The 72,089-nt window shown below is 31.5% G+C and overlaps 2 protein-coding genes and 1 long non-coding RNA gene across 3 annotated transcripts; 2 read left to right on the forward strand and 1 right to left on the reverse strand.

The window, feature by feature from the left end:
• Positions 1–13,330: 13,330 nt before the first annotated feature.
• LOC134710665 (uncharacterized) lies at positions 13,331–15,338 on the reverse strand. Its single transcript, XM_063571051.1, has one exon. The coding sequence runs from the start codon at positions 15,293–15,295 to the stop codon at positions 13,331–13,333; it is 1,965 nt and encodes a 654-aa protein (XP_063427121.1). The 5' UTR covers positions 15,296–15,338.
• A 9,609-nt stretch (positions 15,339–24,947) lies between these two features.
• On the forward strand, positions 24,948–29,569 carry LOC134711235 (uncharacterized). Its single transcript, XR_010106158.1, has 2 exons — positions 24,948–25,807; positions 28,850–29,569. It is a non-coding gene; the product is annotated as an uncharacterized LOC134711235 (long non-coding RNA).
• Positions 29,570–50,963: 21,394 nt separating this feature from the next.
• On the forward strand, positions 50,964–56,424 carry LOC134711236 (homeobox protein goosecoid-like). The gene is made up of 3 exons (XM_063571719.1): positions 50,964–51,409; positions 54,351–54,553; positions 55,712–56,424. Exons 1-3 carry the CDS (start codon positions 51,211–51,213, stop codon positions 56,027–56,029), a joined length of 720 nt encoding a protein of 239 aa, XP_063427789.1. The 5' UTR covers positions 50,964–51,210; the 3' UTR covers positions 56,030–56,424.
• Positions 56,425–72,089: the final 15,665 nt, after the last annotated feature.

The following is a 72,089-nucleotide window of genomic DNA, read 5'->3' on the forward strand; positions in this document are numbered from 1 at the left end:
TTACTAAATTCTTTCATAGATACAAAGATTTGATTAGTAAATTTGGCTATACCTGTAGAAAGCTTATTAAAGATGGTATTTCTCATCCTAAATTTTATGGTAATATTGTACTTAAAGCGAGGAAATCACTATGTGATCCTTGTAAACTCATCGAACCTTTAAACAAACTTATAAGTAAGGGTTATCGTACCAATATTGTAATTAGATCTCTGAATATAGTTCACATTGGCACTAATATTGATTTTGTCATTAGCAAATTAAAACATAACTAAATTTCATTATCTTTTGAGGCGAGATGTATAGGGGACACAGCCACGTTAACTTTTATTTCTATAGAAGTCGCTCTTCACTATACTACTACCTGTCGATACATTTATTTTTGGCATTGCACAAGTCATGTCTTCTTTGACTATTAATGACGTTAAAATACTAAATCCCTGTGATGTGTTTTAGTCGATTTTAGTCTCTGATGCATGATTTTTTACTATTAATTGGTTTTGGCTTTTAACTAGCTGTCAGTAACTGCGAGTACTCTCAAATCGTATTTTCTTGTTAATTCGACCTGTTGATACTGTTTATAATGCTTTTTTGTCATTTTTTATTTATATGGATCTTGGCAGTATACCAGCTTTGATTATTTGTAATATCTTCAATTTTTCACTTATTCTTACAACATTTGTATAAACTTCAAGATTATAAAAAACCGGTTTTTTTCTAAAGTGAACATTGATTGGTTAAATATTTCTCAGTGTGTTTGAATTTGTTTGATAGCCTTTTGGTCATGACTGTTTGTCTCTAATATTTAATTAACTGTGCATTTGTATTCAGATATCGCAGATCAAATTTATTCGTTCTTTGTGTAATCATGCGTTTTTTGATTGAGTTAAGTCTGCTAATTGATATTTTATCGTATGTTTTTATATGTTGTGATGTTATGCTATTGTTTCAGAAAAAGGGAGAAGGTTTAGGCCCATTAAAACGTTTAATCCCGCTGCAAATGTTTGCACCTGTCCTAAGTCAGGAATCTGATGTACAGTAGTTGTAGTTTGTTTATGTAATATATACGTGTTTCTCGTTTCTCGTTTTGTTTATATAGATTAGACCGTTGGTTTTCCCGTTTGAATGGTTTTACACTAGTAATTTTGGGGCCCTTTATAGCTTGTTGTTCGGTGTGAGCCAAGGCTCCGTGTTGAAGGCCGTACTTTAACCTATAATGGTTTAATTTTTAAATTGTTATTTGGATGGAGAGTTGTCTCATTGGCACTCACACCACATCTTCCTATATCTATAGAATGAGATTTACAGATCATTTAGTAGACATGACTGATTTCCAAATTTTGCCTGTTTTCAGAAAGGGGTACTGCTTTAATAGTGGGGTTATTTTTATAAATATAGCCAAACAGTTCTAATAATGGCATTTTTTATGTTCAAATATGGCTACTTAATGAAACTAAGTAAATGAATTATTTTTTTAAGACATTTCATTAATGTTATAGGGTAATTTGTTCATATGTTCACTGCAAGAAAGTAGCTCATGTGGACTTATGTGTGCCCAGAATGATAAAACATCATGATTTAAGAACTTTTTAAGAGAAAAAAAGTATGGGGTATCAAGTTACACTGAAAAAACTGAAATTATGTAATAATTATGCATTTTCATACTAGACACCATTCAAAAGTATTAATAGATATAAAGCACAACAGTTTGAGGCAAACTGAGATTTTGATGGTATTACATACATGATTTTTAATCAAAAAGAACATAGAAAGATTTTTTTCTCACTGAATTCTTCTTCTTATGATGCAATCTTTAGTTGCACAGTTTTATTGAAAATAAGAGCAAAGTTGAAGAGACAGCTACATACAAAATTACTGTTTTTTCTTTAGTGTTATTATTTTCACGGCTCAATTGTTGACATTTAGGTAGAATATGTATAAATGAACTTTTGGTGAAAAGATTTTCACAAAATGTTAATTTTTCATGAGTATATACTTCTTTTCCTGTCTGCGGCACTGCATGGTTAATTGAAATTTCCATATTTGGGTTAAAAATTTGTTTAAAAAGTTGAATTTTTCTAAAACTATCCATCATGACATGGTTTTTTGTGATTAGGTGTGTCAAGTAATCAATATTCTTACCAAAAACACTAACTTGAGTATTCATTTTGCTTTTTCTTGAATTTTATTTCAAGTTTTATATGCATAGGTGGGTCAAGTACAGGCTAAAAACCATGATATAGTAGGCATGTTTAAAGACCAGTATAGTGAAACAAGAGAAAGGTATGGTATTTCTTGTGTCCAGATAGTTGTATTGTAGCAAATTCTTCAATATGAAAAAGTTTTGGGTAGTTTTTCAATTTTGACTTAAACAAGAGGCCCACTTGTGTAGATTTCATTGAAAAAAGGGGGAGGGGTAAACTATTGAATGTGGTTCATTTAAACAGGAGGAAAAAAATAAAAATAATAGATCAGAATACTCTTCTAGCTCCAAAGTATCCAAATAATAGAAAAACATTCATGAAGATAGACTAGAATGAGATTTACAGATCATTTAGTAGACATGACTGATTTCCAAATTTTGCCTGTTTTCAGAAAGGGGTACTGCTTTAATAGTGGGGTTATTTTTATAAATATAGCCAAACAGTTCTAATAATGGCATTTTTTATGTTCAAATATGGCTACTTAATGAAACTAAGTAAATGAATTATTTTTTTAAGACATTTCATTAATGTTATAGGGTAATTTGTTCATATGTTCACTGCAAGAAAGTAGCTCATGTGGACTTATGTGTGCCCAGAATGATAAAACATCATGATTTAAGAACTTTTTAAGAGAAAAAAAGTATGGGGTATCAAGTTACACTGAAAAAACTGAAATTATGTAATAATTATGCATTTTCATACTAGACACCATTCAAAAGTATTAATAGATATAAAGCACAACAGTTTGAGGCAAATTGAGATTTTGATGGTATTACATACATGATTTTTAATCAAAAAGAACATAGAAAGATTTTTTTCTCACTGAATTCTTCTTCTTATGATGCAATCTTTAGTTGCACAGTTTTATTGAAAATAAGAGCAAAGTTGAAGAGACAGCTACATACAAAATTACTGTTTTTTCTTTAGTGTTATTATTTTCACGGCTCAATTGTTGACATTTAGGTAGAATATGTATAAATGAACTTTTGGTGAAAAGATTTTCACAAAATGTTAATTTTTCATGAGTATATACTTCTTTTCCTGTCTGCGGCACTGCATGGTTAATTGAAATTTCCATATTTGGGTTAAAAATTTGTTTAAAAAGTTGAATTTTTCTAAAACTATCCATCATGACATGGTTTTTTGTGATTAGGTGTGTCAAGTAATCAATATTCTTACCAAAAACACTAACTTGAGTATTCATTTTGCTTTTTCTTGAATTTTATTTCAAGTTTTATATGCATAGGTGGGTCAAGTACAGGCTAAAAACCATGATATAGTAGGCATGTTTAAAGACCAGTATAGTGAAACAAGAGAAAGGTATGGTATTTCTTGTGTCCAGATAGTTGTATTGTAGCAAATTCTTCAATATGAAAAAGTTTTGGGTAGTTTTTCAATTTTGACTTAAACAAGAGGCCCACTTGTGTAGATTTCATTGAAAAAAGGGGGAGGGGTAAACTATTGAATGTGGTTCATTTAAACAGGAGGAAAAAAATAAAAATAATAGATCAGAATACTCTTCTAGCTCCAAAGTATCCAAATAATAGAAAAACATTCATGAAGATAGACTAGAATGAGATTTACAGATCATTTAGTAGACATGACTGATTTCCAAATTTTGCCTGTTTTCAGAAAGGGGTACTGCTTTAATAGTGGGGTTATTTTTATAAATATAGCCAAACAGTTCTAATAATGGCATTTTTTATGTTCAAATATGGCTACTTAATGAAACTAAGTAAATGAATTATTTTTTTAAGACATTTCATTAATGTTATAGGTACCAGTCTTGTATTACAACTCCAATTTCCGGTGCATGTCAAAACATGGAGGGAAACAAAATAGTGCATTTTTTTCTGAATTTTTTTCTGAACTCAATTTTTTCTGTTTGATTATAGGTTTATGCTGAATTGAAAGATATATATAGACTTTAAAAAAAATCTTGCATCTTTTGGGGATATCAATCCAGGAAAGTGGAAGGATATCATGTTTACTGGCAGTGGTGCGGCCTAGTAAAAATAGCAAACAGAAAGTAGAAAAACAATGTTTTGACTTCAGGATTGCGTAACTTTTTATTCTTCGTGACAACACCCCCTTTTTTTCGATTAAATCACAATTTCACATTAGTACATACATGATATGAACATGATTTTTTTTTTCTATGTAGCATTTTTTATTTTTTTATTTTCAAAGATCAGCTGTTTAACATGTAAGCCTATGGAGCAGTCAATTACAAGACTGCAACCATCAGGGGTGATATTTCTCAGTTCAACTCTGCTAGAACAAAGGAGTCGGGATGTACAATTGTATATACCGAGTCACAAACAACTGTACATGTAGAATACTAATAAATTTGTTGCATTTGAAATTAAAAAGTGTATTCAATTGCTTTATTAACTTACCTGAAATTGAACAATATATTTTAAAAGTTTCGTGTTGGGCCTGGTTAAATAAATTCTGTAAACATCTAGGAACCTTAAATGCATTTCATAAAAGTGGACATATTCTGTAATAGAGCACTTCTGTATGAAACTGAATTCGAAGGGCAAGATATAACGATGTCGGTACAAAATCAGATCGTCAACCCATATGGATAAACAATTCTCTTTGTGTGAATCAACTTATTAAATAACTTCAATAACACAGATGTTCAGTAATATAATTAAAATATGTTTCCCGGATTTATAATATGTATTAGGCACAGGGGATCTAAACATAGATGTGCGGTTGGGATTAAAACACACCCTTTTCATATTTTTAGGTTTGAATAATCAAGACCAATTAATATATTTCGCAGTTAGCACAAATTAGCATGTATACATATATTTTTAATCGAAATTACTAATCACTTGAAATTTCGCATGGCTTAAATTAAAACGCGTAGATTTAATTGACATATAAAAGAAGTTACCAACTCGCAGCGACAATTTTGTGTACACCTTCATATATGAAGAGAACTTCTCATAATGGTATTAGGATTGCAGGATTGTATTGCATATTGTTTGTGTAATAGGTCTTATCACATATTTGTTACGAATACGTTGGGTTTTGCATTAAAATAATCCAAAAATTGCCAGGGGGATAAAAGCGTATATTAGTTATTGTGCCCTGATTTCAAAGAACGTGAGGTAATTGCATCCTTTACGACTTTTTAATTGCTTTTGTGATAATTTTTTGTTGAAGATTTACCTGTTATGTTTCATTAAATTGTTATAATTGATTATTTTCTCTTTTCTGCAAAACTTAAATATGTAATAAATAGATTATAACATGTCTTCCATATTGGCCCTGGTATCATCCATCGACCAATATCGGCTCTAGGCTTAAGCCTCGAGGCCTATATAGGAGTCCCGGGATGATACCAGGACCAATATGGAACGGCCGTACGGTGACCTCTAGTTGTTAATGTCGGTCTCATTTTGGTCTCTTTGTGGACAGTTGTTTTATTGGCAATCATACCACCTCTTCTTTTTTATATACCTGTTTTTGGCGTTGTCATACATTAAACTGGATTCATCTACAGTGAGTTGAATATGGATGTTACTGAAAAACTTTACCTATAGCGCAACCTGTTTTAAAATTGACAATGCAATAGGGACATTTAAATTGACCAGTTGGTATTGTTAGATTTGAATCTACCTTGATGCTACCTGTAAAGATTTTTATTCACCTAACCCAAAATTTCAGCATGCTTTTTTCCTGAAATTTTTCTTAACTTGGATTTTTCTTTTTTTAAATTGATAGGGAAGAAAATAGTTTTGGTTTTCATTGTTTTATATCCCCATTATATATGATTTATATATTTTGACTTTAAGATTAATTACAAATTTTAATTTCATGGAAATTTAAGCAAATAATACCTTATCCTTATATAGATAAAAATGTTTTTGATTGAAACCTAATTCAGAATGATTTAGCTGTATTCTTATTTGTATGTCACTTGCAAGTGAATAATTCATTAGCTATGTTTCTTTTGCTTATTTTGACAAAACTTAATCAACCTGATTGCTAAAAGCGAATTATTAGTTAACTATTTCACTTTTATTAATGATTGAATAAAACAAATCATACTCTAATTTTTTACATCTCGTAGTTAATGTCCCTTTAGTTAAGCAATATATCATAACTAGATAATGTGTTCTGCATTGTATATTATATGTGAGTAGATTATTGTTTAAATATTTTAAAATGTTGTTTACTTTTCGATTAATATGTCTTTTATGCAACAGTCTGATGTTAGTATATGACTGATCTTTATTCATATCTACACTACACCTAACTGCGGTCGAGCTTAGCGAAAGGTCGTGCGACATAATCAGTCAAACAGACTTTATTATATTAGCTCTCTAAGGAATGATCGTTTTCATTGGTCAATTCAAACCTTCGACCCCACACCTGCGAAAATAGAACACACGTACTATAACATTGAATAGACTGATTAATATTCACGTAGCTGCATGGTCAAGGTCGTTTAAAGCCTCCATCGTCGTATTCGCATACATGATTCCAATCACAATTCTAGCTTTTATAAATGTGCACGTGAAATTCATTGGTTTAAAAAATTTCTGCAATTGGTAGTAAAATTTAAACTTTAAAATTCTAACAGTTTTCATATCTTAATATTCAATTTTAATGTCTCCTCTAGATCAAGAGACGGCATTAAAAAGTTCAATGTAGGATAAAAAAAAAAAAAAATCATTGACCCCTCCCACCCTCCCCAAGATGCGTATTATGCCTTTTCTTTTACTCAATGGACTCAATGAATTAACGTTGTACTTGAAAAATGAAACCGTGCTTTACTACAAACACTTTTCATATTCTTTGCCAAGTTTTAGGTAGTGATTTGTTTTTCTGATTCCGTTTACTTGAAAAAAATATTTCTCGAAATTGTAAGTAAATTCATATTAATCATGTAACCAACCAAGCTTTGAAAAGAAAAAACGGAGGTGGCCAACCATGATACAAGGGATGATTAAATGTAGTTTATAAACTCGATATACTTCAAGAGGTTTTGCTATTCTCGGTTAAAAAACGAACGTAAACTATATATTGTACATATTAGACCGTTGGTTTTCCCGTTTGAATGGTTTAAACTAGTAATTTTGGGGCCCTTTATAACTTGTTGTTCAGTGTGCGCTAATGCTCCGTGCTTAAGGCCGTACCTATAATGGTTTACTCTTATGAATTGTTATTTGGATGGAGAGTTGTCTCATTGGCACTCACACCACATCTTCCTATATCTATATGTGAATAGAAAAAAACGGTTTTAAAAAAAGGTGTTTATTCATTAAATCATTTAAATGTATCAATAAAAAGGTGAGTTTCTTCTTGTACATGCATTTAGTCATCCTTAATTTTTGATATTTTGTTTATCAGTTTATCATACACGTTTCGTTTTCAATGATATTGCATTTAAATACGAATACATATACTTTAGCGGATAGTTCAACAATGTTATGCAGCTCTATTCTTACAGTTTAAAATTAAAAGATAAATGTTCATCCATTTAAAATCAAAAACAGTACATTTATATTTAAAAAAAGAAGATGTGGTATGATTGCCAATGAGACAACTCTCCTCAAGAGACCAAAATGACACAGAAATTAACAACTATAGGTTACCGTACGGCTTTCAATAACGAGCAAGGCCCCGATTCAAACAATAATTGTTCCTGATAAACTACGATTTCTCACAAGTATTAATTTATTATTTAGTTCCACACATGCAAAAGAAATAATCTTAACATTTCAATTTATTACAACAACCTGCCTTCACTGAATTCATTCATGTGCACCATGATACGATTTAGATAATTTTGTTTCTATCTTTTGGGGACAATTTCCTCCGTTTATGGTACGCTTATAGCTACATTTTTGTACTGTGTGTATGTTTTATAGCATGAAAATAATAAAAGAGGAATGTCAGTGCAACCCCTCATACATTATTGTAATGGATCAGTATTATGAGATACCGTTATTATAAGTGACTACGACATTGTTAGGATGATAGCCTATCGTCAGTATGAAAGAAATTAAAAGTGGTTCACATATTCATCCGTATAAAATCGGCACATGCATTTTATTTTATCCTTATATTTCTCATCATGCTTTGTACAAGATAATTGAGTTGCTGCATGCACAAAGAATTTAGAATATTACTTAAAACAAAATATCAGTATAATATTTCGACCCCATTATTAGAAGTTAACAAAACATTTATTTCATTCTTTTGACCAAAGGTTTGTAAACTATACAAATCATTGTTTTTACGTTCGTAGTAACATAGTAAATTCCATTGTCGGTCACCTGTGTCAATTCACGTGCACACTGACTACATTGTTGTTGTATTTAAATCTTTCGGCCAATGAAATGAGACGTAACTAGTTGTTTGTTTGTGATACGCCAGAATGTTATCAATGAACTATCAAACGCTAAAGTTGACTGCATTTTAGTATAAAAATACTCTTTTCTATCTCATTTTTCCTTTGTTTTGTAAATGACTGTGAATATCTATTTCGATTTTTTGAACAGCTAAGATTCGAATACTTGTAATTTATCTTCTCCATTAATGTCGTGTATTTGAAGTGAGAATTTTCGACATTTAAGAATCTTTTAAATATTTATTCGAGCGAGATTCTGGCCTTGAGAAATCACAGTTTTATGTTAAAAGGGGCACTAGCTACGATATATATAAATGTATATTAAAAATTAATATATATATATTTTTTTGCTCAATCATTTATGAAATGCAAATAATGAAATAACAATTTGCTTTTAGCTAGTATGTTTCTTTTTTGTCAAAATAGACTAAAAGACATTGATTATGAGTTATTTACTCGCAAGTGAAAATTTCGACCACATTGAAACTGTATTCATGTGAACTTCAATTTAATTGCTTAGCTTGAGATTGATAATACGTGAGGTGTTTGTGTACAGTTTTTTTTTTAAAGGAAAAGAATGTCAATTTTGAAAGTGGAGCAAAACTAAATCTTTTGATTGACTAATTCGATCCACAACAAAATCATTCTTATACAGGTAAAAACGTTGATAAATATTTATTTTTCATCTATAATATGAAATTGAATACATGTTGAAAAAAACCAACAGCACGCATTTATTTGTTCTATTTGTATATGTTTACATCGCTTATATGGTCATCGGATGGCTTCAGAGGTGAACTCGTTAGTTAATTAGATGGCGTCTAGATTAAAATAGACATGAAACGAAGCTACGTATTTTCATGCCCGTGGCCTGTTAATTGTTTATTATAGACTTTTCATAGTTTGTATAATTGTTTACCATTGTTATAAATCAAATATGATAATTTGATTAAAATCGGTGAACATGAATTTGATAGCTAGTGCCCCTTTTATATCTATTTTTTTCATACCTTTCATTCGTGAGGACGGGTAAATTAAGATTCTGTTTTTTTTTTATCTATAATATGTCATGTGTGAATTATATATAATATCTTTTATTTGGGAATATGTAGAACAACATTCTTTTTAGACGGAAATAAATCTAGTGTTTTTGATAAATTACTTCAAAAAGTTTTATTTCAGCTAAAAAGTGATTCATGGGAGTTCGCTTTGATATTCGACATTTCTGTTAAAATATCATTAAATTGTATGCATTATTTCCTAGTGAGAAATATAATAGCTAAAAAATTTATCATAAGATGGAAACGAATGTATTACTGAGTTTCGTTTACGGTTTCAATAATTTCTTTGTGCGAAATTGAAATTTGAATACTAGAAATGTTTAACTAATTGATATGGATTTACCTGTGTTCTATACCACTAATAAATGTTCATTTTGTTAAGTCTGTGTTCAAAATTGGTTTGAATATTCTATGATCAAGTTGGAATAAAATGATACAAATAATTAAAATAGTAAAAATCAAAATCAATTTATTCAATTTATGATATGAAATGTGAAGGTTGAAATATGGCAGGGGATAGCTTATGAGGTTTTTGACTCAATGACCTGTATCGAAACATCAGCCGCATTTTCTGAAAGTAAGGAACAAAACACTGCACAATATTACGGTAAAGTAATACATTAAACACACTACTAAATATACGATTCTGGATGGATTGGCATTTAATAATCAAAATATTTGATTATAGATAATACACATTAAAAACATATAAATAAATTGCTGTGAAAAACAGATATGAGCTACGATGAAATTTTATAGACCACAATATATCGGTAATAAAAAAAATTAACATTATTATTTTTTTTTGTTCAATCATTCATGAATTTAAAGTGAAATAATAAAATGATTCGCTTACATTTTGTTTAGCATTTTTACAATTACATAAAGAAATGTAGAGTATACACTTATAACAAATCTTTATGTATTTAAAAACCACAAGTAGTACATGTAGTAACATATATACAAACCATTGTAGGTTACATATTTGCAGATCATATATTCGAATAAAACATTAAATTTTAGATGCTACAAAATAATAACACCAAATATGTAAAGAAAAACATGCTAAATAATATACAAGGTTGTATGTTCAAATCATATGACGAATATTATAAGAAGATATATTTGAGGTTATATGTAAATTAGCAACGGAACTTGTCTATTTTAATTCAATGTGAAGACATGCATTGAAATCAAATTGTTAAAGGTTGGAGTATATATTGAATTCAAATGAAGATTCACATAGGTAATCTTTAACATCGTAAGCAAAATATATAACGTAAAATGTTCATTGCGGTTAAGAAAATTTCCGATTTACACATATAACATATGTTGGTGTCTCCACACAATAGCGACATGTTTTCGAAGATTTAGATTGTTAGATACCAGAATATTCGTTATTATGTTTCCTATTCCCCATTGCGACATTTTGACTAAGTTTCAATTAATTTGGTGGTTGACGCATACATAAAAAGAAACGATAACACTTTCAAGCCGCCCAGTCTCACTCCTGTTGGAGTTCATTCGGTTCCATCAGTTTGTAACCTTTAATTGCCTTGTTAAAACGTTTTATGATATTTCAAAATCGGCAAACTACCCAAGCCTTGATTAACGACTAGGACTCTTCTTTTTTTGGTTTACTTCTGGTGTTGTGTCATAAGATCAGTAATAAAATAATGCGTTTTGTCATAGACTTGTTCCTTCTACAACAATATTGAATTTGGTAGATGTGGTAAAACTTCGAAAATAATGGTTAGTTTGGTCACTTAGCTTATTTTTAAAATGTCATTGCAATGATAAAGCAATTTTCCATCTCTTTTCTGTATAGTTTTACAAAAAAGAATGAAAGAAAAAAATGTGCCATAAAGAGGTGAGATAAAATAAGGTTGGTCCCCTCTATAAAACATTCAGTATGTCTTCGGAATATTCAGGAATTGTCAAGAATTTCAATAACGGACGGGAAACAGACTAAGATAAAGTAAGCAATGAACCACAGTAGATTCTTTGTGAATATCATCCAATATCTATTCTTTTACAAATATACTATATTATCATGTAATAATCTTTTAAGGAACATAATGAATTTGGAACTGACTAAAAAGAAAATGAAATTAATTTGAAGTGAATTTGCGATTTCGTTACAATTCAACTTAAATTATTTGTTTTAGGAAAATGTTAAGTATCCTTCTACAACAACTGTTTTTTTAGGATTATAAGTGCTACATTGGCTTTTTTTTTTATTATAGATTTGAAAACCGACAATTGAACCATATTGGCCGCTGTAATCAAACAAAAAAAATCATATTTTAAATTTCTATATATCTTTTCCCCCTTTAACAGATTGGCTCATGTTAAATGTTACATTAATACTTTGTTTACCCAATTATAATTTCTAAAATTTCTAAATATATACCAAATATATACAAATATATACGCTTTCCCAACCACGCAAACTAAAATGCAAAGAGCGACCTTTCCCATTGGGGGAAGGTATGAAGAGGTCATTTTGGTTTGCTGCCATGATAAAATACGAAAACGATGACATACGATGTTCATAATAAGTAATTAAATTATAGATACTTTTGATAGCATCTTGAAATAGTAATGGTTAAGAAAATAAACGTTGAATTGAAAAAAGCAAATTGACATCTACATACCTTTCCATTGTCTTTAGAATTGTTAAGGTGGTACCTAACACTACAGGGAGATAACTCTGTAAAATCAGCTAAATGTTTTAATTACGTTATGTTTTAAGGGAATATTAAGCTTCTCGATGATCAAAATAAGTGTTTGTCAAACTTCTATATAACCAGTGTATTTTTTCTGATAAAACGGTTGGTTCGAATCTTTTGAAATTTGTATATTTTTTGTCAAAGGGCCAAAGTTAATACTCTGTCAAAATTTTATGAAAATTAAACGACCCAAATAAATTTTCGTGAAGGTGTTGGGTACCACCTTAAGACTTAATAGTTAAGATACTCTTTACCATGTACTCTTTAAGATTTGTGGGCAGAGCTTGAAAAATTCAGCCTTCCAAACACTCCATCTTGAAATATTTTTGGTGATAATTAATGTGAAACATGTACACAGAACAACATGTATGTTATGTCGCATCAACACCTTTTATCATATTTTAAAATAAAAAAAGAAGATGTGGTATGATTGCCAATGAAAAAAGACTCCCCAAGAGATCAAATGACAGAGATATGAATTAAAATACATATAACAGAAAAATAGAGTCATACATGTTGTTCTTTGTACATGATCATACATCCCAACAACAAAAAGACACCAAGTACATATATATGAGAGTACTTGCAGTTACTGACAGCTAGTTCAAAGCCAATAACAACTAATAAAAGAATCATTCATCTAAGACTAAATTATCAATCAGAACGCATCAAAAATACAATGGATTTAGTGAAAAGACGTCACAAACAGTCACAGAAAACATGACCTAGTGCAATGCTAAGATACAGAAATCGACAAATTGTAGATCCATGAAGGCGCATATGTATAAGACAAAAACATTGTATAATTTAATGATAATGCATTCATTTAATATAATAATGTTAATGATTTTTTTAATACATCTTACAAATATCAATTGGCAACGATTGCGTCCAGAATCGTTACGGTCAAAGTAAGTGATCTTGTATTTCCTCTCTCAGATACAAAGACAATAAGTTGGCTTATCCAAGTTCTCGAAGTCTAGTTGAAGCGCTGGTATAATTGACCTTGTCAATTTGGGCAATATAGTTAAAATACTCTCTGGCTGAATCTGTTGCACCCAACATCTGAGCTACTATACCAACAAATAAGGTGGATCGTAAATGATATATACTAACACTGCCATTGGCGGGACGTATTTTTTTAATCGACAGTTTTAAGTCTTGCATAGCATCTCGACATGAAATAATGTCATGCAGATGAAAGAAACACAAAAATCTTAGGAAATGTCCAAATGCTAATGGATGAAAAAAAGTATTACCTTTCATATCATCCTGTTGAAGTTCTTTTGGTAGGATTTGTGATTTCAATGCAAAATGAAGATAAGTGATTGTTATTTTTTTTTTAAAGGTAGTTAAAAGCTTTTCTTTTTTCATCATATCCAGTGCAACTTGTTGTTTTGGTGTAAAGATAATCCTAGTTTTGCTTGAAAATAAATGATCACATTTCTCATCTGTGAAATGTGACAAAGCATAATCTATAAGGTCTAATGATATTAAGTAATTTTCATGGACATAAAAGAAAGATGCTACCATTAACCACCCAGTTACTGCATCTGAATGTAAACCAATCAGCAAATGACTGAGGTCATACTGGTATCTATTGTATTGTTGTTTGTTATTTTGTGCATGATGAGTGTATGATTTTGTTTGTAAAACCTGGTGTGCTGCAGACATAAAGTATAGAAAAATGTCATTGGACAAAACTGTTTTACACGGATGACGTAGACATTTCAGTAATACACAGGATCTTCTATTATCGAATGGAATATGGAAATAGTGCGAGATTTCTAATATATACTTTACTAATCTAGTATTGATATTAAGTAGTTTGTTGACTGCAGTGGGAAATTTAGTGTAATCATGGAGTGTTTCAGATGCTGACAAACATTGAATTCCTTGTTGATATATATTTTTAAGTAGATTGCTTAACTTTGTCTTTTTTTCCAACTCTGTACTTAAACGCAAGGTAAAGAAATTAAAGTCAGAAATGAAATAATGTAACAATGTTGAATATTCTACACAGTATAAAAGCCTCTGTAAACATGCCATGAAACATGGTATGATATTGTCTGGCCTCCAAGTAGTCGGATTTGCGTCATCAGAAACCCAAAACATCAATGTCTTTAAATAGTATGAACACAGTAAAGTTTTCAAATCTTCATCTTTTTCTATTATTTCTTTCAGAACAATTTTAAGCAAAGCGTAACAGAGCAACTGTGTATGATTGAAAGAAAATATCAGAAATTTTTCTGCCACAGAAAACGATATACGCCATTCCAAATCTTCATAGATTGAACCCTTAAAACCAATTGGAACAAACAAAACACCATTCATTATAATTTCATTAACAATTTCAGGTGACAGCCATGATGAACGTGGTCGAGTGATCCACGGAACAGCTTGTAATATCCAGTTGTCACATTGAAGGCAGAATGCAATATCAAGTTTGCCTTCATCGTCTGATATACATGGACCATGGATTTTATTAAAAGACATAGGCCGGTCTTTAGTTATTATTTTTAAAAAACTTTGTTTATATAGTTTATTTGACAAAATATACTTTATCCCATGCAGCTCTAGCACATTTCTGTGATCTTTGTGTAAACTGGTGTAATTTGTATGTAGAAATAAACGTGTAAAACATGGATGTGTTTCTGTTGTGTCCATAATTAGCGCTGTCCTCTGAGCTTGGACATAGTCTCTTTCTGATTCATACACTTTAAAGTCTTGATTAATAAACATTACATCGATGTCACTTCCTTTCAAATCCAGTCCTTCACTTTTACTGCCACTGCTTATTAGGAATTTACAGGCAGTATCAATAGCTATGAAAGTTAATCTCCTACCCTTCACTTCTTTGTCAGATCCAATTTTCCAACACAGATAGTCATACAAGTGCAGTGATTCTGTTTTATTTGCAGACATTATAAGGGTTCTTGTAGGTATTCTACTTGTCTTATTTTATTTTTACACCTAAAAAATAATCAATTTTTCACAATTAAGATTTGACAAAAAAAATCCCTTATATATTTACATATACCATAAAAATCAATTGTAAAAAGTATAGTTTTATCTCACATCTTATATTATCATTCTTTCTTGTTCTACTAGTTTTGATGACAGAAGCACTAAGCTCCATGTATAATTGAAGTAGAAACATTGTTTCTTTGACATTTCATATCCATGCAATGATGTAATACCTATGTTTAGAGGATACGTGTTTCTGTGATGATTGTTTAACATATTTAGAACTACTGATTAGAATGGTGATTTATAATTATGTTCTAAATTTTATAGCATGCCTAGCTCTCTACATAAAAACTACTGCAACAAGGAAAGTCAAAAAATCAAAGTGGGATATTAAACACATAGGTAGAAAACTATCTGACAATTCATGGTATAAAACAGAAAATTACCAAAAGACAAACAGTAGTATACAACAACACAGAAACTAAGGTAGCAATACACAGTTAGAAATGTAGTTTCGCATTTTTGCTTTGGGGGAAGTTATTTATATGCAATAAAATCAATTTCAGATTTGATGACTAGTTAAGCCTTCAACGTAGGTTTATAAGAACTATAAGATAATTTGACATGTTTTATTGCCTATTTTCTTATTTACAGTACATTTTTTCATAGCCAGATCAACCATTAGTCAGGCAATTATTATTATGTTTAAGTACACTTTTTTTTCTCACGAATTTTTTGACGCAATTTTTACAAAAAAATGAGACGACAGGCATGGTTTTTATTTGATCTCTTGAAAAATATATGTAAACAGTTTCAGAAAAGATATTTTGCAATGCTTTATAGCAAATAAATGCAATCGATACATTAAAACCAAACTTTATTTAAACATTTAAACTACCGGAAATCAAATCTTCTGAAGATACTGATAACATACGTATGCACATGTATGACACAAACAGCAGACTTAATTTATAAGAAAGCAAGGAAAAATGGATGCTAAAATTCAGGTATATAAAGTGTTCCCCTTACTGCATATTGATATCTAAAGACTGGACAAAATGAATCCCGACGACTTGGGGAGAGATGCTTCGGAAAGGAAATCTGGTCTTGCTCCACAAGTGAACTCAGTTGTGTTTTTCGTTGTAGTAAATATAAGTATTAATTGATATTTCTTATTCGAGGTCGGTTTTACTGAAACTGTAAAACGGACGACGGCGGATGTGGAATTTTCTCGCTGTATTGAAGACCCATTGGTAGCCTTCGACTGTTTTCTGCTCATTGGTCGGGTTGTTGTCTCTTTAACATATTCCTCTTTTCGATTCTCAATTTTGTGGTATTTAAAATAATTACAATCAAAATTACCAACACTGATATTGATTCGTTAAGAATGTTAAAATATCAAAATTTAAACTTCTTTTTCTGGTTTGATTATTAAACAATCAATTAGATTTAAAATACTAGTATGCACTCTGAAAATATGTTTACATTATTTGCTTAGGTTCCGAACTTATAACAACACATAGATAAAAATGTCATGAATTTAAAGCTTACCTCTTACTTTCAATCATAATAAATGTATACCAATTGTTTATCTTTGTGTTCGTATTGATGGTAAAGGAAGTTTTAAGTTTCAATGTTAGAACGTATTTATATGCATCATGTGACTTCCATAAAAGAGCTAACTTTTTTATTTTTAAGCTAATAAAATTTATACTTACAGTTTCCGCAATTTAGTAGGGCGTTAAGAGGAAATTATAAAATATCTTGTTTGAATCTAAATAAAGATATATAACAAGATATAAGGACGACAAAACATTACATCAAAGTATTAACTGACTCGCATACTTTTGTATATTTTTTTTCACAGAAAGCTCGAAATGTAGAAAGCTTATTTTATGCAGTCTATCAAAACACTATTGTTTCAATCAACTAATCTTGAATATGATTTGACTAAACAACAGCTTGTTTAACATATAGGAATCTTACAAAAAAGTGTAAATGGTCTCTAATTAGTATGATACTAAACCCCTAACAGATGGGATTGTTTCTGATATTCATATGATGAAGACATAATCTTTCAATCAGTTTGAATGAGGTCTGGAATTGGCCTGTAAGTTAACTGCTAGTAGTCTGTTGTTATTTATGTATTATTGTCATTTTGTTTATTTTCTTTTGTTACATCTTCTCACATCGGACTCGGACTGAATTTTAATTTGAATATTTTTGTGAGTTTACTTTTCTACATTGGCTAGAGGTATAGGGGGAGGGTTGAGATCTTACAAACATGTTTAACCCATCGCAATTTTGCGCCTGTCCTAGCTAAGGAGCCTCTGGCCTTTGTTAGTCTTGTATGATTTTTAATTTTAGTCTCCAGAGGCCAGCTGAAGGACCTACGGGTGCGGGAATTTCTCGCTACATTGAAAACCCATTTGTGGCCTTCGGCTGTTGTCTGCTATATGGTCCGGTTGTTGTCGTTTTGACACATTCCCCATTTCCTTTCTCAATTTTATCTAATACATCTCCTCTCCACGATACTGGGTTCGACTGTCAACATGTTACTGATCAGTGAACGCGATCACTATCAGCAAATATTTGATCGTTAACATTGAAAAATGAACCGCAATTTTCAATAAATCAATATATTAGGAGCTGCGGGATGTATTAGGTACGGGGTCTCAGAATATTAGGAACAGGTGTGTGGCTTAGATTTTATATAAAAAAAACACATTTATATATTGTAGTCATAGCCCATTCATAGATTTCTCAGTTATTAGAAATACACTTTTTTTTAAAACAGCATATATATATATATATAAAGATAACTTATCGATTTAGAAGAGAATAAGTTAAAATATATAGATGGAATCTTTTGCAATTCATATTACCAATAAAACAATTATTGTTTAAATGGAAACAGAAGAATATAACAAAGAAGAAGATTTTAACCCCTTTTTTATTTCTTGTTGATTTTTTAGACAGTTCTAAGAAAAGTATGTATGTGTTAATGATAAAATCAAATTTAAATTTTAGAGTATCATTAAAGCAATTAGTCTTTGGACATAGAAATTTTGACAAAAATCATTTAGGTCTGAATTATTTCCAGACAATCGTAGTTTTTTCTATATATCTAATCAGAAATTGACAAAGGTAAATGTTTATCAAATTTTTGTTCGAGAATACATAAAAAATATAACGAAAACAGAACAACGAAATTTAATCTATTACTGAAGTCACTAAAAAGAAGTTAAACGATTGATAGAATAAAACATAATGTATTAAGATACCAAAGGGACAGTCAAACTCATAAATCTAAAACAAACTGACAACGCCATGGCTAAAAATGAAAAAGACAAACAGAAAAACAATAGTACACATGACACAACATAGAAAACTAAAGAATAAACAACACGAACCCCACCAAAAACTAGGGGTGATCTCAGGTGCTCCGGAAGGGTAAGTAGATCCTGCTCCACATGCGGCACCCGTCGTGAAGCTTATGTGATTACAAATCCGGTAAAGAGTCTAATTCGGTAGGTCAAATTCATGGAAGGCGATTGTAGTTACGACGTAAGGAACATATCCGATATCATTTGTGAAACGGTTATTCCATAACAGTCAATCAACTCGTGATGGCGTCCGTAAAACTTACGAAGGGATGATTTCAACTTCATCAGTTTAATAGCTTCCTTGTGAGCAGTAACGCTCTATCTAGAAAATCATGATAGGAAATGCAAGCACGGGAATATCGTATCAATTGGGAGATATAAACCCCGTATACAGGTTCTGCTGGAATGTTGCTACTTAGAAATGGAAAGTTCACAATTGGAAAGCTGAAATCATCTCTTTTGTCGTAAAATTTTGTCTTCAACCGACCCTCATTGTCAATTTCTAGATGCAAGTCAAGATTTGCTAGGTTGTATCACATCATTTTTGCTTTTGTATTTAGATCATTTATGATATTGAATAAATTAAACCATATCAAATATATCATGAATAGTTTATAATCAAAAGTTTAACATCTTTTTGTACTAGAAAGTATGGTTGAACTTAATTTGAAGTTTACTGTTTCGTCCATTTTTGGTAATATCCTTCAGGGGTTGCTTGGTACTTGTACATACTTCAATTGTGTTATTGTGTTGTGTTATTTTTTCTATTGTGTATCGTTTTCTTTTTGCGAATGTTATTCAGATTTAAGAAGATGTGGTATGAGTTCCAATGAGATAACTCTCAATTCAAGTCACAATTTGTAAAAGTAAATCATTATAGGTCAAAGCACGGCCTTCAACACAGAGCATGCAAAAAAAAAACAATTCAAAGAACAAACGGATGATTATGATAATAAACAATAAGCTTGTGTCACGATCAACAGGGAAGAAGTTGTAATGTTTTGAAAAGGAAATTATTCTAGGATATTTGATGTAACATCATATAGTCATATTTCAATTAAGTAGTGATTCATTGGATTTCCCTTGGTATTTAACATTTTTTTAAATATTATATTTCAAAATTCAGATAACTTGCAAGCGAATAATTCATCATCGATGTATCTTACCTTAATTTGACAAAATTGAACCATACAGGCTGCCAATAGCGAATTATAATCTCACTTTTTCACTTTCATAAATGATTGGACAAAAACATTATAATTTAAAAATTTCTAATGTATCTCAAAGCTAGTATGCCTCTTTAAGTTACTTGACATAGATTTGCATGTTTTAATTATGTGGCACTCATACATGTCCTTTTTGGTAAGTCCTCGTTCAAAATTAATTTAACAATATTCTTTTAATATAACAACAGGGAAACAATGATACAAATGATTTCGTTTGTTTTAAGTTATGAAAATAAAAATCGATGTATTAATTATGGTATAAAATTATAAAGAAAACATATGATTGCAGAAATCTGATGAGGCCTTGATCTTTATAACCTTAATCGAAATATCATTTGTAATGATCTTTCGAAAGAACGTCATCGAACACTGTATAATACAATGATAAAGTGATATCAACGGTATAAACTTCTAGAAATACGATGCTTACTTAGATAAGCTTATAAAAATGTCTTTTGGAGAAAGAATACCCACTGATAAAAATAAAAAAAGAAAACTTATGATAACCAGTCTGGTCAAGGATGATTTTTTCCAGGAATAAATGGATCAGTCCTATACCAGTCTGATATTAAATAAACTCATCATAAATACCAAGATTTGTCTACAAAAGATCAGCAAGTGACGCTCGATTTAAAAAAAAATGCCAAATAAAGAACGAAGTTGAAGAGCATTGAGGACCAAACGTATAAATATTATTTTTCAAATAGTAGATGTGCTTAAACAAGGAAGAAAGATTGTTACTTTATTTCCGAGTAGCCTTTTCTTTAAGATTTGAATGCGGTGATAAAGCAATTTTCCAACTCTTTTCTATTTTGTTTCTTTTCGTTTCGATACGGTATAAATTTACATAGCAAGAACATTTGTGCCATAACGAGGTGTGATAAACTAAGTAATGAGCTTCAAAAGTTTTTTTTGTAGTATCAACCAATATCATTTATCTAACAAATATTTCATATGATCATGTATTCGTTTAAAGGGACATAAGTCATATTGTACTTACTAAGAAGAAAAAAATAATTTGAAGTGAATTTGCGGTATATTTACAGTTCTACTTTAATGATTTATTTAAAAAAAAAATAATGTTTCGTACAGCAATCGTTACTTTGGCATTAAAAGTGTTAAATTGGTTATGATTAATAGATTGAAAACCAAATATTGGTAAGGAAATATCTTACCGGCAATATTATTTCACCTCCACTATTGGTTGATATTTTAAATTGAAAGCAGATAAAAGCAATTTTTTTTATCCTAATCTAGTCGTTTCATATTTTTTTCAATTGATTTTTTTAATTAAGTTTTCATGTGGACCAGTTTTCATTACGATATAGTAATTTGAAGATAAAAAAATGTGCATGTTACTATAAAGATATAGGAAGATGTGGTGTGTGTGCCAATGAGACAACTTTTCATCCAAATAACAAATTTAAAAAATTAAACCATTCTAGGTCAATGTAAGGCCTTTAACACGAAACCTTGGCTATGTTTGTTTTAATGCATACACAAGAAGTAAAAACATATAAATCAACTATTGCAAACATATTGATACGCGTCCGGTCTTGCTTCATTCCTTATCATTTTGTTTCTTATCATGATTAAACTCAGTTTATTCGATCTACGAGATCTGAACGTAAATATGCAAACTTCTTCCGCCTTAATTTTTGATGTTCGAAAATTATAATATTTTACTTACACCACTGAATAATCATTTCTGTTTATTAAACATGTATTCTTAGTTAATATGTCGTGATCTGTTAACTGGATTGTACATATATTAAACAAACATAATCTGTTTTGATTTGTTTTATCTCAATCGATTTATTACCTTCGAAAAGCGATATACTACTATTGCCTTTAATTTGCAGCACTTTGTATATTAAACCTGTCCCCTGTTGCAAAAAAATTGAAATATCATCTTGCTAAGTCGTGTTTACAAATAACCAGTAAGATTGTGTCAATATAAATACAAAATTGTAGAAAATAATTGTCTAGTGAACTCTTGTGGTTCTTACAAAATAAATGACAAACGTGATAAATTTCATGAGTCCGATCGCTGTTTTGGATTTACCTTCACCAGGAACGCTCAAGCCCGAATGTTTGAAAGAAAAGCAGTATGACTCTTCAAAGGATATTTCTGACGTAATTGACACAGACCAAATAAAATGATATAACGTTGTGCAGACAATGGTTGCAAAGATATTTGGGAGAAATTTGCAAAATTAAGTCGATTAAAAGGAATGGGGTGATTTATAATGTCTACTGTAGTTACCCTGGAAATAATTTTGACCTTTTTGTTGTCATATTAAGATGCCTGTTTTGCTGTTTATGTAAAATTGTAATAAATAATGACAAAAAGCTTTTTCCTGTGATCTCCAAAAACGCATAATTTATGAGTTTCGAACAGCGGTATACTACTGTTGCCTTTATTTAGGACAAAAAAGAAAGAAAACCGAGATCAACCATCCAGTTGCTTCATCTGAATACATAAATATCAACATACGAATATGGTGATACATATAATAATTTAAATGTCCTGTACCAAGTCAGGAAAATGGCCATTGTTATATCATAGTTCGTTTCTGTGTGTGTTACATTTAAATGTGTTTCTGTTGTGTCGTAGTTCTGTTATATTTGATGAGTCTCCCTCAGTTTTAGTTTGTAGCCTGGATTTGTTATCTTTCTATCGATTCATGAGTTTCGAACAGCGGTATACTACTATTGCCTTTACGTATGTATAGGAGAGCGTTGAATATGTGAAATTAATGGAAAACATTGGAGGCTATTGACATAAAGAAAATCAAAACATCTCGAGATTAGTTTTTTTTTTGTATGATGAAGCAAACGGTTCAGTAATATGATACATCTTTCATGAATGATATCAACAACAAGAGACAGCTTTGACATATATTGAGTTGAGACCAAGTCGTCTGTTGTTTGTGTATGCTAATGAATAGCTTTTCCGTTAGGTGTAAATGAACAGAAAGAGCATAAGGACCATAAGGAGAAAGTTCTTAGTGAAGGTTAATCCAGAAAAGGACGCACTGAATCTATCATTTTTAATTTTTCTGTCAATTGGCAAAAACAAAAACTGAAACACATCAACCGAATAGATCACAACTGTAATATTCATGACTTGTTACATATTCTTTCTAAAACAGAATACGGTGTCTAAAACCTGGCTTTATTGCTAGCGAAACTTCTCATTCGTATGACGATCGCGTAAAATTCCAGTATACTGACAACGATGTATGAACAAAATATACAGACTTAAAGGTGAAAAAGTCAAAAATATGTCTGCAGTAAAGTCAACATTGTGTCATAAAACAGGCAAATATGTCAATTAAGAAAAACAAAAAAGCATATTGACAACGCACATTAGCAAATTTACCATTATAGCACAAAAAAAACCCCAAAAAAACCAGGGATATATTATTCGATTTATTTCACTTGACTAGGCGGAGTGTAACCGGTTCGCTCATAATAAACCAGTTCATCTATAGATAAGTGTTTTAGGATAAACTCATTAATGAAGTGCCTAGTCATTCTTTTATAAATTCCTTTGATGACACTGATATGCGATTAGAAATCAGTATTAATTATAACGGCAATCATCCTTATCACACACATCTTCAAATAGACTGTCCTTATGCAATTTAAAACGTAAGCTCCGCCCGATCAGATGAAATAACATTGGTAATACAAGTATATAGTTTAGCTGATCTCTTTTTTGTCTTCCTATTTGAATTGAAAATCCTTCATTATCGAATATTTAATATCCTCGGTTACAAATTTTTGAGTTTGACGATTCTGGTTAAAAGTTAATTCTGGAAAATATAAAGACTTAAAATCATTTTTTGTATGTTTGAAAACTTATATCCAATTTTAAGGTTGATGACTACGTTAAGCGCATTTATCCTATCATAATCAAAATAAAGGATGCTTTTACTTCAAAAATATTAATTTAAATTTTAGCCCTTTCCCCAATACAAAAGATATGTTTTACAACATGTCTTTTAACAAAGGTGTTTAATAATTTTTTGAACTATCAGTTTATTATCTTTTTCTTAAAATATATCTGCCTACAATATTCATTTTCATATATCTTAACGTTTCTTGTTTTTATTCTTTTATTTGAGGTAAAATTACAACTCTCATACAAACTATTCATGTTCATTGAAAACATTGTCATCGACATATTAGATAAGTAAGAAGTGTATAGAGAGCATTGAACCCTCTGCTCATTTTAATTGATCATAAATATGATGTCCGTCATTTAAAGAGTAAGCAATAATAAAACAGATTTCTACGTGCAGCTGTCTTCAAAATAACCAATTATAGGTGGTTATTCTATTTTGAAGACCAGCTTATTTAAAACAGTTGAAAGACTATTTAAGTAGATAATTATAGATCTACCATAACGCCCATTTAGTTTAAAATTTTAAGGAGTTCAAATTGTTCGAGTTGAAAGTACTAAAATGTCCTCGTCATAATTCTAACGGTTTCTATTGATTGAAAAGAAGATAAACCGGAAGCAGTTTTTCTGTTGACCGATTTCTTATTTTGATTGACTAAGTTAATCGGCAGTCATCTCTTCTGTTTTGCCAATAACTCATTCAGACTTTGTCATTGGTAAATCATCCAATCAAATAATTGGTTTGTATTTTAAATCTATTAATATCACTTATCATAGGCTAGTCACGTCGTCATCTCTGTAACAGACGATCGTCACAAGGCCACTGTGTAATCAAATCTATGTTAATTTGCCCACGCTTCAATAAATCCCTTCATCTCTCAACAATGTCAAATAAAATCATTGGAAAATATAATTGAAATTCATTTTTTGACCTAATATTGGTTGTGAGATTATTTAAAAGACAAAAGTTATTTTTTTAAAGTATAAAAATACGCCATAAAGACACATCAATTAAATAAAAACCACTGAAATTATTATACATAAACTTTAAAAAAATTTTAGAAAAAATTAGAATTCTACAGGAGTGTCGTAAACATTAAAACCTTGGTTATGTTTTTTTACAACAAACCTTGACAGATTTCTCTGGAAATTTTTCAACCTTGGTCTTGTCATATATAAATTCTATGGTTCTTTGTTGACCGCTATTAGAAAGAAAACACGTTATTTGTAGAGACGTACGTAATATAAGAAAATTCATTTAAAATAATTTGTGAATTTTATATTACATATAAAGGGAGATTTATTTTTATTAACGAGTTAAAATCGTTCATTGATCTGACTGGGACGTTATATTTAATCATTTGTTTTCCTCATTTGTCAAAAAGGAAGGATATTTTTCAAGTTTTCGTTGATCTTTTCTATTAGAAGAAGATTTCATTGAAATTATACTCAGTTCGTAAAAAAATGATTTAATAGTCATAGAGAAAACTTTCGAAGAGAGAAAAAATAGTGTGAAATTTTGAAAGTGTGAAACAATTTCTTTGGAACCAATTTGAAGTTCTGAGTATAAGAGACTAGAAGAATATTTTAGCAAATATATTTTTAAGAAACACTGTCACAACACATAAACAAGTTGGATTAGAGTTGTCTATATAGATTGTGTTCCTAAGAAATGCTAATGAACAATAGAACTGGGCACGCTTTTCCCCTGTATTATCCAGGACCACGGGTGTATCAACATCGGCCATGTTATCAAGGACCAGATTGCACGTGTCCACCAGCAAGGGCACCTGATACATTTCTTCATCAGATATTGACGGGAAAAGGATATAAAAATGACTGTCTGTTTGTTAATCGACCAATCAAACAGGAAGTTTATCAAGATTATAGCTGTTGCTATGGTAATGGATATCCTCCATCATATCCATATTCCCATCAATAAAAGGTATGTTTAATATATGTATATGAGAAAAAGATATGTCTTCAACTGTAATTTAAAATAAAATGAAAAATATTTTAAGACAATAAAATAAACCACCTATTACTTATGGGTTTTGTATTGCTTCTAGAAATTACTGCCTACTAAATTAATCTACAATTGAAAGACTAACTAAATTTTGATTTTTTTTTCAAATAAAATCCTGCTTCCTTTTTTATTTCTGTTCAAAGAAAGTGTAAAAAAAATACAATTAAGAATTGAATGCTTCTTTTTTCAAATTTATTGGGGTGTAAAAGCGTTGACCGAAGTACATTTTGTATGAAGCGCGGAAATGTACGCACGGTCAACGCTTTTACAACCCTATAAAATTTCAAAAAGAAGCATTCAATACTTATAATTACATTTTTTAGCTAGGATCACGAAAGCACGATTTTTATCAAGTTTTATTTAATTCACCTGTGCACTTCATTGGGGGACCTCGTGTCATCATGAATGATCAATATTATTGTCTAATGCAATTGCTTACGGAATAACATGTGATGTGCAGTTAGCCAATCAGACTAACGTATTATAATGAAACATACATCTAATGTAATTATTTAAAGGTGCAATCAAAAAATCAAAAAGTTGGAGAAAAACAAACAATACCATGCACAAAAAGAGCTATGACAAAAAGACAAACAATGTTAACAATTTTTTTTAGATTAAGACAATGGAACTGTACTTCAACAAACTATTAAGATAAGGATTTTATGAGGTTTGATACTCGCTTAGCCAAAAGACTTAAAATCGAAATATGCTGCTTCTCTGATAAGCACTCACCATTTAAGGATAACAAAAAGTAATATAGAAACCAAAACATTTTTTTGTTTCAAATGTCTTTAACTTAAATATACATAACTTAGAACGTTTATGATGAATCATGTGAAAATACACCATAGAATACGGTGATCTCAATACCATTCTTCGGACTTCGTATTCTTTGATATATTTGATGTTAAAGCTTCCCCACAGAAAACATATAGTTTCTAAGAATAGTGGAAATTCGGAATCATGAAAGCGTCAGCGATTATAGTTTCAATAAAGGTAGCTGTTATTCACAGTTGGTTGGCTCCCATTTTGCACAAGTCTCATGGCTTACACAACAGACTCCTATAGTTCACCTCCGTTTATTGTTGTAATTCGATGTTTGAACTTTGATTGGATAGAGAGTAAACAATTTGACAACTGAAATTTAAAAAACGAGATTCAGTTAAAAATAAACGGTCTCTTCACAATAAATAATGGTGACTGTAGGTGACTTTTTTTTCAATTTATGAAAATTATTCTGAAAGTCACGGTCATCAGCTTCCATTGCCTAAAATCGCCGGTTTTTAAAGTAAATATTGTTCAAATTTAGGACAATTCTTTGTGACCAAAAGATCATAAAATTGATTATTTTAAACATATACTCCAAATCAAATACGTCGAATTCGTTTTTTTTTAAAGAAAAAAAAACTTGTTTAACATAGCAACAAGGTAAATATAATGGAAAGTATTCCTGGCTTGTTAATATGCAACGGGAGACAACTCATTTTTTTTATGTTAAAAATATTTCATTATTGCTAACGTGAGGTATCTTCGGATTTCTGATTCAGAACATATTTTTTTATCTAAAAACATTTACACTAAAAACTAGATTCTTAGTTCCAGATAGGATTTTAAAATGTATGACATGTACAATTAAACCCGTCAAGAAAAACGTTTATTTAGTTGATATAATATAAAATATATATATTACTTATAGTTTAGTATATTCTGTTTTGATAATGTACAAATTAAGTAAAATATAAAGATAATGATAATCAAAAGGAAAACAGCGCCGAAAACCCCGTTTATTTCCGAATTACAGCTCTGGAATTTTTATCCGAGTTTTTTTTTACAATGAAGATATTCAAAAACAGTTTTTTTTCCTTATGTGTACCTTTCATTGGGCGGATTGAAAGAGTCGACTTTTTTCATTGATTGGTAGCTCGATTGACATTGAAACAATTCATACTGTATCTATCCATTTTGAATTCAATAGGGGTTACAATAGTCAAGTGTTTTAATAAGTGCAGTCGATTTGTGCTTTGCAGATTTAAAGCAAAATAGCTCATATTGTAGTAAATGGCATATAATTTGGTGTCATAGAAGTATGATCTACAAACATAATATAAATAATTCTTTTGATTTTGTCTTTGTGTGTGCATGTTTGATTTTTGTCAAATTAAAATTTACAGTTTGTATTACTCAAGTTTGAAAATGTTTTGCAAAATACATAGATTTAAATTGGAGCTCTTCATAGCTCATAGGAAATATAAAGGTAAGCATAATTCATGTGAACACAACTTATTGTATCAAAATAAATATCTTTAAATCCAATACGTTGAAGTAGAGTTTTGTTATTTTTCTTCGTAACTGTAATATGAATCAAAGATCGTTTGGAATGATTAAACCTCTTTGTACATAAACAACGGGAAGAAATGGTTGAAAGGTGTATTTATTAAACTTGAGTTATCTCCCATTCATTATGAATTAGAACATAAAATGACAACATCCTAAATTAAAAAATGGAATGCAATACAATTACCCCAGTATGATTATGTTTGGATTTATTTTTAAGAAGTGGTATGTAATACTTTTACCCTTGTTTCATGTAAATAACTTTATGTTACTAATTAGAATTTTACTCTGTGATAGAATGATTTTTACTGGTACTTCCAATAATGATGAAAGGGGGGGGGGGAGAAAAAATATTTACTTTGATACAAACATGTATGTCGCAAATCTTACTCAAAATTAGTATGTTAAAACTTATAAACTGATAAACACTTAAATAAATGCAACAGTAGTATAACGCTGTTCGAAACTTATAAATCGATAGAGAAAAAATAAATTTGGGTTGCAAACTAAAACTAAGGGAAACTGATGTATATATTATTTCTTATTGCAGAATGCATGATACCAAATGACAAATATTTCTTTAATTCTCATTTAAAGTTATAATGTTCATTTCTATCTTTTCAGGAAACTTTTCCAGGACCAGATTCAGACCAGATAAAAAAATTGCAAGATTTGGAGAATAATATTTGAATTGCAAAAAATTGTACTGTTTGGGAGGTGTCTATCTATTTCTTTATTTTGTTTTCGTCAATCAATTTTTTTTTATGAAAAGGGTTACCTCATATGAATAGGTGTGCATCGGCACTCATCATTTCACAACGGACCTATGTCATTGACCATCTTCTAGGGCTACTCGTGTGTGAATATTTACATGCAAATCTTAACTATATTAAGTGCCATAGTCATCAACTATTTGTGTTCATTTTTTTTTTAAAATATAAACAAAATCAGATTCAAATGAACGAATGTATGAAAAACACAGAAAAAACAAAACTTTCATTAGAAAATTATGACTCTAGACTGAGTGTTGAAATCTTGTTTTTTTCAAACCCATTTCAGTTTTGTTTTAATCCAGGAAGATTTGTAAAAGTGATTTGTTGCGAAAATCCGTTTACTGAATAAAAAAGATAGAAATTAAAGCTGGTTAATGCTCTTGTATTGTAATATTGGATCTCTTATGTTCGCGTTTTTTAATAAAAAAATATTTCTGGAATCAAAGACCATCATATATTTCGATGGAGAAAAATCGTTAAGGTACAGTTTTTTACCTGGTGCCTTGGAAATTATATAATTGCACATGTACACCAGTTTACATATCTAAATTATGTTATTAAATATATTTATAGAAATGATCTTTGGTTGTTCATTTCACAGAATGATTGTACAGTTTATGACCATGTAATATATGGTCAATCCCATGGGATTCTGCCCTGACCATGGGATATTGAAAATCCCATTTAGTTTTTTTTTTCTAAATCAAATTGCAAAATATATTTGATAATAACAGCAGGAAATCAATGAATTTATTGAATCCCATGTAATTCGGCACATTTTGGTTATAAACATGACGCTGTAGCTCTATGGAGAGGCGGCGGCGAATTTGCAAATGAGTGTTTTGCAAATTAAAAGTGTCCAGTGTTTATTGCACAAATTCTTAAATTTCCTCCAATTAGGTGAAAACTTGACTACAAGTGTCATTAAATATATTTATAGAAATGATCTTTGGTTGTTCATTTCATAAAATGATGGAACAGTTTATGAAGAGTCAATTTTACAATATTTCTTTTTAAAAATACTCGCGTTTAAAATAAATGATGATTGGTAGATTGTATTAAAAAACTGATTATTTTTATTTTATTTTGTGATGATCGATGAGTGCACACATGTTGACAATAGTGCAAAATATGTTGCCATTGAAGAGTTTGGAACATTCGTGTGGTTTATTCTTTAGTTTTCTATGTTGTGTCATGTGTACTATTGTTTGTCTGTTTGTCTTTTTTCATTTTTAGCCATGGCGTTGTCAGTTTATTTTAGATTTATGAGTTTGACTGTCCCTTTGGTATCTTTCGTCCCTCTTTTAATTTGCATCCTGTTTTGTTTACCCAAACGTGATAATAGGTCTTTTATACAGTATATAAAACAAAAATAGAATCCTCCTTTTTTTTGATTTACCGGAAAATGTGGCTTAATTTTAAATAAACTCATCACAGATACCAGGATTGAAATTTTGTATATGCGCCAGACGCGAGTTTTGTCTTTGAAAAAGGGCTCATCAATGACTCTCGAATCAAAAGAAGTTAAAATGGCCAAACAAAGTTGAAGAGCATTGAGGACCAAAAACTCCTAAAAGCTTTGCCAAATACAGCTATGGTTATCTATTCCTGGGGCATAAAAGCTTTAGTATTTCAAAAATTCAAAAGTTTTATAAACAGTTATTTAAATTATGAACATACATAACATATCAATGATAGTTCGTGTCAACACAAAAGTGCTGATTACTAGGCTGGTGATAACCTCGGGGAATAAAACTCCACCATCAGAGGCATCGACCCAGTGGTTGTAAATAAACTTATCATAGATACCTGGATTGAAATTTTGTATTTGCGCCAGACGCATCTCTCGATCTGGGGCGAATCAGTTAATTTGATAAACAACTCTCACATACTATACTAAAAAATATTTCGTTATAAGCATTATGAGATTAAAGATAAGGAGATCCTTTACATTCGGATTCACCATTTTAAATTGATTGATTATGCTTTTTTGCAACAAAGGTGCAACATAACATGACTCCGGAATAATATACAATTATGGCCCGTTGAAAAGGTGAACATTCAAAATTGTCAACATAAGAAGGTTATTTCAATGGGGGCGCAGCCCCAAGTGAAATAAATTTTAAGGATTGACAATTTTGAATATTCACCTTTTCAACGGGCCACAATTGTTTTATTATACCGAAATTATAGTGGACAGGCCTTTCGAACACATACTATATTCTTTAGACTTTACATATCAAACACAAGGCAAGCTGACGTTTGAAAATACATTTGTCACGAATGTTGTGGTCAAGAATTATTCGAATGTACAACAAAGGTAGAATCTTTTTGTAAAATATTGATGGCCCTGAAAATGACCGTTTATTACAGACATCGTCTGCTGCTGGCACTCTATTCGTGTCCAATGCCTGATTTCCTCGACGAGCGTCTCTCGGTGGGCTTCCCGTGTAACATGAACGCTGCCATTTTGTTTATTTACGTCTGTGACGTTATTTTCATGGGAGATTACTCAGGAACAAATCAACAAACTCAAAAGGTTATTCGCCGGTAAATAATAGGGTTATTCCGCGCTGGTGGAAATTTTTAGGGTTATTCGTCCTTCCTTGCAATTAAATGAAAAACAACTTAATTATTCCATGTCACGTGATAACGTTTCACCCAAAAGAATTGTTTAGAATATATGTAAGGTATAATAATATTAATGATTACAATATTCTAGGCCTCATCATTACGTTACATATAACATGGTGCAAATGAATCCTATACCCGTGTTCATTTCAAGCAATGTTTGTAATGTATACTCGGATATTCAAGTAACTAAATGATGTATAATTGTTTTACCATACCACCAATAACATTATTTCAAAATACATCACACACATTGCTACAATAGTGGATGGCCTATGGAAGTCGCTATTAAAATTATTCCTGTTCTACCGACAATTTCGACCAAAGGTAGACAATTCCATTTAAAAAGAAATAACAATGTTTTCCTTCACTAAAAAATAATGCAGTGCACAAATTAAATTGGAAACAAATATAACCTGATCAGCGTTAATACAATCGCTTTGCTCAATTCTAATTGGTCAATGATTAAGCCAAACAAGGCTGATAAGGCAATCAAAAAGACATTTCTGATATTATTTTCAGAAAGGAAGAAATGATTCTAAAATCGAAATATAATGCAAATCACAATGAAAATCGAAAGCGCTAAATTAATACTAAATAATAGTAGTCAATCTTCAAATCAAACTATAATGAAAAGATCATTCAATGAACATTTCATTGAACAACAAATCAGAGGACTTACCTTGATTGTATATGGATACCTGAGCTTCACAAAATTCCGTACAAACAACGGTTAATTTCCGGTTCATCTACATGTTCGAGTAAAGAATAGTTCATTAGATTGACAAAAATTATGTCTGTCAGCAGTGAAACATGGTCTTCAGAAATACTGTGAAACTGTTTACTTGCGTAGTGGTATTAACTATATATGTGGATTCTAAAAAACTCCAACGGAAATATGGATGATTTTAAATCTCGATCTTTTTTCTGAAATTAGTTCTATCAAAACTTTAGATTTTTCAAACCTGTATAAAACCATTCCCCATGTGAAATTGATGAATCGTCTAAAAGAATTAATCCACAATGCTTTTCAACATAAGAATGGTAGCATACGCTATTAATTAATACTTTGGGATACCAAACGGCACATTTTGTTAAAAATTAACAAAAAGTAAAACATGCTACACAGAGGAGCAAATGATCAGTATGCTGGAGTTTCTTCTTGACAACATATTTGTTGAATTTAGAAGTAGACTTTTTCAGCAAATTGTCGGCATTCCATTGGGACCTAACCGTGCGACTCTCCTTGCCGACCTCTTTTTATTTCCATATGAATCGGAGTTCATTCAGACCCTTATCAAAAGCAAGAATATCAAAGAAGTCATGTAATTTAATTCACATTTAGATATATTGATGATGTTCTTTCATTTACAAATCATTAGTATATCCCCCAGAACAAGAAATTAAAGAAACGACAGACACGGCTTCATCTGTCTCAATTGAGACGAATTTGACATACAAAATAATCTCAGTACCAGAATCTATGACCAAAAAGACAGTTTTAATTATGAAATTATTAATTTCTCCCACCTTAGTAGCAATATACTAACTTCACCTGCATATGGGATAGACATTTCCAAACTTATTCGGCATTCAAGAGCATGCAGCAACTACTCAGACATTGTAAAACGTTACCAATGTCTGAGCAGAAAGTTTATGAACCAGGGGGTGTCATAGAACGTCTCGTTCTTTTTCTAAAAAAAATTTTCATCGGAAGGTACCAAGACCTTGTGGATATATCAACTTCACAAATAATTCACGATGGTCTTGAAGTATAGATTATGGGTACTTACGTTGTTTATCATCATAATAACGTGTTATATATAGTATTCTTTTATTTGTCTTTATGAACATTACTTTTACTATTTAGTCAGATTTTAGTGATATGGATTTGAAGTGACTCTGTACTTATGATACCGTCATTGTGTTATTCTTCTATGATACTATTTGTATTCTTGTCTCGCAAGAGGGACGAAAGATACCAGAGGGACAGTCAAACTCATAAATCGAAAATAAACTGACAACGCCATGGCTAAAAATGAAAAGGACAAACAGACAAACAATAACATAGAAAATTAAAGAATAAACAACACGAACCCCACCAAAAACTAGGGGTGATCTCAGGTGCTCCGAAAGGGTAAGCAGATCCTGCTCCACATGTGACACCCGTCGTGTTGCTCATGAGATAACAAATCCGGTAAATAGTCTAATTCGGTAGGTCACATATATGAAAGGGAAGGGGATTGTAGTTGCGACGTAAGGAACATATCCGATATCATTTGTGAAACGGTTATTCCACAACGGTCAACCAACTAGTGATGGCGTCCGTAAAATTTACGAAGAGATGATTTCAACTTCATCATTTGGAACTCTTGATTTAATAGCTTCCTTGTGAGCAACAACCCTCTATCAAGAAAATCATAATATGAAATGCAAACACGGTAATATCGTAATTGGGTGATATATACATCGTATGCAGGTGCTGCTGGAATGTTGCTACTTAGAAATTTTGCTGATTTGCTTTGACTATATGCCCTTTTTTAGCTCACCTGGCCCGAAGGGCCAAGTGAGCTTTTCCCATCACTTGGCGTCCTGCGTCTGTCGTCCGTCGTCGTCCTGCGTCCGTCGTTAACTTTTACAAAAATCTTCTCCTCTGAAACTACCCGGCCAAATTTAACCAAACTTAGCCACAATCATCTTTAGGGTATCTAGATTAAAAAATGTGTCCGGTGATCAAGCCAACCAACCAAGATGGCCGCCATGGCTAAAAATATCTCATAGGGGTAAAATGCAGTATTTGGCTTATAACTCAAAAACCAAAGCATTTAGAGCAAATCTGACCGGGGATTAATTTGTTTATCAGGTCAAGATCTCAAGATCTATCTGCCCTGAAATTTGCAGATGAATCGGACAACCCGTTGTTGGGTTGCTGTCCCTGAATTGGTAATTTTAAGGAAATTTTACTGTTTTTGGTTATTATCTTGAATATTATTATAGATCGAGATAAAGTGTAAACAGCAATAATGTTTAGCAAAGTAAGATTTACAAATAAGTCAACATGACCAAAATGGTCAGTTGACCCCTTTAGGAGTTATTGTCCTTTATAGCCAATTTTTAACTATTTTTCATAAATCTTAGTAATCTTTTACAAAAATCTTCTCCTCTGAAACTACTGGGACAAATTAATCCAAACTTGGCCCAGTAGTTTTTGGGGTATCTTGTTTAAAAAATGTGTCTGGTGACCCGGCCATCCAACCAAGATGGCCGCCATGGCTAAAAATAGAACATGGGGGTAAAATGCAGTTTTTGGGTTATAACTCAAAAACCAAAGCATTTAGAGCAAATCTGACATGGGGTAAAATTGTTCATCAGGTCAAGATCTATCTGCCCTGGAATTTTCAGATGAATCAGACAACCCGTTGTTGGGTTTCTGCGCCTGAATTGGTAATTATAAGGAAATTTTACTGTTTTTTTGTTATTATCTTGAATATTATTATAGATAGAGATAAAGTGTAAACAGCAATAATGTCCAGCAAAGTAAGATTTACAAATAAGTCAAATGACCGAAATGGTCAGTTGATCCCTTTAGGAGTTATTGCCCTTTATAGTCAATTTTTAACCATTTTTTTCGAAAATCTTAGTAATCTGTTACAAAAATCTTCTCCTCTGAATCGACTGGGACAAATTAATCCAAACTTGGCCACAATCATCTTTGGGGTATCTTGTTTAAAAAATGTGTCTGGTGACCCGGCCCACAAACCAAGATGGCCGCCACGGCTTAAAATAGAACATAGGGGTAAAATGCAGTTTTTGGATTATAACTCAAAAACCAAAGCATTTAGAGCAACTCTGACATGGGGTAAAATTGTTTATCAGGTCAAGATCTATCTGCCCTGAAATTTTCAGATGAATCAGACAACCCGTTGTTTGGTTGCTGCACCTGAATTGGTAATTTTAAGGAAATTTTACTGTTTTTGGTTATTATCTTGAATATTATTATAGATAGAGATAAAGTGTAAACAGCAATAATGTCCAGCAAAGTAAGATTTACAAATAAGTCAACATGATCGAAATGGTCAATTGACCCCTTAAGGAGTTATTGTCCTTTATAGTCAATTTTTAACAATTTTCATAAAATTTGTAAATATTTACTTACATTTTCCACTGAAACTACTGGGCCAAGTTCATTATAGATAGAGATAATTGTAAGCAGCAAGAATGTTCAGTAAAGTAAGATGTACAAACACATCACCATCACCAAAGAACAATTTTGTCATGCATCCATCTGCTTCCTTGTTTAATATTCACATAGACCAAGGTGAGCGACACAGGCTCTTTAGAGCCTCTAGTTTTCTTTATACATATGACGGCTCTGTATACTTGTACATCCCGTCATTGTGTTATTGTGCTATGGTACATTTTTATTTTTTTGTCTTGAATTTTTGCTAATGGGCTTTTTCTATAGTAGCCTTTTTGTGCTCCTTTGTTACATATTTATTTAATTTTATAGTGATTAAGATTATTAAACAATGTTGACCGAATAATGAAATTTGATGCGACTGTCATGCAAGTGAGAGATTTAGCTATAACTATTAAACCAGGTTTAATCCACAATTTTATACACAAGAAAATGCCTGTACAAGTCAGGAATATGAAAGCTATTATCCATTCGTTTGATCTTTTTAAACTTTTGATTTTGCCATTTGATAAGGGACTTTCCGTCTTGAATTTTCTCGGAGTTCAGTATTTTTGTGATTTTACTTTTTACAGGGCAAATTGATACAATTGAAAAAATACTGATGATGAGATTTACCCACTAGACTCAAGGCTTAGATAGAAGCCAAATGTCTTGTGCTACTATAACTTGACAGAAAATATCAACAGACTACAAGGTAATATATACTTAAAATTCATTATTTCACCTTAATAAAAATTCATGTATACAGCTGCATTGCTAACGCTAAATTGATAAAATTTATCAAAACTTAAATATAACAATATTGATATTTCATCTGCTGATTAGATATGTGGTACAAGCAACAAATATTGTTTACATTTTTAACCAGGTTTAATCCACCATTTTCTACATAAGAAAATACTGTACCAAGTCAGGATTGTGATAGTTGTTATCCATTCGTTTGATATGTTTAAGCTTATTTTGATTTTGCCATTTGACTTCGAACTTTCCGATTTGAATATTCTTTGGAGTTCAGTATTTTTGTTATTTTACTTACATTTTACGCTGCAAAGACCGAACTTCAGTCTTGGCACTTTTAGTAAAGTAACAGTAATATAAAAATTGAAATGTGATAGTAATGATACAACAACCAGTTCCTGAACAAATGATTCAGAGCTACTAATACCATGCCGTTTACTCGGCTATTAAAGGTCCCGACAAAAAAAAAAGAAACAGTTCAATTGTTTATTGCCAATTCCCGTAATTGACTCTCTAATTAGAGATCCCTTTTTTGTCTCCCTTATGAGGGACACACATTTTTATTGCAATGAAGGGCTAGGGGAAAGAGCAAATGTACCTGTGAGTAATGTGAGTGACATTTAAGTTTTTTAAATCTTTAAATTAAATTAAAGTTTTTCAAATCTTTTAATTACATTATTTTGTTATCTAGCTAGATACTTTTGTCACCAGAAGTTATTTTTCATGAAAAAAATAGTTAAATGGCCGATACATCACTACTGAGGAAAAATTAACTGCTTTATAAAACAATTTGCGAAACAAATATGACAGAAATGAACCACCGATAACTGCTGAAATAAGGTTCTTGAATTGGGACTGACATATTTAAAAGACGGCGTTGGGGTTAACAGATATAGGAAGATGTGGTGTGAGTGCCAATGAGACAACTCTCTATCCAAATAACAGTTTAAAAAAGTTAAACAAGTTTTAATGCGCCACCCCTTCTGTTTTTTAAAAAGATATCCATGACAACAAAATTCAGAATACGATTAGAAAAGCGATGTTAGATATCCGTAAATGAGAAAGGAACAAAACAACAAGCAGTAGACACGTATCTATATAATACTTCAAAGCCGGCGTCTATAAAAATTGGTAAACAGCGAAAACTCTAACAAAATTGATTCCTTATTTTTGAAGATCATATATAAAAACAAGGAGATGAGGTACGATTGCCAATTAGACAACTATCCACCAAAGTTCAAATATAGAGGGTGTAAGCAAATAAAGGCAACCTTCATCAATGATAAAAAGCCATACCGTATGCTAACCTCATAATGTCTTTTAATTAAGAAATAATTCTATCCTGCCATGCTCTATGCTCATTTTAACATGGGTAGGCATTATATTTGTTAATATCTTAATACCGAGCGTTAGCGAGGTATTAAATGTTTACAAATATAATGCCTACCCATGTTAAAATGAGCATAGAGCATGGCAGGATAGAATTATTTCGATTCTAATAGGAATATTTGAACTCTTTCACTTCGAAGCGGACATATAGTAGACGCTCGGAATGTCACCATTTTGATTTCATGAGCCAAAAACGTTACAGGAAATCAGCAGTTTATCAATAAAAAAAGAACAGAAGCATTTAAACTTACTTTTAGAATGTTTTTATTTAATTTCCTAGCGAGCAACACCAACAAAAATGTCCATTTATGATCTCTGGCGTTGTTCAAAATTCATCTGACGTTGCAATTTCAATTGTGACGTCAATCACGTGCAGCCCATGTTCTATTTGAATTAGAACACGGCTGTGTTTACAAAGCGTAATAAGGACGTCATATTAGAATTACATTTGAATTACTAGCTTATTGACATATACTATAATATACCACGAATTCTTAAATTGATATGAAATTCAGAATGTTTCAGTACTTTTTTTCCCAATGTACTACAACTTTTGGTAAAAAGATTCACTTACTGAAGTAGGCTAAATTTCTTTATTACTGTGCTTATTCAGTAACCTTTGTAGTATCACAATAGCAATGGCTAAAACAGCTTTAAATGGAAATTAACCGTGATTAAATAAAACAATCAACTCAGTTAAGCTATTATACATCATTCCTCTTATTATCATATTTCATTATTCTTATTTTATATTTTCTGTTTCATTTTAAATTTATATACAAATGCACCTGTACTCATCTGACATGTTCAATGGCGTAAAATGTAACAAATGAACATTAGCAATGACGAATTCTTAAACCCAGACATTAAAACTTTTTTTATAAATTTGATATTATAAAGTACGCGATCCATTCACTAATTCTAAGCATATTAAATGATTTTGTTGGTAATATCAGAAATACTTACATTAATTATCCAACATGCTCGCCAGGGAAAACAATAATAGGATTTTTTTTATTAGATTCTTGGGTCCCAATGGATAATAAGTGTAGTTCATAACGCTTCAGAAACTATGATAAGAATCGCAATATTTTTTTTGTATTTTACGATTTTATAACGCTTCCATATTCTTGCATATCTTTCATTGCTGTGTGATATTGTATTCTTAGATGCTATTTTTTACGCCGACTTTTATCTTTCCGAGCACTAATATCATATAAGTTATTTGAATGTGAACTTATGTGTTACATGAGTGTGGTGAAAGAGGGTTAGAATTAAAACTTTTCTACATTTGAGACAGTTAAGATGTTGATGTATGATGCGAAATGTTTTAGACAGTTAATTAAAACAACTAAAACCATCTACAGATAAAACTGCACGCGTAAACGATCTTTAAGGAATGACTGTAATATTTTTTCTGTCTATGAAGAAATAACATAAACAAAATAGGTGCACACTGAATAACGCGCGTAGCGGGTTATTTAACAGTGTGCACCACATTTTTAATATTATTTCGAATTCGAATAGAGAGAAAAAATATTACAATCATTTCATATAATTTAATTCTTAATTCCATTTTAAACCGTAGCAAACCATGAAAAAACGTTGATGACGTCACGGTCACATGGCTAAATTATGTCTATGAGCTGATAACAAAATAACGTCAGCCAATCAGAAGACGCGTTACATCCAAAATTAAATTATTAATAGATACTATATGTGTCTATCAGATAAATTGTCTTCGTATATCCAAAAAATACGAAGAAATGAAACAAGTTCAAACGTATTATTAATTTTACTGAGATCATTGCATACAATGTGAAATGAAAGTTAAATAATGTCATCCTAGAACTAAATATCCCGGGGTACATTTAGAAAATTAAACAATTTAGTAATACGCCATCGTGTATGCAACGCACAAAGTAAAATATATAGTTTCAATGCGAGGATACACAATAAACGTTTCATTCTTGTTGCAAACTTTAAAATAGGCACATATATATACCATAAAAAACCAAAACATATATACTAGTTAAGGCTAATGGTAACCCTTTCGTGTCTATTAAGCCAAAAAGATTCGTGTATTTTAAGCCGGAACGAATTTTGAGAGACATTTCGTTTGCTTTACTTATAATGTTAGCGTAAGAAATAATGGGTAGTAAATATCACAGATCATTCAGGTGGAATCAGGCTTGCTTCAAAAATTAATTCATCAGTATCATATCAACTAATTGTTCCAATTTGAACAATATTTGAGATCAGTTGTTTTTATCCATGTAAAGAAATAATTATTTAACCTGCAATTGGGTGTTATACTATACAGCCCTACAGATATCGCTATGCTGTATCTGTATACTATACAGATATCGCGTTAAAGCTCCGCCCACTGCCGGACAGAGTGTGTGACCTCAGAATGTGTATTTCAGCCGCATTGCAATCAAGTATTAATTGCGAATTAACGATTACTTTTATACGTTCTGTTTGATTTCAAACATTTCTTGAGAGCAATAAGAAGCACACCAATTTTCTGATAACATACACACATGAACAACAGTCTTTTCTACGATGACAACTATCTATTTCAAAACTTGAATGTGTAACAAAAACAACCATGTCAATTTCAGCATGCCATTTAGTTAATGTCAAGTCTGAAGCGTAGGACAACTCGAACAGTCCTGTTTCAAATTGGACAATGTTTTTGTATTTGTTTTAACTGTTGAAATTAGTTGTTATGTTAAAATAGATAATTATTCACTTTGAGCGATGTATTATTGTTGACCATTCAAGATTCTTTTTTTTTTTTTTGCGAACCCGTCTTCATCTGTATGTGTGATTACAGTATCGTATTACTACACGGACTTCAAGGGATTTCAAATTTTAAAAGTAAATGCAAAACATGTGTTTTTGTGTCTTTCAAAACACAAATAATATACAGAATTAATTGCAGGATAAAGACAATAACTGTTTAGTGTCTTTAAATATCAGCTGTATTTGTACTCGGCTCGAAACAGGTGTCATAGCTCGTTAAAAGCTCGTATACACCTTGTTTCCTAGTCTCGTACAAATACGGTGATATTTATTAAAGACACTAAACGGCTACGTAGCTGCTATCTACATCTATGTAACAACTAGTCTATAGCCACACGTTCAATAGTCAAAAGCTACGTAGCACTATGTATACATGTGCAGCATTATTAAGAAACAAAACACACTACCGCTATCATCATGCATGCACAATAAAGTGATCTTCAGCAAAAATGTGTAAATGGAAATCAGGGTTAAAAACTTAAAGGACGATTTTTTAAAACTAACTAAAAAAAGAGGCAAAACATACCAAAAGGGAAATTCAAAGTAAGAATTGAAGTTGTATATATATATACATCATGATATATCAATTATATGTAGGCCATATACAAACAGTCCACAACTGCAAAATGCATACTATATGATTATCATCTCCTAAAATGTGGTGACACATCTAACTACTTCTAAAAAAGACATACCTTAATTGTTTAAAACATTGGAAGCTGGGGAAAGGTATAGTGTTAGGAAGATAAAACATAACCAATATAATGTTGGAAAGTAATCATGTATTGAATCTACGCGTCCTTTCAACAGGACAGTTGGTGGAAAATATTTTTTGGCCATGAGTAAAAGAGATCAAAATGACACCTTTCGCTTACTTATTGTAGGCATATATGCACAGAAAACCTGCACACATTTCATGGCAGTTTCAAGTTTGTGATTTATCAATAAGTCGAATAAAAAATAACTGGTCAAACAAGCGAGGAAATTGATGGGTGAATTTTCAAAACCATAGTCTCAAAAACTGTGGTAGACACTTGTATCAAACGGTTGTCCATAAATACACGCTTCCGGTTACCTCTTGTTTTATGGTTACATGTATTGGCGTTAGTGTGAACATAATCGGTGATAAACTTGGCGGTCTTTACGTCTTTATTTAATGGTTGTCTGGGATGTTCATTAGCTTTTAACTTAAGACGTTCTTGTTTTCCTGTAGGGATCAGATTATCGGCCCTGATCTACACTATCAGCCCTCGGCATTTGTTCACGAAGACTCATCCATCACCATTCTATTAAAGTTTGTCACCTGTTCAAAGGATGGACAGAGATAATCTGATTTGATAACGGGTACATTAATAATTACATTTAAGTTGTAACAGTATGTAATGAAGTAACTGTGATTTTTAAATATTGTTTTGAAATAATATATAATTATGATTACGGCTGACCGTCTCGTTTAAGTCGAGACTTGGATTAAATATGTGACAATGCCTGAAGATGCAAACGAATTTAAGTTGAGACATAATTAATAGCCAATGTTGTTGTTGTCATTTTTAATCAATCTCTTGTTTTCATAAATAAGTGGGTTTTAACAATCGTGGTTATGTCTTCTTTTGGAAATATCAATTGTCATCTAATTAAAAGTAGATAGCATATCATTTAGGTTTTAAAAAAAAATAAAATCGAATTACTCATATGAGTTTAGAAACACTCTGACTGGATGTATGCAACAATCTTAATCATTGATTTTAAATACTTAATAGTACATGTATCTGGATTAGGAACGTGTGTCGCCAGTCTTATTTCGCAACTGTCTTTGATGAAAGGCACTACATTTAATTAGTCATTAAAATAAAAATCAGAGAAATGGATCGTCTTTAAAAGAAAAAATACCTACTAAAATAGCAATATAAATACTTTTATATTTAATAAACGGATTGCCTAACCGTTACGTTTTTGTATCTTTATTTGTAAGACAAGGGAGATAATGTAGAGCCTTGAGGTACACCTTTGAAATTCCATTATGATAGTATGAGATCTTCCGAGATTAGATCTGTGACACATTAGGCTTAGCTCTAAGGTTAAACTATTTAACCAGTTATTTGTTACATCTTTGTTTTTACAATTATTAACTGATAAAATAGTAAACATTTTAAGAGTGTCATCAAAAGAAAATATTTACTGCTTTAATGCCTTGCTAATGTCATTTTTCTATTTGGCAGAAATCTTGTTATAATGGAAAATCTTCTCTCAAATCAGGAATAAATTATATCAACATTAAAGTGATATGAAAATTCGCCTTAAACTTATTTTTTTATTTCTTAATGCATTTTACTTTTCATTTAATACACATAAAAGGAACATAATAATAAACTAATTGATATGAGACGAAAACATCACATTACTTTATGAAAATGTTCACGTGGTCTCTGACAGATTTCAAAATGGAGAACAAAGATTAGCACAGATAATTATTGGTCCTAAAATATAATACAACTTATGTTGATAAGTAATCAGTTTACGGGTCACTTAATGATTTTAGTAAAAAGATACAAAATAAATTTGCTCCAAAGGACAGCTGCACTAACATTTATAAGGGCGATTGACTATTATAAAATGTCTTGCATATTAAACTTCGACAGTACACTTGTCTATTGTTCAAGAATGCTTATATACCTATATACATATTCCGGGGTTGTTGTTGGTTTTTTTTGGTTGCTTTCGGTGTATATACATTCGACATTTACACTATATCTCTATAAAATGAGTAAATTAACACGTTTTTAATATACATTGTCGTCATTGAGAGAGACTTGTAATCGCGTGTGTTTTTTTGTGACCAGCATGACAGGAGCGGCATCTGGAGCAGGTTACTTTTCCAGAGTATATGAATTCAGCGCCAGTCTTCAGTGTTCTGTGTAGTGTTTCTGTCGGATATTTTCTTAGCCAGATTGCCTGGTTTATGAACTTATCATAGAATAACGAGTTTTACGCTTTTAAGATGGATATACTTATAACCCCATAAAGATGTACATACAAATGTCTGCTGTTGTGTACACTCGTATACTCATTTTGGGTGCATTATTAAAGTTAGATAAGATGGGGCCAAACTGAAAATAACTATTAACTGCAAAAATTAAAAAATAATTATAAAATGATGAGATTGGCCATTTTAAGATGGATAATGGTCGAAAAAACTTTTCAATCATAAAGGTGTACATATACTGTTGTCCCAAACAGATGACCAAAGGTATGTAAACTAAAACTGACCAACAATAGTAATTCTAATATGCGTGAAAATCGACACAGTGATAATGAGATGACCATGATTAGAAATTAATTGGATAAACAGCCTACAGGATTACTGGACAAACAGAGACGGGTACATGTAATGGGCAGGGTCGTCACATTACAATGGGTCCGTCTGATACAGAGTCAGAGAATTATCTGGTTTAGTGAAGAGATAAATAATCTTGGTGTACGTAAGATGATAAGATAGCGGATCATCTTACAGTCCCAACCTTTAAGTTGTTGTTTTTATATGAAATCGAGTAGATCAGTCCAACCACACACATTTATATGGCCTGTTTTCATAAAATTGAATATCATATGACGCATGGCTACAATTCGATTGTTATTTTCCTACGTTTATAGAAAAAAATACAATCGGAAAAGAAATACTTAGTAGCTAAAGAATAACAGTACACTGTTTTTTAAGAGCTGCCACCTTCGATAGTGGTTTTACAGTCGTATTATGATTTCACTGTCTACTTTTAAAACTAAAAACTGCTCTTCATATGTAATGCAATACCTTTCAAATCTTTGAAATAAATATTTAATGTATTCCAAAAACGTCCATGACGTTGTAGCTGTTTTGAACGTGCATGAAATAATTGCCACTGGAATCTTATGCAAGTTGTTGTCGTCCTGAACTTGCATGAACTATTTGCCACTGGACGTTACGCATCATTTCTTAAAAAAATTATATATAATTGCCTCAATCTTTTTAAATTACGCTAAACTAAAACATATTTATGTCCGATTTTTTTTTCTTTCTGATTATGGCCTTATTTTATTTTTGATTGATTATTTTAAAATTAATTTTCAATAACAACACAACTCATATCATAATTTTCCTAAAACTTAACTGGCCATCTTATTACTGAATCTCTGATACATATAGATTTGTCGTCTGTCATTAAGTATAATTCTTTAGACACGATTATGCTCTAACTAACTGTTAATTCAATAAAAGTATAAATATATATATTTTTATTAATTAAATACTAGAATCCCGGACTGTACATGCTATGATAGCATCTTATCTGATTATATCAAATAATCCATTAGTATACCACATCAAAGGTACGAGCTGTTATTAATTGGTTTACCTATTTTCTAATCAGATTAAGTACTTTATCAAAATATGTGATCATCGAATAGTTCGTGGTATATATATTTTATTGCCATAGCTTTGTGACCAATAAAAATATAAACAATCAAACTTCCTAATCTACAGAGAAATAAAAAAAAAAAAGGGGGAATTTGATTTTTTTTTTCAACCGAAACATTTCCAAATTATCCTGCTTCACTGCATTCGAGAAAAGAGACTTATTATTTTAAAAAATTTAATGGTGATGTGATTTGATTTTCATGACTTGGAAAATATCAACTAAAGATGTGAAAAACTACAAGTCAACATACGGGCTTCAACAAAAAACAAACCCTACTATCAAAAGGTTTCGTGGAAAGCAAATTTACAGATCTAACATTGTTGGGTTGATGTTTAGACGAGTTGTATATACATGAAATACACAGCCATGTATCACCATCATTGCTTGTGATCCAATGGACAAATCTGTTGTAGAGTAGTCACTGCAAACTCAGACGTACTTATAAATATGAGTTGTCACTGACTCAGACGTACTTATAAATATAATTATTTTCTGTGACTGTATCTTACATTAATTTGTAGGATCCTTTACTATAGATAATTGAGCTGATCTGTAACAATAACATCTCCATGCCTTATATATCATGTACTGTAGTACGACGCTAGATTAAAACTGACGAGGAAAGGTAACACACGGCCACCGAAAGCTACAACAGATGTATCCATCGGATCGCCATCAATGATGGTGATACCTGGCTGTGTACATTATGTATATATAACTCGTCTAAACATCAACCCAACAATGTTAGATCTGTAAATTTGCTTTCGCAATTTTTTTTTTCTTCCCTCGCCGGGATTCGAACCCATGCTATATATATATATATGTTGATGTTTAGACGAGTTGTATATACATTATGTACACAGCCATGTATCACCATCATTGATGGCGATCCGATGGATACATCTGTTGTAGGGTTGTCACTGACTCAGACGTACTTATGAATATAATTATTTTCTGTGACTGTATCTTACATTAATTTGTAGGATCCTTTACTATAGATAATTTAGCTGATCTGTAACAATAACATCTTCATGCCTTATATATCATGTACTGTAGTACGCCGCTAGATTAAAACTGACGTGGAAAGGTAACATATGGCCACCGAAAGCTCTTTTTTTGAGAGCCCAGGTGGTCGTGTGGTCTAGCGGGACGGCTGCAGTGCAGGCGATTTGGTGTCACGATATCACAGTAGCATGGGTTCGAATCCCGGCGAGGGAAGAACCAAAAATTTGCGAAAGCAAATTGACAGATCTAACATTGTTGGGTTGATGTTTAGACGAGTTGTATATATATATATATATATTTGCATAAGATAATCATTTATTTTTTCATTGCGCTCGACGTTTTTTTTTTACCATGTAGACAATTATCCCCTCCCTTTCCCAACCCCTATTCTTTCTTAGGACCCTTTATTCGCTTTTGCTTGAAATTGCCTCTCACAAATTGTCACGAGCCCGTTCCTGTCATTGCATTTTTCTTATTAAAGCTTTTTTGTTTTTTCCGCGGTGTACAAAAACGTCAAGATGTTGCCATACTGAGATCTGCCTCACGCGGTTGTCCATTTCAAGTGAGCTGTGTAATTGACTGGACGGATTATAGCGGGATCCTTCAGCAAACATTGCCGGAATATTTCTACTCTAATGCCTAAAGGTGTACACAAGTAAAGTATCTATGCCAATCGCTGTTAAAAGGTTTGTTTAGCGCCTTCAGTGTGAAAGGATTAGAAATCTTTTGTTGTTATAAATCTCTCTAATTTTACTATTATAGACAATTTATTACACAAGGTGTCCAAATTCAATAGAATTTGTCGGAAATCAGTGAAAATTAATGGACTCTACATCAAGAACAAATGAACTACCTACCAGCGAAATCGAATTTGTTTACCCAATGTTTACTTTTGTATTTTAAATCATTTGGTGAGAATAAAAGCATTCACATAAAGTTTGTCTATAATCCTGATATTATAGAGTACTAACCAAAATAAACACTAGACAAATGTTAATTATATAAGCTAGAAATTAGAAAAAGACGAACAAAGGGTAGGAGCTAAGACACGAGATATCATCGACAAAGTATCGAATTATTACGAGTGACCAAACTAAACGGTACAATATTCGTGGATACATGCGCATTCCCTGAAAACTTTCAGAAAATGTCGGTCACAAAAACTTTTGATACAGGAGCACCTGATGAAGTTTATTATTATCATTCAAAAAAAAAATGGCGTCTTCTTTTGGATTTCTTTTTATTACGACTCGTTTTCCATAATGATTTTAATTATGATTAATAAATATATTGTTTATGTGTAATCCTCTATATACTCACATTATTTGTTCAAGAAACCAAAAAACGTTTTAAACAATTTAAATAAGAAATTTTCTAGAATGTATTCCTAGGATATATGGCCGACTTCATTTATGAGGTATTGAGGAAGCATTAAAAGCAGCTAGCTTTATTGCTTAACTTCACGTTCCGCTAACAAAATTATGTTTCCCCTAAATAATTCAAACTGTTTGCTGACTATGTTTAACGCGTCTGTCCCATTGAACTTGAAATAAAGGACTCAACAGATACAGTTTAGACATCATCATTTCTTGATGTATATCTATAATACTAGTAGTTGGCATTATGGATCGGATGAGATCAAAACTTTACGACAATACAGATGATGTCAGCCTCCCAATTGAATTTGTGAACTTTCTATTTCCATGCAGCAACGTTCAAGCAGCACCTTCATATGGAGTATGTATTTGCCAATTGTTACGATATTCCAGAGTACTAGTATGCGTTTCATGATTTCCGTTTTTAGGTGTTGCTGCTGACAGGCAAGTTATATTGTACCTAATGAAATTAGCCGATCAAATATTTTACGGACGCCATTATGAGTTGCAATTGGTTGACTGTCATTAAACTTCTGTTTCCTCATAAATTAAGCGTTGGATTTTTTTTTAATTTTGTCATTTTTGGTGCATTTATTACTGAATTTACTATTTCGATAGTGCTCATCGTTGAAGGCCGTACAAGGACTGATAGTCTTCTTTTTTAGACTCTTTCAGATAGTAGTCTCCTTTTTGACTCTATTAGATAGTAGACTCATTGGAATTCATACCATATCTTCTTATTTTATTTTTGACAAAGCAAAGTAAATGTTGCTTTTGGAAAAAGTAATAGCCATACAGATTTTTTTAAGAATATGCACTTATTTGTGGTATGATTGCCAACATGACTATTGGAGGCGAAAGATAACAGGAGAACATTTGAACTCATAAGTCGAAAATAAACTGACAAAGTCATTGCTAAAAAAGAAAAAGACAATCAGACAAACAATAAAATTTACAAAGCACAACATACGGAAAAACAAAGACTGAGCAACACGAACCCCACCAAAAACTGAATGTGATCTCAAGAGCTCATGAAAGGTAAGCAAATAACTTATAAGATGTGGTATATGATTGCCAATGAAATAACGATATGTATTCACCAAAGTTAAAACGAAGTGGATGTAATCACTTAAAGACAACCGTTCGACCTTCAACAATGAGACAATTCCATATACCATATATAGTTGATGATAAAATGCATTGATGATAAAAACAAATATGAAACAATTCAAATAACACTATATAACGCTTTACAAAACAATTTCATGAAAAAACATGACTGACATGACCCAACGAACAACCACTGAAATACAGGCTCCTGCCTTGGGACAGGCAAATATACAGAATCTGGCGGGGTTAAACATGTTGCAAGGCGCCAACACTCGCCTAACCTGGTACAGTGGTGTAGCAGTACACTATATGAAAGAAGGGCTAAAGTCTTCTAATCGATACAAAGTAGAAAAATATCTAACAAACGCACAGACTGTGGCAGGGGATTTGTACTTGTTCCCTCACAACGAAAAAGACACAAGTACAGAACTGAGACTACTCGCAGATGCTGACAGCTAGTATAAACCAATAGATATAAAAAGATGTGGTATGAATGCCAATGAGACAACTCTACATCCAAGTCACATTATTTAAAAGTAAACCATTAAAGGTCATGTATGTTCTTGAACATGGAGCCTTGGCTCACACCGAACAGCATGCTATAAAGGGCCCCAAACCAAGATAATTTTATTCTTCTTCCACACTGATTTGCATGTCTTCGTCTTAAAACAGTGTTGTGTATTGCAAGGATATTATATTTAAGGATCTTTGATGATATGAAAAAATCAATGCATCTAGCAACCCTTGTATTTAAATTGTCCTACATTCTTTTCAAATTTTTATGTTGTATTGTTTAGATATAAACGACCTTGTAAAAAATATCTTTTTTATATATTTTTTGCAAAATGAAAATTGCATTTTTAAACTAATTTTCCATACTAAAGCTTTTCTACAACAACAACAAAAAAATTGCAATGAAACAAGCATTATTTTTTTATATAAATAAGGCCGTTATTTTTCTCGTTTGAATTGTTTTACATTGTCATTTCGGGGCCTTTTATAGCTGACTGTGCGGTATGGGGTTTGCTCATTGTTGAAGGCGTACGGTGACCTATATATAGTTGTTAATTTCTGTGCCCTTTTGGTCTCTTGTGGAGAGTTGTCTCATTGGCATTCATACCACATCTTCTTTTTTATATGGTCTTCCAAATAAAGAGTGTTGTGTAGCATTGGTATTTCAAAAGATTACAAAAGAACAGAAATGTGTACAAGATTTTACTGTTCAATATGAAAGAATTACAGGAGGAAGAAATACATAATGTAACAATATATTATACACATTAGGACGATAAGAGCCATATTATAGTGCTGTTCTTTTAAACATATTCATTTACGGTATACTAATTAGGCTCTCAATGCTCTTCAACCGAGTACTTTTTTTAGCCTTTTAAACTTTTATTTTATTCGAGCGGCATTAGTGATAATTTTGGTACGAAACGCGAGTCTAGTGCAAATACAAAATTTCAATTCTTGTATTTATGATGAGTTTATGTCCGACATTGTACTATTCAAAGAAAAAGGAAACAATCACGGAATTGTCCAAGTATTTCATGTCGTAAATTATTTTTGCTACAGTAATTTGCTTGTTTATTTATTTCTTTTGGTATTTTGTTTTACTGTTATAATTATTAATAATATAGTGAATTATCATTTATATTCACTCGAAGTTTTCAGTCTGAACCCGTTCACTATTGTGGCAAAATCAAGAGAAAGTTCAAATTTATTTCACGTGTGTTTTGATATATTTTACCGCCAATCCGCTCAATGGTAATAAGGTTCCTTGAGATAACTTTATCAAGAGCGGATCTAACATTTCAGTTTTAGCTATAATTTCATATCAAATTGTATATAATTAACTCATTCGAGTAAAATTAATGGCACTCGCAATTTCTTTTATTGTGTGTTGATTTGCAACGTTTGAGATAAAAACAAAAAATGTTACATTTTAATTGCTTAACTTTCCTTTAGTTTATATTTTATTAAAATTTTGTTAAAAAAAAATAAATGCGTGAAATTATATACTAATGACATGAAATAAATTCTATGTAACATTTTATGATAAAATCAACACCGTTATACATCAATAATTTTTTACGGTTTCTCTTGAGTAACAGTATGCCCAAAAGACACAAATTTCTGTTTATTGTAACAAAGTAGGCGTTTTCAAAGAATATTCAACACATTTCATTGGCCAAAAACCGCCAATCAATCATAACTTGGACAATAGTTGAAAGTGATTTAACGAGTTTAAGATTATCTAAATAAGGGAAAGTGTGATGTTTTTTTAGTTAATGGACAGGATTCCACGGTTTATCATTATTCTTCAATTTATTTAAAATTCAGCTTTATTAACATAAGGACGACAAAAATTGTGAACGCTGAATTAGTGAATTTAATATAGTTGGAGTTGACTTTTATTTAAAAAAAAGAACGTTTTGAAGTGACTTATATTAAAAAGAGAACATTTTAAAAGTGACTTATATTGCAAAAAGGGAACATTTTGAAGATGCATCATTTACCATATTACTACAGCCCCGAACAGATCAAAAGTTACCACAATGGTATTTTATCAGCGGCGGCTGCAGCAGCGGCAGGGAATAGTTCATTATTCAGCATAGATAACATCCTGGCACCGAGACCATTACTTGCACCTAGACCGTACTTTCCATATCCAAGTCTACCACCAACACCTCATGATATATTTGGTAAGTAGAACTTCCTAGTTTATAAAGTTGTCGTAAGGTTAAAAAATATTTCCTTTATGGACATAATTTGCTTAATTTACTTAGTCTTGTTTCGATTTCAACTGTGCTGTCTTCGCTTGTTATCATGGCACAATGATACTACAGAAAAGATATCAAGATTCAAGATTCATTTTTGAAGCATCAAGTAATAGTACATCGAATATATAAACAAAATATAAAAAAAAAAACATTCAAAAATAAAAAGCATTAGCCATTTTATTGACAGCTATGAGAGAATTTTATCCTTGATGAGTTTAACATCATTTTAACATTACTAAAAGCCATATTTTGTTTAATTTTTGGTGAGTTTGTGTTTTTTTTTGGTATGTGTTTGGTTTAATGTTACCCAGTCTTTAGCTGTCTTTGTAGTGTTTTGTGAACGCGTTTGTCTTTTACAGTCATTTGTCTGATTTATTTTGCCATGTCGTTATCAATAACTTTTGTTTCCGACTTTTTTTTTCAAGTTTTAAATATATTGCAAAAGACAACTTAATCGCGGTTCTTTTACTGTTTGTGGTTTTTTTTGCTGTGTATGTACTGACTGTGTCATGGATGGATATCCCATATCCCTCTTTTCTAATATGATGCGGATACATGTATTATCGATTTTACATATTTCATCTTTATTTTCATTTTATGTCGTCATTTTGCTTTCTTTCTTTTTGGTATGTTTCAAGAAATGATACAGACAATTTTGTTTAAAGAGAACAAGTCGGTTAAGGTTGTCAAAATTAGGACATTTTTTTTTTATATAATTCATATGTGTACTTAAGTGACTGATTGTGGCCTTGAAAAAACGACTAGCTGACTACAAGTAGCTGACCGATCGCTTAAAAATTTTAAGTTAAAATACATTGTGGAACAAATTAAGAAAATTGATTTAGCAACTTCATAGGATAGCCAATTTCCATATATATGTCTAGAAGACCTAGACAGTATAGTAAAATAACCAAGGAACATTATATGCTAAAGAATTCCTCTAAAATCTAACTTCGGATGGTTTTACATGATTTATGGAGTTAATTCGTTTTATAAAGTCAATTTTGTAGAATTGTCGTCGACTCAAGTTTCAAACAACTAATGTGTTTTATATCAAATCAAAACTTGTATGGATTTGTCTGTCCCTATAATGTAAAGCTAGTTTTAGGTTTCGTATCAAGGATTTGTATGTCCCTATAATGTAAAGCTAGTTTTAGGTTTCGTATCAAAGACGTAGTTTTCTGAAGGATAAGGTGCAAATTAACCCATTCCAAATAAATTTACATCCTCAATTTGTGACAAAAAGACCACGGGGAATTAAAAGATAAGGTGACAGGGAAATGTTTTCTGTCATGTAATAAAATAATAAAAATATTGTTGAAAGTGAAATGTTCATGTACTGCCCTCAGCTTTTTTAAAAGATGCCAGCATATTCTATGAAATTCAATATCTATCTAAATCAAATTTAATAATAATAATAAATAATAATAATAAATAATAATAATAATAATAATAATAATAATAATAATAATAATAATAATAATTATAATTAATTTTCATTATTAATATTAATATCAAATATTGTATCAAATATCAAATAATGTCTTGGAAACGTAATACTGAATTCTGACATTGGAGAAAAGGAAAGATAGATCTTCATGAAAAGATTCATTTCAATTTAATTCCAAGAATGCCCGGATTGAAAAACATAAAAGACATATTGATGCATCATTTTTTTCTAATCTGATATCGAGTTATATTTATTAATTGGATTATAATTAAGACAAATCGCAAACGATCTTATAAAGATTAATTAATGAAGTATAAAACTTTAAAGAGTTCCACTACAGCTAGATAAACAATATTATTGATACAGCTTCGCTAACACTAGTCCGGATTATCTATGACTTTTGATTATAATACGGATTATCCCACTAGAAAAATGTATACTCTTTAGAAAATTAAATAATTTTCCTATATAGCGTTTTAACGGATAAACACGATTATTTCATATAAGCAATAATGTTTGTTTTACATTTAGGCCAACACCAACCCTTTTTATTGGATTAAAATATTATATTAATAACCTTTTTTATTCGTTTGATGTTCGTTTTTAATGTTAATAAAATGATTGAATCAATTTGAATATCAATATTTGGGGGGGATTATTACAGATAATTGGTTATTAATTCGAGAAATAACTAGCAATAGATCACAAATTACTTCATATTTCATAATGTAATTCCCGAAATTCTGATGCTATCTTTTATCATGAGACTGTTTCTTAAAAACATAATGTAATTGTATCCTTAGTGTCTGTCTGTTTATATTTCATCACAGAGTCGACTTTCCTTGACGTGAAGCTTACTTCAAATGCATTTAAGATGTGTTCGATTATTTAGATTACTTAAGTTGATGCTTGCTTCAAGTGCGTTTACGATACATTCGATTAGTGTCGCTATCTTGACCTGACGATTGCTACAAGTGCATCTATAAGCAGCATTCGATTATCCTAGTTTTCTTAACTTGGTGCTTGCTTCAAATGCTTGCTTCATTTCCCATTCATCGCACCCAAGATGAATCAAAGTCACATACAAAAGAAGAAACCAACTTTTATCATAACGACTATTATGGATAATTGTACCAAAACAATGTTCAACTATCCCACATATATACCTTTTTATCCGGGTAACATTTAAACCTCCTGCTACTGTGAAGTATCGTCCTATTTGTTAAATTATGACAGGTAAAGACAAACGGGATAGTTGACTCCCTAAGGTAGCAAACAAGACAGACATTTATATATTTAGCTGTCTTGGTAACATACCATGCAACTTTTCTCAAATCACCAGTCATTTCTACAGCGCATTGTATAAATATGAGTAAAACAAATTAAGTTATCAATTTTTTTTTATCATTTCAGCTGCATATGGACACCTTCCAGGTTTGATAAACCCGGCTGATTTTGTAAGAGCTGGTCACAAACGTAAAAGACGTCACAGAACAATATTCACCGAGGAACAGCTAGAAGAGCTCGAGAAGACGTTCGCGAAGACCCATTATCCTGATGTTATGTTAAGAGAAGAACTTGCCATGAAAATTGATTTGAAAGAAGAAAGAGTTGAGGTAAGGACATGTATATTGTTGCCCTTGTCAGTGGCCGTTTGAGAAGGTTTTGGGTCCACCTTATATTTTAAACCAGTGGGGGCTCCATTAAGTGGAACCCAATCCTTGGTTTGGAAACCCCTTTAAAAATTACTGGATCCGCCCTGTAAACTTTCTGGATTAAGATTCACTCACAAACAAAGAATTGGGGACTTTTACTGTTGCTAACGTATCGGTTTTTTTTTGCCTTGTTAAGTTTTAATTGTATTTCAAATCAGAGTCAGTTTGGCACACTATGCTCAGAATCCTTGGAGGCACGTACCAATGATTGTTAAAATTTGAAAAACTGTTGTAAACATTAATTTTCATTATCAATATTCACGGATGAGATGTCAAGCCTTTAATACCTTTTGATTGTTGACAGATTTAAGTGAATCACTATTAGATTAAAGTAATTTAGGGCGGAAGTTGCAAATAGCACCTGTTCTTATCGGACTAGGTACCAGTCCATAATGTCATCTTGTGGTCCGTACCACGTAACCATGTTTCCTTTTAATTGCTTTTGCTACAAATTGATTTGAGTCTGACGCTTAACTAATATTTAGTGGGAGACATTAAATGATGTCCGATCGTTATGATCTCAGTACCCACAATTCAATTCTGCTTACGGCTAATCCTATATATAACGAATTTTGTTTAAAATTAAAACAGTTCGTACTTTTGTGTTTTATATTGACGCATAGAAATTCACGGTTAATTTGATTAGCATTAGAAACTATTTGTCATTAAAATATTGAATAAACAAGGGTAGATAAATCTCTAGGGAGTAGTACGAAGATGTTCTGATAAACCAGTCAGATCGGCTGTGTCTCTTCGCTGCTGAAACTTTAATAATAATTAAATCATAAAAATAATAATGATTTACTGCCGTACTGTATCAGAATACAAAGACTTTTATCTTTTGCTCTCATCACAAAAATCGTTACGATTCACTTGCTTTTAACGCAATTAAAACAATATCGCATAAATAAAGCAAACAAATTTATGTCTAAAATAGTTTAATCTTCTGATACGATCTCAATGCATTTAATTATCTACTTCATTCGAGTCATTCAATCAATTATTAATCTGGATTCGTTATTTGTGAAGAAATAATAAAATGTATCTTTCTTCTTTTAGGTTTGGTTTAAAAATCGACGGGCTAAATGGCGAAAAACTAAAAGAGAAGAAGAAGCAGCCAAACGTTTAGGAGACTCGGCCTCTACCTCTTCCAGTACAAAACCAACAGACGACACATTGCAATCACGTGACTTGTTAAATGAATCAAATGACAATGAAGATGACGATAGCGATTGTCTCTCAGAAAGGAGTACAGACTCTCCCAAAATTGACGTTATAAACGAAAACATTAATGTGAAAAATGAAGCTACCTCCTCGTCGCCTCCAACACCTCAAAACATTTCATTTAATCGGCAAAGCCAACAAAAACATTCATGATAGCTTGTTCTGCATAATTATGATATTCACTCATAGTGCCGAGACAGAGGAATGGTGTTCCTCATGATTGTTCATTATTTTGTTGTTATATTTTTCATTATTTTCTCTTCACGGATAGGAAATCCAAATATAAATCCATTTTATTTATGTGCAGCTTGAATGATAGAAAAAACGTGTTCGTTGATGCATGTGTGCTATAGTGTGATTAAGAGTGTATGTATGTGTGAGTGTGTACAAGTGTGTTCCCGCGCCTGTAATTGAAAATAGATGAATGTTTTATTTACACGTTGGACTAGTATGAATTCAGTAATGCAGATTCAAATATAAATTGATATATTTATATGTATACATGTATTAATGTTAAAATATGTAATATTAAATATTTTAAACTTTGATGCATTTATTTTTCTTACATTTGTCTCTATGTCAGTTTATCAGTAGTGTAAACTATGGCAAGCCGTTCTCGTCAAAACTATGTTTAAACCATTTTTCGAAAAATTTACACACTGAGAATTACAACAAAGCACACTGAGATTTAAAAACTTCAAAACGCACACTGAGAATTGAAAATTACACACTTAGAATTGAAAATTACACACTGAGAATTAAAAATTACACACTGAGATTTCATAAAGACGCACTGAGATTACAAAAATGAAAAACGCACACTGAGAATTGAAAATTACACACTGAGATTTCAAAAAGACACACTGAGAACAAATAAACTGAAAACACACACTGAGAATTTGAAATTACTCACTGAGAATTTAAAATTACACACTGAGATTTGTGCGCACTTTTTATGCGCACATATCTAATTAGCATACTTGATCTGAATCTATTACAAGCTTAAAACAACAAGGGGACAGAACTCGTTAGTCCTTCGATTTGGTTCCAAATTATTAATAAAAAAACTTTAGAAATACAACAACAAGAAAAATACCCACTTAATACTCTTATTACAAAATATAACCAAATGGTGAAAAACTTTATTAAAATTATAAGAAAACATTGGAACAATCTGCATAAGAATGCAGTGAAATGTTTACCCAAGTGTCTATTATAGCATATCAACGTAACAAAAATATAAAAGATTAACTAGCGAAACCAGGGAAACAGTTGGAAGACTTTTGAAAAGGGACCCACGGTTTTAAGTTAAAAAAAATCATCCCGATACACTGGTATAAATGAACTGAATTATAGGCAACAAACTTATGAATATGAGCGATGTTAAGTCTTGAAATTTATTACGAATGTTGGTTGAAGGAATCGCATTTCAGTATAATGACAAGAGTTCTTGAGATCAAGATATTAATATGTTGAATCATTCATCTCATGAATATTCATTAGTATTTTGCATATTAATCTCAGTGTGTATTTTTGAAATCTCAGTGTGTAATTAACAATTCTCAGTGTGTGTTTTTCAATTTATTTCATCTCAGTGTGTCTTTTTAAAATCTCAGTGTGTAATTTTAAATTCTCAGTGTGTGTTTTTTATTTTTTTAAATCTCAGTGTGTAATTTCGATTTCTCAGTGTGTTATTTTAGGTTTTTAAATCTCAGTGTGTATTTTTTTCGAAAAAAGGGTTTAAACATAGTTTTGACGAGAACGGCTTGCCATAGTAAACCATGCCAAATATCACACAGTTACTGCGAATGATTATTTTTCTTTTATACCAAACCGTTTAGGAAGTGCTTTTTTGATTGATATTTCACACTATGTTTTATTAACGTATGTAGCGAGTATGATGTCCTGCAGTGGATTTTATTTTATGAATATACACGTGGAATATAACAATAGTAAAATTGGAAAAAAATACTGACCGAGTGAAAAAGGGTTGAAGGCTCGCAAATAAACCAAATCAAAATTTTAGTGCCAGTCGTGGATCGGAGGCCAGAGACGAGTTGCCTGTTGGTAAATATTATCTCCTGCTCGTTACTATAGTTTCAAAGAGTACTCTACATGAAATGTAATACACTTAAACAGACGGATACGTATATAGTCTTTTTGAGGGCATAATGTACGATTTGTTGATTCTTAAATGATTGCTTGGTTACCCCTTTCACCATGTGCTCTCTGTTTGGTCGCTTTTATTGTTAAACTTGCACCAAATCTCAATGTTTTCACTTCGTTCTAATGACAACACTCAAGTCAAATTAAAGTCCAACAAGCACAAACTCACATCTATAAATAACAATTACGATACTCAAACGAATGAAAGCTGTTATAATGGCGTATGTTCCATATTTACGTTCTAGATCGACTCTAGACAAATTGACAACAATATAATAAAAAGAGAAATTCTCTATTACAGCAACACCAACTTGCAGAAAACAAGTTTATGATCCCCGCTCGTACTGTTACATTAACATGCGCAGCAAATCGCAAAATCCCATGGAGTCAAAGTCCTACTTTAGATTTTGCTAGCTATATATAAAACCAGGTAATACCCACTATTTTCTTTGGAATATGCTTGTACCATTTGATTTGTTCCGTTGGCTGATAACTATTGTTTTCTCAGTCATTATGGACTGTCATTGTACTTTTACGTACAAAATGTATTTTCATTGATACTTTTACTTATAAGCAGTTATATATATACAACACAACTATTCATCTGTGCTTGGTTATCATTATTCTATATTCATGTGACATTTTCGTCTCATGATCTTTATAATTTTTTTAGCCTAAACCTGTCCAAAAAATATGTTTCGCATTGCTCTGCTGGACAGATATATACACATTCCGTTTTCTGGAGTTTTAACTCCTTTCTAAAATCATGGTTCTGCTCCAGAATCGTTATTGTCCACTAATGAAAACCTTTACAATACAGTATTGTTAAAACATGTGACACAGAAGAAGGCCATTTGCTGAGCCGAAATATTTGTCAACACAATTTAATAACAACATTTTCGTATAATAACATCTTATATCAGTACCGTGCAAATTTTTAGACTGATATAATTTTTTCCTTATCTGCATTGTATCGCCTATTCTAGACGATCCGGTACATAGTAAATTTGTTGGTTGGTCCTTTTTATAGACTTCTATATATACAAATTAAAAACAGCCAATAAAACATTATTCAGTTTATTATTTAATTACAGAAATATTGAGCTATTTGTTCGGTGACACCCTCTAGGGGCATGAGTAGGATTTCGAGAAAAAACTATAACACAAGGTACATGTACAAAACTTGCAAAGATATCGAGGTTTCAGATTAGTCAATCTTCTCGCTAAAATTCAACGTTTTGGAATCAAAGTTTGCCAATTTACAAACCCAGAAATGAGATTATGTTTCAATCGTTGTGCACAAGTGTTATATAACAAAATGAATGTAAGAAAACATGTTACATTTGATGAAGTAATAAATGACCATAATCTATTATATTTTGTGCAGAGGAATACATTGCCATTTCTCTTTGAGAATCAGATCTTTAATCTACGGTTGACCTACTTTAATAGGAGGCTTGCAACGAATGATTGCGTTAACAAACTTTCGAATTATTTATAGGTATTTTCTATCAGAGACAAGTTCATATGCCTTGGGTACTAAACCCATCAGAAAAGGTAACTACCCATCAGTAATGATAGTATTAACAGTACCAATGTTCTGCAACAAATGCGTATACATAGCTACAGAGGTGCCGCGTCTATGACAAGTTTTTGAAATCATAAGACAAACTTTAAAAGCTTAAAAAAGAAAAGGAAAAATTGCTCAAAAACAGGACAAAAAGTTTGACTAATCTGGGTGTATGTCTCCTATTAAAAGGTGGAGATAGTATCGAACTGAATCTCGAATGCGGCCGCAAAAAATGTTAAACGCGTTTAAAAAAAAACCGACACTGATGTAAAGTCCCAACAACTGCATGGCAAAAATCTTGTGTAGATGCATTCTTGATCACTAATTCTCAAATCCAGATGGAACAAATAAGATTGTCTGTATTTGAATAAAACATTACTTACATGTTATCGAGTTAAAAGAACATTTTTTATGTGCCTTGTAATTCAGTGACTATCGTTTGTTTTTCGTTTATTATTTTGTACTTAAATAAGTCCGTTTAGTGTTCTCGTTGAAACTGTTTTACGTTTGTTATTTCGGGGCATAATATAGGCAACTATGTGGGAAAGGCATTGCTCATTATTGCAGGCCATATGGTTACCTATAGTTGCTAATTTCTGTGTAACTTGGTCTAATGTGGGGAGTTGTTTCTTTGGCAGTCATATCACATTTTCTTATTTTTATATAAAACTCAGTATTAAAAAAAACACTGTTATTTTCAGTGTTTGGTACAGTGTCTGTCATTCTGCACAACAGTTCAATATAGAACCTTATTGGGGAAAACAGAGATTTTTTTGGAAGAAAACACTGTCAAACATCTTATCTACATTGATCTGTGTCCACACTTTGAAAAAAAAATATAACAAATGATAGATACCTAGGTAACATGTGGAATGTGCAGAAATTAAGTTTCATTAGCATAATAATTAATAAATGATGGAATTAAATTTTATGTATGCTATAACTTTTCAAATTAACAAAGAAACAATGAAAATCAATCGTTTCTCTTATAAAACCTAGTTGTCACGGACTGAATGATATGCTATGAGACCAATAAATATTTAATGGTTCGTTTTTGTAGATTAAAACAAATTTTCCATCTGATTTGGTTCAACATTTAATTTATTTAAGAGATAAGGATTAAAGAAGGGTTTATTATTATTAATTATCAGGTCATATTACGGGAACTTGTTCGTTCCATTAAACTTCTAAGACTCTTAGAAAGTGAATCAAAATCCTTTAAGAAGAAAATATTGGTCTTTTGACTTTGACAATTAAGACGTTTATTTTAAAACCCTTATTCTTTTATTCCATTCATACTGAAGCAGGATGTGGTCATTTGTATTTTCATATAGTATCTTTTTAGTTTATTATACTTTGGATATGATGCCGAAAGCGAAAAAACAAAATTTATGATATCGCAACTAGTCTAAAGTATATATAATAGATCATGCTTATAACAACCATTTAAAACAAGTCAGATACAATTGTATTCTAGTTTGAAGCTTATACTTCTAAGCATAGCGTGTATAGTGAAAAGCAACTAGATGTACGCTTAATTTAAGGTCAACTGCTTGAAATAGTATTTGCAGTAATTGCTGTGACACTGACAGTAACAAAACAAAATTCCATACATCGAGAATGGAAACGTAAAATGCGTCAAAGAGACAACAACCCGACCTAAGAGCAGAAAACCCGTTTTAAGGTCAGAAACGGGTATTCAACCCAGCGAGAACATCCAACACACGGAGGTGTGATTGAGCATGCCCATAAACAAAAATGTGTACTTAGTCAGCAGTAATGAATCTTCCAATAAATGAACCAAAATTAAAAAGAAAATATACAATACTGTGTTTGTATAATTAACTAACGCACAGCAAAACTCAGCGTAAAAGAAGTCCGAGTCCGATGTAAGAATATATATGGCTTGCAATAAGGCAAATATTAACAATAGAACAAATAAACGAGCATGCAAAAAACGGTCCTTTTCACAAAAATATTCAAGTTTTTATGTATACCTTACGTATTAAATTGAGTCTTTTGAGTTTTCTTAATCATACGTTTTCACCATTCTCGACAGTGCAATATCGTTTACCTTATATTAACGGTTTTTGCAGTAAATCAATTAGGAGATGTTTTGACTGACATACGAGACAATAACTATTTTGACAAATATATTTTATTGATAAATCAAAAAAGAAATAGCAATTAACAACAATTCCGCTTCATGTCACAAAACAGAAAAAAACAATAACAACACAAACAAACAAACAATAAAACACACCGAAGTTACAATGTACCTATATTCAGCCTAATTTTCTATATATGATTATATATACGAAATATCTAATATTTGTATATTTTATAGTTATTTTATGGTGATGTTGTACCCTTTTTGACTTGTTATATGATTATATATACTGTATACTATCAACTTTAACAGTCGTTTTATTTTGATCCTCCTTAAGATACAACTTGAAAGAGAAACTTTTCCAAATATGTTTTCTCTTACTCATTCAACTTAGTTGCATAAAAGGCTCAATAATGTTCGTGCTATTTTGGCAAAGTTTTATTGGTTAGCGTTGCATTTTGTCGTCTAGAACTGCTTATATAGAAAATATAAAAGTTCCAATGCCATCAAAAAGACGTCAAGAACAAGTAAAGATGAGATTTGGCACCATACCATTTTCAAAACGTTTTGATAATGGGGAAATGAAAGGAATTGTTACTTAATTAAAGGCAACAGTAGTTTTACGATGTTAAAATTTACTAAATTCTCGAAAATAAAACAAGTGAAACTGCGAGCTACTGCTCACTGATGATACCCCCACCGCAAGTGGATAATATTTTTTAATAGTGTAAAAATATGCAAGTGTTCGGTAAACAGGAAGTTGTCGAGTGATGAATCTGAAAACACATCACACGGTAAAGCTGACTTATATAAATCCTGAAACCAAATTTCAGAAATCCTTGTATTGTAGTTCCTGAGAAAAATGTGACTAAAATTTTCAACTTGGCTATCATGTGTAAAATCATACAAGTGTTCGGTAAACAGGAAGTTGTCAAGTGATCAATCTGAAAACGCATCACATGGTATAGCTGACTTAGGCCGAGTTCACACCAAACGCCGTGTAGAGTAAACATGTTTACAATTAGTTTAGTGAAGTGTACACTGGTTTCACATTACATTTGTTCACATCTATACACCTTGTTTAGCTACCTGTACATAAGATTTGTTCCCACTTGTAAACTATATGTCATTTAAATGTTCATTACGTAGAACTGAATTCATAATTTTTGGAAAATTTTTCTAGCGGAAAGGGAACAACCATTTGACTTCAAAAGGGGGGTGGAGGATGGAAATGGAAATATGCCGATCCCCAATTTGATAAAAAAAAAAAAAATGGTCATACAGATGATAAAAAAAATTATTCTCAATCAAGAGTTTCCCCATACATTAAAGTGTTAAATATTGAAAAAAAGTATTTGATCACCAGCATCGAAAAAAAAAGGAATAAAAACGTACGCGCGAAAAAAAATCTGACTCAGATAAAAAAAAATAACCCTCCCCCTTTTTTAAAGTTGCTACTTTATGAAAGTCAAAAAAAAATAACCCTCCCCCTTTTTTAAAGTTGCTACTTTATGAAAGTCATTTTTATAATTTGCAGTAGTTTGAATATATTAGAGATGGCTCGATAACGCATTAGAAAACGTTAGCTGCAACAGCGTGCTTACAGCCGAAAAAAAAGGATTGAGATATTAGGGATCACTACATTTTTATCTTTTCTGTTCGTTTCAAATGGTATTTCTTCTCCAAGGAGTATTTGGTAAAGAAATAGGGTAACGTTTTTTTTAAATTTATTTTACGTGTTATTTAACGGAACTGAGGTACTAAACAAATATATCATTTACCTCACACTTTTTTTAGTCATGCATTTATGCGTGCATCGTATTTGAGTAAAGACCAGTGGCGACTATGATGATATTTCTGTGTACGTCAAGTCGATTCAGGAAGACCTTTTCAAATAAATTAGGCAGCAACTATTTACTTCATTTTTTGTGGAGGGGGAGGGGGGCGTGAGCTATTGATTTTTTTTTAGGACAAATTTTGGTGACAAGTCGAAATTAATTTTTAGCATTATATATAGTGGCAGCTGAGGGTAAAACAAACAATTTTTTTTCATGGCCAAAAACTGGAAACATTTTTTGTTTCCAAAAACAAAATCCATAGCTCACCACCCCAACCCCTTGCCTTTATGTTTTATACTCAACTATAATAGCCCCCCCCCCCCGAAAACCAATTGGTTGCTCCCTAATGGGTTCGGCAATGATGCTACTTTGAGTCTCGATTAGGGGTTAATAAAGTACGTAAATTTTTTTTACCAAAAAAAAATCTGTAAAATTTAGACTAATAATTATCAAAAATATCAATTTTACTCAAAAATAGTTTCCTCCTTAAATATATACACGATAAAACTAATGTCCTAAAAGCCTAGTTTTGTGTACACTTAACCTACACAAGGCCTACATTGACTATCGACTGTGTATAGGTAAAACATGATTTAAACTACATGTAAACATTGAGTTTTATCAATGGGAACGCAATTGTGTTTAGTTTACGTGTGAGTTACACTAACACAACACCGAATTTAGGTCAATGTGAACACGGCCTTAGATAAACCCTGAAACCAAATTTCAGAAATCCTGGTATTGTAGTTCCTGAGAAAAATGCGACGAAAAATATTCATGGGACGGACTGACGGGCTGACGGACTGACGGACTGACGGAAGGACAGACAGAGGTAAAACAGTATACCCCCTTTTTTTTAAAGCGGGGTATAATAAGCGTAACGTATGCTGACAGTGAAAACATCTTGTGTTAAGCATGCATACCCCACCACCCAAATCCACTATCAGCCAAAATGTCACTATCAAGAATAGCATTCCTGGCTAACCTCGATCTAAAATCATCGCACTGGATGACAAGCGACATCAGAACATTGGCACTAAATAAACTCAATATACTTAGTAGCCAATATAGATACCAGGATTTAAAACACGCGTTTCGTCTAAAAAAAGTCTCAGCAGTGACGCTCGAATGAAAATATGAATTTCACTGGTTCAGCCCACGTTACTAGGACGGTTTTCATATCATATACGTTTGCAGTTTTAAGTGTAGAAACCAAAAGACACTCAGAAGGTTTTGGGAGCAGCGATCCGCTTGAAAGCTTTGGGAGCACCAGATTAGCTTGTGAAAACTAAATCCTGACTTTAGTCAATAGAGAAACCAACGTGGACTGGTTGTAGATTTCAGAAACCAAATGACATTCGGAACGTTTGGGAACATCCGATCCGAAAAGAAGCAAACAGAATAACAAAAACAGTTTGAATATACAAATAGCTTGTGAAAATTCAAATCCTGACTTTAGTCAATAGAGAAACCAACGTGGTCTGTTTGTAGATTTAGCACTGAAAGAATTAATATTTTAACCTTTCTTTGAAATATTGTAGTATTGATCTCTTGATTCTATAAGATATTAACTTTATATTGTTTGAAAACAAAACTATTTGAAAGCAGTTATTTAAACTATTGAAACATTTCTATAGCATTGTCCATTAAATCTTTTCTTTCCCACAATATTTGTCCTGTTTAAAAGGTCGTTACATCACTTTGTGTGTGCCTACCGATTGTGGACATAGGTCTTTTAGTTGATTAATCAGAAAAACAAACTATAATTAACAATCATCATGTTTACTGGATTTTTGTCAACAACGCAGGTTTATTCAAAAAGTAATAAGCCCTAAAACTCTTTAATCGCTCTTCAATTGATTCTAAATTCCATTCTAGTAACTCTTTAAGTAACAGGAATAACGAATTAGTCGTCACTGGTTTATTTCAATATTTGCCTACAAAATAAGAGGAAATAATTTGACACCCAATCAAAGACCTGTGCAGCTGTGTTCGATGGTCAAAGTTTACACAGAGAATTAGAACTTATACGAATACATACAATACATGGATATAAACCCAACACTTGTATTTCAATATATCACTTAACAAATTGTTAGTGTTACGATCTGGCTACTTGAGGCAGTAAGCATTGTTTGTTTAGAGATTATTATATTTATACCGGTTAGAGACTAAGATTAAAACAAGCATTTTCAAAAAAATTGCTCTAAATCGTAAGCACATATTTTTGTAACATATCAAGTTGTGAAAAGATGTAAAGACTTTATGTTAACAAACTCCAAAATCCTAAATAATCTGAAATTATAAAATCATGTTTTTATACAAAATCCTTTTATAGGTTTACCGCAGCAAAAGTACAACTCGAAGAACTTAGTTTTTTTTCCTGGACTGAAAGCGGAACATTGCCATTGAAAATACTTGTAAAACGTGGTCAATTTTCAATCTTTAAAAGCCAATGACAAAATAACATAACAGCGTTAAAAACTTTTTCCATGACAGAACAAACCTAAACTGGACCCCTGTTGTGTTCACTTATCGCTACACTGACGTGCAAAGCCATAGATGGAACGGCGGACCAGTTTAGAACAAACCATGGCGTTACTACGTATACAGCAACGACCATCTATCATTTATCGGGGTTTATAAAAACAATTTGTTTGATTCTAAATTTTTTTGTAAATAATAATTTTGATTAAGCAGGAAAGTGAGAAAAAAAAAGTTATTTTCATTCGAAAATGTGTAAAAAAAATAAATCAAGCAATGAATAATAAAACATATTGTAAACATAGAATAAAGTTTGTTTTAATGTAATTTTAAGCATTGTTTGTTTAGAGATCAAAATATTAATACCGGTTAGAGACTAAGATTAAAACAAGCATTTTCAAAAAATTTGCTCTAAATCGTAAGCACATATTTTTGTAAGATATTATGTTGTGAAAAGATGTAAAGATCTTATGTTAACAAACTCCAAAATCCCAAATAATCTGAAATTGTAAAATCATGTTTTTATACAAAATCCCTTTATAGGTACAAATCGAAGAAGTTTTTTTTCTAGACTGAAAATTGAACATGGTCGTTGGAAGTACTTGTAAAACGTTATCAATGTTTAATCTTTAAAAGCATGCGAAAAATAAAATAACAACGATTCCAACAAAAACTGCTTTCTGGCAGAACAAACTATCGTGTTACTAAGGCAACGACCATCCATCATTTATAGGGATTAAAAAACAATTTTATTTGTTCTGAATTTTTATAAATAACATAACATTGGAAAATGTGTCCAAAAATAAATCTAGCAATGAATAAGAAAACAAATTGTAGATAAAGATTGAATATAGTCTGTTTTGAATAAATTTAAATTTAAAAAAAGATACCTGCTCCCTATGAAAAGGAATATGAATTCTCGGTATCTCATGCAGCTTATCTTGTTATTATTATATATTTTACATTTTTTATTATGATGATTATCAATTATTTAAGATCAGGGACGTATATACAAGTCCTTGTTTAAGATATAAGGAAAACATTTTTGGGGACAAAACTGCTGAATTTGAGGTTTATTTGTTATAATCTTGTACGCGATATTTGCCACTGAACATCAAGCAACCAACATTCAATAAATCTATTGTTTTGAGAATTTTCTCGAGCACTTAAGTTCACCTTCTTTTCTTTATATTCGTTTTCTTGTAAAATAAATATTAATTAATCTCGCAATTAGGGATTGCGAAATTAATTAATATTTATATATGTATTCTGAGGACCATTGATTGTCCTTTCGTATTTTGCTATGGCGATGTCTTTTCAGTTGCTCTTTATTGACTCATTTTCCCCTACTCTTTAATGGACACAAACTATTTCTTTTTCGCTAACCTCTGAAACATTTTTGTCTTTAATAAATTTGAATTTTTGTTTTTTAAACAAGTTGTTTTTTCTATGGTCGGGTTGTTGTCTCTGTGATATAGATACAATGGATAAGCGTTGATTCTTGAAAAAGAAACCATGAGCCCGCAGGGCGAATGGTTTGTTTTTCATGAATCAACGCTTATCCATTGTATCTATAACTTAAACTATTGTGATAATGTATTTTAAAAATTAAAGCCTTTTCTCAATTAAAAGGTATTGTATGTGAGTTTAATTAACCATGTTATCGTTAAAAACGATGCATGACAATAAATTATATATTACATTTAAATTGTTAAAACAATACAAATACATGTTTTACACAACAAGTCTGCCCTTAAAGATTTTCATTTATCAGGCATCTGATGACAAAATGAGACATATTTGTTCTTATTTCTAATAAAATTGAGAATGAAAATAAGGAATGTGTCAAAGCCGGGGATTACAATTTGACAAAAAACATATAAATAGCATATATATAAAGCATGTGTCCATAATTTCTAACAAGAAGTCTTATTCTTGGCACATCCCGATTTTCTCTCATAGGAATTTGCGAATAAGCAGATGAAATCACACTATATAAATTTATAAAACAAACATGAACACCTATAATGCTAACCTTTTTGTTTCAAAAATGTGAAATAGCTAACAATGATCCGATAATAAACGACCAAACTCGCTTTAATTAAACAAAATATCCACATAGCTTAAAAAACAAGAAACAAAACAGGAAAACTAGAGAATAGGGACAACAACAAAACAATACCAGAATTCGAACCTAGGCCGACAAGTTCTAACTCATTGAGCATGTGCATGAAACCTCGCGGCTACCAACTCATACTTAACGATTGCCTATTTTTGTATATATAAAGGTACAATCAATGGATGTCCGTTGTACTGATGTATATCAAATATTCATTTATATATATGAATTAGACATGTTAATCGTAACCAATTGGTAGCCGAGAGGTTTCGTCGATATGTTGATGTTAGTGACACTTAAGAGAATTCATGGACGGGTTCGACTCCCAGTGCAGGAATATATAAATTACAAAAAGTAAAGGTAAGTTTTTAAATTAATTCCATTACTGAACAGAAATCAGTAAATTGGCCAATTCAACCTTAATGTAATTAAGCATACAAAGGAAACAAAAGAATATAAAATGGTGAGTCCATTTCAGCGACGAATTAAGGAAGTGTTGATTCTAGAAAAAGAATCCACAGTAAATGAATAGGCTGACGTCACAACAATGGTTTAATTGATACATTCCCCATTTCCATTCTCAATTTAAAAAAAAAAGAGGGCTATTGGTAAACTAAAGTTCTGGGTTAAACTATTGCGCATCTAAATATGTATGGGAACGATCAAAATGAGACCAATGTGACATTTAAAAAAAAAATTCCACAAAATAATACAAAAAAGTTTAAAAGACAAAAATAACAAGCACGTAAGACAAAATTGAAATAAGCCATTACAAATCCATCGTGAGATTATAATTTTGCGCATATGTAAAGAATAATATTTCTTTCATTTCATAACACTTCCTGATTTACGAGACCAAAGAGTATTTCTTCTTACCATCAAACATACTGTTCAATAAAGAAGAAAAAAGAGGGAAAAAAAGAAAAACAACGAACCCGTAAAAAAACGAATAAATAAAAACACAAGAATATACCATATGCAAGAAAAAAAGTAGAAACATTATTGATTGATTTTAATACAAAATAAAGGATATAGTGGTTATCAGCCCATGACACAAAAGTAATGCATGTACAGCAAAACTAACAACACCACTTTTATTGCTGTTCTTCATCTCAAAGTCATTATGAGACCGCCATCACGGAGCTTCTATTCATATAAATAAGATGTGATATGATTGCCAATGGGAGAATTCTCCACAAGAGACCAAATGACACAGAAATTAAAAGATATAAATCACCCTACGACCTTCAACAATGAGCAAAGCCCAAACCGCATTGTCAACTATTAAAGGATCGTATATAGACCGCCTGATGTCTTCCTTAGCTTTCTCACTGACGTAAATGTATAGTAAATATCAGAAGTAATGAGAAGAAAACTTTATCGCGAAACCCCGAAAAGGTTCCCGTCCCCGGTGGGATGAAGAGGATATAAAGTAATTTACGTTGCCAATTATTCCCTATTCTGTGAACCTCACCCATACTAGTTGCGTAGCTACACTTCTATTGACAGAGTTGGTATGGTTTCTTAAATGAATAAAGGTCCCATCTCGCAACCCAACTTTTAATTTCGAGAACAAGCTGATCCTTTGATTGAATATCGGACTCGTACATTTGTAGGCACGAAATTTTGCGAATATGATGGTCCCGATTCAAACTTTTCAGATTGTTTGGAAGAAATATCTGGACAAAAAACGTTCTTCCGAATTGACAATTACGTTGATGGCCGGTAGTTCTCATTTGCTTGATTCATCAATACTTTGAGTTTTGTTTGCCTAGTATGACAATGAAATAGTTATACATGTAAACGACATACTAGTAGTCATATCGAACTGATTTTTTTTTATAGAAATGTAAAACATGGTATGAGGTATGAATGTCGATGAGACAACTAAATACCAGAGACCAACATGACGAGGATGTAACCAACTACTGAAGATTACTGTAAGGCCTTAAACAATATATAATCAAAACCCATACCATATAGCAAGTTATAAAAATGTTTGTTTGTTGAGGTCAGATTGTGAGAAAGATACCAGAGTATGCTAATATTTAACTAATGTATGATACGCTGAACTCTCTAGTCTCGATCTGATTGGAAGATTCCATCACGCCTCTATCATTAAGCATTAGTACATAAATCATAAAATAAGCTGTTAGGCAATTGGATTTAATTGACTTATTTACATAATACCTGTAGCAAAATACACCACGTATCCGTCACTTTCAGATCAGAATTCAAGATTGCCATGTTTATAAAGACTTTTAACAAATTTGTAATGTAGGATATTGATACGTTTGTAAGTATCATACCTTAAGCTATAGAAGATATCATCTTAACAAAGTGTTATACCCACCACTTTCATTATACAGAAGTAACTATATAATAAAGTTTATTATCTAAATTTACAAACTCTATAATACTAGTCACAAAATGCCACGTTAATGCCATTTTTATAGCAAGGCGGAGGGTAGTATCTCGTATTATTATGATGAATGTTGAAATTATTTAAATATAGGTGTTATGTGGTAACCATTTACTTAGTTTTTCTAGTAGTTTGCATCCGAAATCAGTTAAGCAGTTTAATAGGTCATTGAACAGTCTTGCATCTGTCCTAAGTCAGGAATCTGATTTCAGTAGTTGCCGTGTGTTTATGTGGTTCATAAGTGCTTTTCGTTTTTTATTTAGATTATACCGTTGTTTTTTTCGTTTAAATGTTTTACACTAGTAAATGTTGGTGCCCTTTATAGCTTGCTGTCCTGTGTGAGCCAATGCTTCGTGTTGAAGTCCGTACTTTTACCTTTAATTGTTTACTTTGATAAATTGTGACTTGGATGGAGAGTTGTCTCATTGGCACTCGTATCACATCTTCTTAAATCTATTGTGCAATCTTTAATTAAACTTATTCTTATAAAGGTTACCAATTCAACACTGTAATTACAAATGTATATCTTTGAATAGTGTTTATTATTGGTATTAATATCAATTTTGATACCAGTATATTTAAAGCAAACTTAATATATTGTAATATATATATGCACTGTCGTGGATCTACAATCTGTCGACTCCTGTATCTTAGCATTGAACAAGGTCATGTTTTTCTCTGACTGTTAATGACGTCTTTATACTAAATCCATTGGATGCAAGATGTGTACTGATGGAAATTTTAGTCTTAAATACGTTACGTATTTACTTTATTGGTTGTTTTTGGCTTTGAACTAGCTGCCAGTAACTGCGAGTACTCTTAGATCTGTACTAAGTGTATTTTTGTTGTTTGGTTGCAGAAGTTCCCGGCCATGTCCACTCTGTGATTTTGATAAATGAATTTCTATGTGTATCTATCTGATGAGTTGAGCCTTTTTTAACGATTTTTATAGTTCGTTCTTATGTTGTGATGTTACACCACTGTCCTGGGTTATGAAAGGGTTGGGATCCCGCTAACATGTTTAACCCCGCCACATTATTGGTGTATGTGCCTGTCCCAAGTCAGGAGCCTGTAATATAGTGGTTGTCGTTTGTTTATGTGTTACATATTTGTTTTTCGTTCATTTTTTTTTACATAAATAAGGCCGTTATAGTTTTCTCGTCTGAATTGTTTTACATTGTCTTATCGGGGCCTTTTATAGCCGACTATGCGGTATGGGCTTTGCTCATTGTTGAAGGCCGTACAGTGAACTATAGTTGTTAATGTTTGTGTCATTTTGGTCTTTTGTGGAAAGTTGTCTCATTGGCAGTCATACCACATCTTCTTTTTTATATTTACCCGCCCCATTATGTTTGTATGTGTCTGTCCCAAGTCAGGAGCCTGTAAATGAGTGGTTGCCGTTTGTTGCTTTGTTACTTATTTGTTTTTCATTTTTGTAAATTAATTAGACCGTTAGTTTGCCAGTTAGAATTGTTTTACATTTGTGATTCGGGGGCCTTTTATA

This window comes from Mytilus trossulus, chromosome 3, assembly GCF_036588685.1.
Source record: "Mytilus trossulus isolate FHL-02 chromosome 3, PNRI_Mtr1.1.1.hap1, whole genome shotgun sequence".
In the NCBI taxonomy this organism is placed as follows: Eukaryota; Metazoa; Mollusca; class Bivalvia; order Mytilida; family Mytilidae; genus Mytilus; species Mytilus trossulus.

What these genes read in the sequence shown, in the direction of transcription:
- LOC134710665 (XM_063571051.1), bottom strand. Translation starts at nt 15,295, where the DNA reads ATGTCTGCAAATAAAACAGAATCACTGCACTTGTATGACTATCTGTGT.
- LOC134711236 (XM_063571719.1), top strand. Translation starts at nt 51,211, where the DNA reads ATGCATCATTTACCATATTACTACAGCCCCGAACAGATCAAAAGTTAC. An exon ending in AACACCTCATGATATATTTG is followed by an intron (nt 51,410 to 54,350) that starts GTAAGTAGAACT and finishes TTATCATTTCAG; the next exon opens with CTGCATATGGACACCTTCCA. An exon ending in TGAAAGAAGAAAGAGTTGAG is followed by an intron (nt 54,554 to 55,711) that starts GTAAGGACATGT and finishes TTCTTCTTTTAG; the next exon opens with GTTTGGTTTAAAAATCGACG.